We start from the raw sequence: 71,876 nt of genomic DNA, 5'->3' as shown, positions 1-71,876 counted from the left end.
TCAGAAGCTCAAGAAAAGCATCATCTTGCCGTGTTATTAGCTAGAGAAAGACAACCTCCTTATTATTGCGTTATTTTTTTTGGACCCTCTCTGGTTCATTCCTCTGGAGATGGTGATCAAGGATGGTTGCGATGAAAAACTTGCTTGGGCTTCGTTTTCCTTGGCTGGTAATCCCTTTAAGAAGCACGAAGAGTGGACGATCGCTATGGCTATTGATGATGGTATTGATGATGATGACTATAGTGTGTTTATGCATCAAATCCATCACTATTTAATTGATGAGAGGCATATGCATCTGCAGTTCTGTTGCCCGCATCCTCATGGGGTTGACCTCTTTCAAATGAGGGGTGTCTTTCAGCGTGACGCCAACCATTAGACCTTCGTCGTCACCCACACTCGGGAGGGACCTATTAGAGTGTGGATGACTGGTGGCTTTTTCTTGGTCGTTGAGATCAAGAACAGAGAGCGGTAGTGGTTGGAAAATAGAATTAGAGTAAAAAGAGGTAAAAATGAAAAGATAATAAAAATTGTATTAATCGATTGGATGTTGGATGCTCTCAATCGACCATGACCCTTTATATTTATAGGAATGGTTGCTCTTACCCCGCTTTGAGTCGGAACCATAAAAAAAATATTTTCAAATCCAACTCTATCTCTTTCCAAATATCTCGATCTAATTCATATCAGAAGTTTTGATTCCCCCGATCGGAAGTTCCGATCAAGTCACAATATCTGATTTTTCAAAACATGAGGTTCTCAATTTGGATTAAAAATATTTAATCGGAAGTTTTGACCCTCTGGTCGGATGTTCCGATCCTCTCATCGGATACTCGGATTTAGTCGGAAGGTCCAATTTTTTAAAGTATGGACCTCTCGGTTTGGGAAAAATATTTAATTGGATGTTCCAATAATAATGTCAGATATTCTGATGTGGTTGGAAGGTCCGATTTTTCAAAGTACAGGGCTCTCGATTTGGTCGAAAATATTTAACCGGATATTCTGATCCAAATATCGGATATTCTGATCCGTCAAAACTTTCAGCTCCGAGGCTGAACACCGAATGATCCGACGAGAACATAACTATGAACATCGCAACATCTAACTGGATATTTCGATCCAAACATCGGATGTTTCGATCCGTTAAAACTTCTAGCTCCAAGACTGAACACCGAATGATTCAGTAATAACACAACCTAAGCACAGAACATCTAGGGTTAAAAAAAAATTAATCGTGCTATTTTCTGTTATCAACATATTGTGTAGCAATTTCTTTTGATTCTTGCACGGGGAAATGGATGGCCTGCTAGACTGCTTTTTGAATCTGTTCATAGAGCTTATCTTCTTTCCGTGTCTACTTGATGCCCTGTGTGATCCCCGTCGATTATTTCTATGTCCCTGTTGAGTTACATTGTACCGTCCACCTTTTTCTCATTTGGTTACTTTTTGGTCAAAAGGTCGGTGCACACAACTAAACATAGTATAAGAGCAAAGAGATCTCAAATTTGATTCCTGATTAGCGCAATGAGAGATAATTATAGCTTGCTCATATTTCATGTTTGAGGTATGATTCTACATTTGAGATTTGAGAGAGTCTGCAAGTAAGAGACAATATTGATGTATAAATGAGTTGTTAGCATTTTCTCTTACATTTGGTTTTTTAATGAACTCATCGGTACATATAACTAACTCATCGGTTCCTTTCCCTTCTTATACATAGTGGACTTTAACCGATTAGCCATTTGTACGTAGTCGAAGAACGAGAGGAAGCGTGATGCCACACAACCTCTCCGCCCTGGGTTTGCTGGTGGGGTCCCGTGAATGGAAAAAAATGCTCAACACGACATGTCGTTTGAATTGGATCATCCGATCCTCAAGTGGAGATGATGGTTTGTTTTAAACTCCAATTCAAACATGAGTCATGATTAATTAAAGAAGAAAAGGTCATTACTGCATATGTCATGCAGGTGAAAATGAACTCACCTAGTTGTTCTCACCTTGAGCCGTGTGAGTTGGGTAATACCTATTACAGGGATTTTTATATCATCTGGTAGTCTTATCCTGGCTCTTGCGCCATGTTATAAGATCTGTACCTAAAGGAGTGATAATTATGATCTATTCAATATGTCTTACATATATAGCATACAACTTTACTATGTTATAAAAGTATAGCCTTCTTTGCCCTTCCTCTCTCTAGCTAAAAAGATTAAAATTCAAACAAAATATATATTTAAAAAACTAGTCAAAACTTTCGTACCTACTATCTATGATGATATATACTCCTTCCGAATATAAATATTTGATGTTTTGATCAAGATCTGGTTAAATTTTTAAAACTTTGACCATCCATAGCTTCCAAAATATTTAGTTTGAAAATATAAAATCATACGTGTAGATTTATCTTGAAAAATATATTCATAATATTATATTTTTATTAGATATATAACTATATTTTAATATTCCCTTCATTTTAAAATATAAGGCGTATTAGGATTTAGAAAAGTCAAATTTTATAAATTTTGACTAACAATTAGTCAAATTATGCACATGTTTAGTGTACAAAAGTTGCATCAATACATCCATATTTTATTGATCTTTAATATGATATGGATTTCATAGTAATTGATAATATATTATAAGAGAAATTGATAGTCAAAATATACTTTCAATGACTTTTTAAAATTCTAATATACCCTATAAAAATAAATAGAGGAAGTAGAAAATAGTTATTAAATTTGTATATTGAAGACCATAAAAAATAAATAACGTCATGTATTATTTACTAGATGGAATAAAAGGTTGGAGCAGTACAAGTGGGCCATGGACCACTACTTGTACTTTATGTCTCATCTTTTCTCTCCTTTGTATCAAAATAATGGTGAGAAAAACACATTATAAGCCACGTGTAATTTTATCGCATACTTGCTGTCCCGGATCTCATTGCATCCTGTATGCAAAGAAAAAAAAAATCATGAAAGGTCTTAACATGTGGGAACAATTAAAACGAGGTCTAGATAAAAATGGTGTGAAAAGCAATTTAAAAATGACACGTTAAAAACACGAAGTTATCCGAAAAAACACGAGGAAGTCTGTTTTCAAAAAATGGCACGAATACAGATATAAGTGGATATTTAATAGGCAGTTTTAATCACTATAATTAAATGAGAGTGAATTTCACCTTGTTTTTTAGTTTTAGGTCACACTAAAAAATTACAAAACTTGCATCTAGCACGACTTCACATTTTGAGTGGGAGTTAATATCTATTTTTTTTTTGTTTTGGATGGACTTAATAAAAAATACTAGGGGTGGAAAATAGATAGCTGGTATCCGAATTATTCGATATTTGTATCCATCAAAATATAAATATGGATATTTATATCGGTGTCTACTTCTAAAACGGATACTAAAATGGATGCATCTTAATTCGTTTTCGAGAATCCAATTTAAATGTGAATATCCAAATTGCTTTAGATTCGGACGTAGAAATAGATAATATCCTTATTCGTCAACCATGAAACCAAATTTTGCTAATATTTTAAAAATTTTAGAGGCGAACAAAATTTATGTATTCCAGCCCAATCAAATTGGAACAAATTTTAGTCAAATTTCAACAAATTTCAGTCAAATTTCAATCAAATTTGACCAAAAATTTAAATTCTGATATGAATTTCAAATGAAATTTCTAAATTTTTGGTAATTCTATTAATTCCAAATGAAACCAATTTTTTGCGTTTCAAAATAAAAAATTTTATCGTTAAATATGTAGGATGTTTGCTTACAACCCGATCAAGTAGATATTGAAATGCGGATTCGGATTTAGATTCAAACTATCCGATATGTATTCGCATTTAAGTATATTTAAATTTATATTTATATTCATATTAAAATATAGATATCTATATTATTTAAAAAATACGCAGTAATCTCGTACCAGGCAGGACGTACTGCCTCCAATTCTATAAACTATCTCTAAACTTCACAGAAATTACTCATCTCATACCACTTAATCTCTACTACTGTTAACGTTCCGCTCTCAAAAATCCTACTCCCACATTTCACCTTTAGCTTACGCGTCTACCTATCCAACGCGTTGTACGCTATACACATCAATCACCTTCGGTAGCTCTAACTGATATCCGTACATGAGCAGACCTAATAAGCAGTAATGTGGAAAATGAACTATTCGACTGTTTTGTACACAACTTGCATCGAGTTCACGACTCGGTATTTTGCTGGGTAACCCTTTGTCTGGATTCGTATCCTCTAACTTTTCTAAGCAAATTCAGAGATGCTACATTAATTCGCGTGAAAGCTAAAGTAATTGAGCAAAGTCAGGGCTTCGGGTTCTTTTTTTTTTTTCTCGAATACGCAGGAGAGCTGCGTATCATTGTATTAAGAGAGGAAAAAAAAACGGTCCCGTACAATTATACCCCCCTACTCCGGACCGAGCTGTAGGAGGGTCGTGATACATAGTTTTTCTAACTAATAAAACACACACTCTGAGTGAGACCTGACCAACGCTCTAACCGCCAACCTACCCCGTCGCAAGAGCTGGACCTAAGGCATCAAGCTTCCGTGCACCCGCAAGACACCACAAGTGGTGTCCATCGTCAAAGGCGCGCAACAGGTCATTCATGCTGGGACTGGCACCCTCAAAGACACAAGCATTCCTGTGTTTCCAAATCAACCATGCGCACATGACCACAAGTGAATTGAAACCTTTCCTCTTGTCCTTTCGGGTTCTCGACCGCCCCCCGCGCCGGCCGAGCACGCCTCCCTTCGGTTCTAGGTATCCTTCCTTCCCTTCCACCGCGACTGCCCCGCTCTTCCGTCCTTCTCCCACCGGCGTCCCCGCCGATCCCCATCCCCATCTGGAGACGCCACTGGCGTGGAGCAGTCACCCGTATCCGTCCGGAGATGGGGAACCGATCCCTTCTTCTGTTGGTTATAGGATGCCCTAGCTTGCTTGGACTCTGGGACGGGTGGAATGAATCTGTTCCCTTTCTTTGCCGTGAGGCCTGTAATCCTCCAAACATTCCCCTTTCTCTCCAATCCGTCCAGTTTGCTGCGTGGTGGCGTAGGTACGAACTGATATCGGTGATTTGTATTTTTTTTTTCCGAAATTTTCTTGCGGGGTTCAACTGAACCCAAGTTTGGAGAGATTTCGGAACTCTCTGTGTTGTTTAAGTGAGCGAAACTCTTTTGGTGATATATACCGAAAGATACAATCTTTAGTTCAATTTAATTTGTTCCACTAGCGGAGAACACTATCATGTAAAGTCATGTTCTGGTGAAACGCTAACTCGTTTGCCCCAAATAATAATGCTTTTAGTTTAGAACTGGCGTGTATTTGGCCAACTAGTGGCAGGTATTGTCCATCTCATAACTTTTGGGTTTATTTCTAGGAATTTAGGTAGTCTACTTCCTTAGGTGTCTCATATGATCTGTTTTGTTGTGGTTTCACTCTGCTACTCACCCACATGGTATTCTGCGACTTTTGAAGAAAGATTTTAGAAATGGTATGCTATATCATGTGGCTTATTCACAGTGGCGGGCAAGTGTAGATGTGTTTGGGTTGTCTCACCCTGTGCCTGCAGGATTCGCGCCAAGAAACAAATTTCCTGGCTTCAACCAAGGTGCTGTAAAATTCATTAATCACTTTTGCTGGGCACATTCCTTGGCTATAATAGTATCCTAACTCCATGGCTCAGCCAAGGTTCCAGCTAAACTAGCGCCACTGCTTTCCGAGAATTGCTGATTTAGGTCAACTGAGTTTTATTAGAACTGAAACTATGCTTAGGAGATGGGAAGTCATGTTTAATCAATTCAAAAATATATTCTGCTTTAGCTTTCGGAATCCAAGTGAGGGTCATTAGCTCCCTGACTGTGGTCCTGACAAAACATTCCAGTGGTTAAAAATAGTTAACGTTCACCCGGTCACTCAGCACTTAAAATGGTAGGCTAGTGCTTATGCAAACTTGTTATGTTTGTATTTGCAATTTGTCATTTTGTCTACATCCTGGCTCTGCCACCTCTTATATGTTAGCTTCTGTTAAAAAACTGCTCACTATTTGTTGCTATTAGTCATACTCATCCATGTAATGTCTGTTATTTGTTGAAAATAAATGAAAGAGCTTAGAAATAACTCTTTAGTTAACATCTGGAACCATTGGGTGAAAGGAACAACCATTACTACCGTGGTTAATTTTGGAAAAAAAATATATTTAATTGACACCATGGCTTATTACTACCGTGATAGTTGAAGAGGAAGTATAACCGTGCTCCTTAAAACATCTTACTCTAAGATCTTACAGCAAATTTGATTTTGCTCCAGTTCGCTTGTGTAGATGTTGATTTGAGCATTGTTCTATTGATTTTGAATTGATTTATATGCAGTCCGTTGCTCACCTAATTATGTGCAGTTTCCTTTTCTGCATTTTCACACATTGCTCGTCAGTTGCCAAGTGAAATCAGAAGTTGTCCAGTGCAATTCTTTATCTTTGAACACAACTTTTGCTAACAATTACACGTTTTTTTAATGAACCTACATGAAAGAAAGTTTAGAAACATAGTGACAAGTTTAGAGAAAAGAAATACCATGAACAATACAATCATTGTCGCAGGCTTATCCATCTGATTTGCAGAAACTTTTCTGGTCAGAATTGAAGAATTATCTTCAAATAACCTTATCTTGCAGGCTGACCTTCTAGGGTTTATATTGCACGACCGCATGACCCACCTTTTCTTGCCTAATTTTAGTGCCTAAACAAGCATCATAGTTATTCTGGCATTTTTGTTGTCTTATTGAAAAAAATGAAGATTTTGCCTAGTTTTGATGAGTGATGACATCAAGTATGCCATAAAGTTTGACTTGAAGAGTTCATATTGAGAAGCTTTCAGTTTGCAGCCCAGGCTATGCTGAGTTTCTAAGGTCCCCAGGAACCAGGGTGGACCACATGGACTTGGCTTACTTCTTGCTCAAATAATAAAATTACTGTACAAATGTGACTGCTGGCTCTTATTGGGCTGCTTGCTGCTGAAAAAAAAATTGTAGTACTGCTGCTTAGTTCACTAGTTTCCTTGTGTCTTTGCACTAGCTAAATATGATATCATCTTCCCTTGCTTCTTTCTTGTACTTTGTAATTTTATTATAATTTAATTTTTCTGTTACCCAGTACCTGGATGTTACATCTGTATGTGTTGCCTTAACTCCAGCTTCAAAAGTGATCTCTCCTCTATACTTACCGTCCAATTTTCCCCTTCTTTTTGTTCATATTTGCAGGTACTATATGCAACTTCCTCATTAAGGTGCTACTAAGTTTGGTGCATGATCATGACTTCTGAAGATGGAGACATCTTGGCTCTTCTGTCAGAACCAAGTCTAACAGAAGAGAAACTTGAGGCTTCTGAATCTGATAATATTTTGCCTGCTATTCTGGAAGCCATTAAATCAAATGAGAAGGCAGTTGAACTTTCGCCCGAGGAGGCTGCCTGGGCTGATTCATGTTTCCTGCAGACTTCTGAACTGTCAGATGATGACTGGGGATTAATGAGGAATGTCTTGCTTGATGCCCTTGATAAGCCCATGGAAAGTCCCTATGATACTTCTGAAGCTGTGCATGACCATGCAATCTCGGAGGCATCTCTCCATGCTGAAAATGTTTTTCATCATGACGATGTGCACATGGAGCAAAGGGACAATAGCGACGATGACAAGGATAGTACTCAAGCTTGTGAATTTGCTGATGTGATTAGAGGTGCAGATGAACATGGTAAGAAAATGGATAGTTATGCAGCAAAACCTGAGGCCAGTGATGAGTTGGCTTCACCTGAAGTTCTTGAGCAGACAGATTCGAGAGATTCTATCTTTAAGGTTTGGGATCTGGAGCTGTCTTTTTCTGACGATGATGGTGAGCTTGAACTCATAAAGGATCTGAATAAACTCCTCGAGGAGAAGGACAGCCCTCCACAGGTTGTACATCCACCTCCCGAGGATGCAGCCAAGCATTTGAGCCAGATAAACATCGATGAACTTGTGGCGGGCTTGAGTGACTTGTCGATACAGCAAACCAGTGAGTAATAATCGTTTCCTTGGACGGATAGTTATGTAGTGCACTTTGACCATCCAACGGTGATCTATGTTTTGCCTTTTGTTCTGTATGATCCCCATGTTAGTTGCCTCTAACACTTGAAATTAGGCAGAGTGAATATGGTTGGTAAAGCTCATGCTTTGTTAGTGCTCTTGTGTTCTTCATATGATCCCCCTGTCACGACTGGATGGATTGGATTGTTTATTTAGGATAGTCTATATATTCTGATTCTACTAATTGGGTATTCCTGTAACGGGATGGATATAAAGGGCCAGCATTAACCTGACATGTTCTGATGAGTTTTTTCATCGGAGCTCAGTATCAACACTGGGCGTGTCGGTAGAAGTTGCAATACAGGAGAAGCAGAAGCCTCAGCAATGTTGGTTATGAAAGATGCGCCATTGCAGGTTTTCCACCACCTTTTCCACATGAGGCACTACAATTGTGAATTGAGAAGATAGATGCCACAACATTGACTTGATCCGAGACAATCGTTGTGCCACACCTGCACTGCATATGATAAAGCCCTTGGTAGATGGCGACACAGGGGTTTGCTTCGGCAACCCAGGGAAACATTGCAGGAAGATGGTATAGCAGTAGATTTGCCCATAGTTGCTTCGGCAACTGTCGGTGACACAGGAACCGGGGGTCCTCGAGTCCCGAGGTCAGAACAAGCAGAGTGCCACGTGGCGCCCTCTCTCGGAGATTATCTTCTTGAGGTTCGAGAAAATCAAGTTCCGAGAGAGAGTGTTCGGGGCCATGAACCGTGATCCCTGAGTATCCAAGTTTCCCGATGACCTGAGAAGACCAAGTGCCGGGAAGAGAGTGCTCGGGACTGCGAACAGTGACCTCTGAGCACCCAAGTTTCCCGATGATAAAGAAAAGCCAAGTTTCGAGAGAGAGTGCTTGGGGCCGTCGAATAGTGGCCCCCGAGCAATCGGTTCCCCGAGGACCCGAACAGTTAGACTCGGGAGAGAGTGCTCGGGGCAGTGAACAGTGGCCCCCCGAAGCACTCGGTTCCCCGAGGACCCAAACAGTCAGTTCCGGAAGAGAGTACTCGGGGCCTTGAACAGTAGCCCCCGAGCACTCAGTTCCCCGAGGACTAAGAGAGGGTATATCTGGGAGAGAGTGCTCGGGACTGCGAACAGTGGCCCCTGAGCACTCGGTTCCCCGAGGGCTCGAGAAGTCTTTCGCCGGTAGTCCCCCCAAGGGCCCAGCGGTGAGCTGTCAACTGGTGAAAGGTCCAATGCTGCATTTAAGAGGGTGCGTGGCCTGTTACTTCCAACTGCTCCCCCACGCTTGCTACCAGCCCCTGTCACGGCCTGGTAGGGAGGCGTGGGGATATTTAATGCACGGGTTCCGTCGCGCGTCATCCGGCGTGCCTCAGGATAACGTCGCAAAGCTCGAGGCGTCCCGCCTGCCGCCCTGTTGTGTCAGGCTTGCTCTGACCGGGCGGGCACACCGGGCTGCTCGGTGGCTGCCCAGTGGGTCCTCTCTGCGGCGCCCGTTGAAAAACGGCATGATGACGAACAAGACCGGATGGGGGCGCGTTTTCAACCCTCCCCGTCACCTCGCGCAGCAGCCCATGATGGTTGCTTTTCATATATAGCGTCTTGGAACTCGTGCCATCCTTTCTGGGCACGCTACCGCCCTAGCGGGTATATAAGCGGGGCGGGCTCCCCGGAGACAGTAGAGTTGGACCGATCGGAGATCAAGACAACAAAGGACGAACACCGAAGCACAAATCAACCGAAGAACAAGGAGCAAATACTTAGACAAATATTCTTGTAACCCAGAAAATCCTGCGAGAGACATTCTCAAAACATTTATAGCATACACACAGGAGTAGGGTGTTACGCTCAGTGCGGCCCGAACCTGTCTAAAAATTCCTTGAGCATTTACTACTTCCTGCATCCGATCATTCCACCTCCACCTGCACCTCATTTACGCCCATTTATTTCACCTACGAAGCAGATTCAGAATCATCCTCCGGCTGAATCTCAAAGGGGGTCCCTCCAGATCCCCGCTTAAGGAGTTCACCCTCCGACAGCTGGCGCCAGGTAGGGGGGTTGCATCCCTGAATTCGTTTTGTTCTCTGCAGAAAAGATGGCAGGTGGACATCGTCTCCAACGCATCGGCTCCAGCTCAAGTGAAGAAGTGGAGCCCATCGCTCAGGAGGCCCCAGTTTCTGCTACTCCTCAACAGCAGCAGCCACGGTCTGCCCGTACGGCGCTCCCCTCTCATGGGGATAATGGCACTGGGCCCAGCAGGGCTGCCGCCGCCGTTGCAGGCGCGCCGCCTAACCCTCAGCAAGTGGCAGACACTCCTGCCGCAAGATCCACGTCCGGACAGCGTCGGGTGCCGTTACGGCGCAGGCTCGCCTTCGGTAACGTCAGTCTTGGGAGCGCGCTGCTTGCGGCGCAAATGCTCCTCAGGCACCCGCCTGTCCAAGCGTCGGAGGAAACCCCAGAAGGCCGCTGGCTTCAGGAGGTGGCCGCTCTGGTGGGCACGGCTCACCGGCAAGTGTTGGCCGAAAGCTCCCGTGCCACCTCCCACCGCGGCGCAACCAAGGCCGGTCCGTCCTCAGGTGGCGGCCGAACCGGCCGGGGGGCCTCCAGGCAAAGTGCCGCCCCCCTGGACACAACCAAGCTCAGGACCTCCGCTTGCACCTAAACGAGCGGAGGGCCACCGAAGATGCGCGCATCACCCTCGAGCGTCATCGGGAGTCCCGGCAGGAGGCCCAGGCTTCCTCTATGCCGGCCCATGATCGCCGGGGTTCCCCGGCGCGTCGGCGTTCACCTCCCAAGGGCGGTGCCCGTGCTGTAGGATACGGCACAAGCTGCCACACCTTCACCCGCGAGCTCTGCCAGGTCAACTGGCCCACAAAGTTCAGACCAGAACTGCCGGAGAAGTACGACAGGTCCATCGACCCCGTCAAGTTCCTCCAGATCTACACCACCGCTGTTCAAGCGGCGGACGGCAGTGAAAAGGTGATGGCCAATTATTTCCATGTATCCTTGAGGGACTCTGCCCGTTCTTGGCTTATGAACTTACCTCTAGGATCTATTAGTTCCTGGGATGATCTTTGCCACCAGTTCGTGGCTAACTTTCAGGGCACGTTCACGCGTCCGGGCCTGGAGTGCGACCTCCACGCCGTAAAACAGCAGGAGGGGGAGACGCTGCAGCGCTTCATACAGCGCTTCAGCCAGGTCCGCAACACCATTCCGCGGATAACCCCCACGCCATCATTGTCGCATTCCGGCAGGGCGTCCGCGACGAGCGGATGCTCGAGAAGCTAGGGACGCACGAGATCGAAACCATTGCGGAGCTATTCGCGTTGGCCGACAAGTGCGCTAAGGCGGCGGAGGCTCGGGGGTGGTATGTCCCGTGCCCCGAGCAACGCGCTGCCGACCAACCAGGTTCTTCCCGCTTCGATAGGCGGGAAAAGAAAAAGAGAAGAAGGCGCGATGCTGCCTCGGTCATGCCGACAGAGGCCCCTGCCCGTAGGCCGGCACGCCGGGCGGCCACCGACAGAAGGCCCGCGCCCGCGAGGGTTCCAGCTCCCGCAAGGGCTCCCGCTCCCCCAAGGGCGCCTGCTCCCACAAGGTCCGAACCAGAAAAGTGGTGCGAGATCCACCAGACTGAGTGGCACGACCTCACAGAGTGTCGAACGGTCAAAGGCCTGGTCGAGCGGCGCCAGAGGGAGCCCGATGATCTCCGCATGGGCCGCGACGATAGAGCCGCCCCCGAGAACCAAGAGCTCGGGTTCCAGGAGCCCGAGCACACCGTCGCCTTCATCGACGAAGGCGCGTACACGCTCTCCTCCCGCCACTGCGTCAAGACCATGGGGCGCGAGGTCTGCTCGATGACCCCGAGCACTGAGGCCGCGAGGCCCCTGAAGTGGTCGGACACTCCGATCACGTTCACCCTGGCGGACCACCCCGCAAGTACTACAGGCGTGGGGCGACTACCCCTGGTAGTGTCCCCCACCATCTGCAATGTAAAGGTCAGCAGAGTGCTGATCGACGGGGATGCAGGCCTAAACCTCCTCTCCTGGGAGGCCTTCGAGAAGCTGTAGGTGCCTTCCAAGCGCCTAAAGCCGTCGCTCCCCTTCTAGGGGGTGACACTCGGGCGTCCGATGCTCGCTCGGTTTATGGTGGTCACGCATTATACCTATCTCACGGTTAAGATGCCGGGCCCTGCAGGCCCCATCTCCGTGCCCGCCGAGACCAGCAGCGCCGTTTCCTGAGCCGAGCAGCTCTATTCGGCCTTGTCTCTGCTCGGGCCGAGGTCGAAGGACACCCAGGGGGCCCGGGACCCTCCTCATCCAAACTCCGGCTCACTACCCACGCCTCCGTTCCTACGAAGGAGGTCATGGTGGGCGAAGATGGTTTCCAGGTCGTTTGAATCGGCGGTGACCTGGGCGACAAATAGGAAAGTGCGCTCGTCGCCTTCCTCTGGGCTAACATCGACGTGTTTGCATGGCAGCCATCCGATATGCCCGGGATCCCTAGGGAGGTGATCGAGCACCACCTTGTTGTGCGTCCCGACGCACGGCCGGTGAGGCAGAAGGTTCGGCGGCAGGCGCCAAAGCGCCAGGAATTTATCCGGGAGCAAGTAAGCAAGCTCCTTGACGTCGGCTTCAACCAAGAGTTCCTCCACCCAGATTGGTTGGCAAACCCAGTCATCGTCTTGAAGGCCAACGGCAAGCTCCGCATGTGTGTCGACTACACCAACTTAAACAAGGTTTGTCCGAAAGATCCATTCCCTGTACCCCGCATAGATTAAATTGTAGATGCAACTGCGGAGTGCGATCTTTTATGTTTTTTAATGCAAATTCTGGTTATCACCAAATCTGCATGGCCAGACAGGACGAGGAAAAAACTTCTTTTCCCACTCCGGTGGGGACTTATTGTTATGTGTCAATGCCATTTGGTTTGTGCAACGCTGGGTCATCTTTCCAGCGCGCTGTGCGTATTACCCTTGATTCGCAGGTTAGCCGCAACGTCGAGGTGTACATCGACGATCTCGTGGTCAAGTCCCGAGACCGCGCCACCTTGCTGGAAGATTTGGCCGAGACTTTTAACAGTCTCTGCACTACCTGCTTGAAGCTCAACCCCGAGAAGTGCGTTTTCGGGGTGCCCGCGGGCAAGCTCCTCGGTTTCCTGGTCTCTAGCCGAGGAATCGAGGCCAACCCAGAGAAGATCCGGGCCATCGAGCAGATGCGTCCCCCGGCTCGACTCAAGGAAGTCCAGCGTCTCGCTGGCTGCATGGCGGCCATGGGCCGCTTTATCTCCAAGCTTAGGGAGCGAGGGCTCTCTCTCTTCAAACTTCCAAAGAAGACCGGTCACTTTGACTAGACGCCCGAGGCCGAGCAGGCCTTCCAGGATTTAAAGAAGTACCTTACCTCACCACCCATACTGGTGGCCCCCTCCGACGGCGAGCCTTTATTGCTCTACGTCTCGGCCACTCCTCAGGTCGTGAGCATGGTGCTGGTGGTGGAGTGTGACGAGTGCTCGGGGCAAGGTGCTGGGTCCCAGCTCCCAGCCGCCCCTGAGCAGCCTTCAATTCTCGAGACTCCTCCCGACCAGGGAGTCGAGCCCGAGCACTCGGCCAACCCCGACCATTGCGCCGAGCTCGGGGGCTGTGACAAGCCCTTGGGTGAAGCCACAGTCTGGGCCCGCCGTGTACAGCGACCGGTGTACTTCGTCAGTGAAGTCCTCCGAGACGCCAAGACAAGGTATCCCCAGGCCCAGAAGCTGCTCTATGCCGTGCTCGTCGCCTCCCGGAAGCTGCACCATTACTTCCAGGCGCATAAGGTCTCGGTGGTTACTACGTATCCACTGGGGTCGATCCTCCGGAACCGAGAAGGCACTGGGCACATCGTCAAGTGGGCAGTGGAGCTGGCGGAGTTCGATCTGCACTTTGTCATCCGCCAAGCGATCAAAAGCCAGGCCCTATCTGACTTTGTGGCGGAGTGGACGCCGGTCCCTGAGGTCGAACATTAAGAAATTTCCACATACCCCAGGCACGATGCGCCCGGGTACTGGGTTATGCACTTCGACGGCTCCCTCACGCTGAAAGACGTGGGGCTGGAGTGGTTCTCACCTCCCCAACAGGTGAAGTATTCTGGTACGTCATACAGTTGCATTTCCAAGCAACCAACAATATGATGGAGTATGAGGGCCTCATCGCTAGCCTTCGAGCTGCGGTGGGCCTTGGGATTCATCGCCTGCTGGTCAAGGGAGACTCCTAGCTGGTGGTCAACCAAGTATCCAAGGAATATCAGTGCACGGAGCCTTAGATGGCGGCGTACGTGGCGGAAGTCAGGAGGCTGGAGAGGCACTTCGACGGTCTAGAGCTGTGGTACATTTCTCGTCGCGATAACGCTCTAGCTGATGACCTCTCCCGCCTGGCCTCTTCCCGGGCGTTCGTCCCTGCCAGAGCCTTTGAAGAAAGGCTCACACGGCCTTCCGTCCTGCCTGCCGACTAGGACGAAGGGGAACCCTCGAGCCTAGTTGAGGGAACCCAGGCGGCGCCCTCAGTGGGAAATCCCGTTAGGGTGCCGCCGCCTGGTGATTGCGCTGCGCTTACCAGCGGTTCTCAAGATGCCTCGTGGATCGACGAGATCCGATGGTACTTGAAAGAAAATATCCTTCCTGAGGATGATGCCTCTGCCGAGAGGATTGCACGGTAGTCCAAACGCTATGCCATAGTAGACAGGGGGGTCTCTACCGGCGCGGCACGGACGGTGTCCTCCTGAAATGCATCACCCGGGCAGAAGGCGGTGAGCTTCTCACTGAGATCCACGAGGGCAAGTGCGGTGGCCATGCATCGTTCCGCACGCTGGTCGAGAAGGTCTTCCGGCAAGGTTTCTACTGGCCTACAGCTCTTCAGGACGCTTCCAAGTTGGTTTGGCGCTGCAGGGCGTGCCAGTTCCACGCAAAGCAGATTCACCAGCCAGCTCAGGCTCTTCATACCATCCCCTGTCATGGCCCTTCGCGGTCTAGGGGCTGGACATCCTGGGTCCATTCCCCCGAGCAATCGGGGGCTATGAGTACCTCTACGTCGCCATCGACAAGTTCACCAAGTGGCCGGAGGCGGTCCCAGTTGTCAAGGTTACCAAGAACACGGCGCTTCAATTCATCCGCGGTATCACAAGTCGCTTCAGCGTCCCGAACAGAATCATCACCGATAATGTCACCCAGATCACAAGTGTCTTGTTCGGGGACTACTGCGAGGACCTTGGCATCAAGCTCTGCTTCGCCTCTGTTGCTCATCCTCGGAGCAATGGGCAGGTCGAGCGTGCAAATGCTGAGATACTGAAGGGGTTCAAAACCCGGACCTACAACGTGCTTGCAAAGCACGAGAAAGGGTGGATCGATGAGCTGCCTGCTGTGTTATGGGCCAACCGGACCACACCAAGCCGCACCACCGGGGAGACTCCATTCTTCCTCGTCTACGGCGCCGAGGCGGTCCTCCCCTCCGAGCTCACTCTTGGCTCCCCTCAGTTGAATGCCTACTCAGAAGGCGAACAGGAACACCGAAGGCGCGACGACGTCGACTACTTGGAGGAGTGTTGGCGACGTGCCGCCATTCGAGCAGCCAGATACCAGCAGAGCCTGCGGCGTTATCATCAGCGTCACATCCGGGCCCGGTTACTCGAGGTTGGGGATCTAGTTTTCCGACGCGCTCAATCGCGCGAAGGAAAGAATAAACTGTCCCCTATGTGAGAAGGCCCATTTATCGTGATAGGTGTCCCACAATAAGGCTCATTTCGGCTGGCTGCGGAGGATGGGCAGCCGCTCCTACATGCGTGGAACATCGAGTATATGCGCAAGTTCTATCCCTAGGCAGACGTGTTTGTGCTCAGGCCAACCAGGCCGAGGGTCCCCCCTGCCCAAGTTGGCCGGGGCTGCCACCAACCATATAAGTTACCACTTCTGTACAAAATTGTCAATATACTCTCTTATTTTGAGATCTTTTCTCTGAAATTCATATGTTTAATCTGTTTGGTGAGATGCTCGATTGTGCGAGAAAAACACGCTCTCTCATTTTTCCTATTGATAAAAACGAATCCCAGTCGGTACCCGCGCAGGCAGTTGCCACTGACTTAAGTCTGTTATGGTAGGCTGTGGTGTCCGGCTGCGTGGCAGTGCCCCGAGCATCACCGAGCCTCTCAGGTTTTCGGGTAATCCTACCACTTGAGCAAAGAGTGGTCGGGACCGCCTAGCCCCCAGAGGCGGGCTGTCGGTGCTCGGTTTGGCTAGTCCTATCCCGGGTGCCACCGAACCATTGGACCTCTTGGTTATGCCTCTGTCTGTACACTTTGCCGGCCTGGGTATTCGAGAGGTATCGGGTCAAAAACGAGAGTAGTCTATAATGAGTACCGCACTAGCAGAGCGCACCAAACAAAGAGTCTTTTCTTATTTTTCTTAAGCTTACAGATCAATGATCAAGAATAAAGGAGCCCGACCGCAAGGGCCTCAGTGCCCAGGGCGCTGCTCGAGCCTACAGGGTCCTGGGTGATCCTACCACTCGAGCATGACTGGTCGGGACCGCCCAGCCCCTGGCTCTCTCACCTACTTTCCAGTGCTCGGGCACTCCGTACGAGGGAACCAAGTTCCCGGGTACCCCAAGCTCGGGGCGCGTACCCCTCCTGGATTGGTCGGCCGAAAGGCTGACAGTTGTCCGGTGAGTGACTAAAGTCATATGAATTTTCATTCTTACATACGCAATAAACTATTGTTCCCGAGCTATCCTCGGGACCCTCGCATTCTAATCTGTTCGGCGAGATGGTCTCCTCGCCCACAAAACCCTGCCCACGTACTCGCTTTTTTCGGAACGACAAAAACAGACAGTAGTCAGGTGTACCATACAGACGGCGATGGTTGGCCAAGGTCCTTTGTGGTGGCCGTGGTGTTCAGCCGGTTTGGCAGTACCCCGGGCACTACCGAGCCTCTAGGGTTCTCGGGTAATCTTACCGCTTGAGCAAAGAGTGGTCGAGACCGCCTAGCCCGGACACCACCAAACCGTGGGGACTCTTGGTCGCATTTCCGCCCGCACGTGCCTCCGGTCTACTTGTTTGAGAGGTCGCAGAATGGAAAAATGTTCACTGGTCGTGGCGTGCTTCGTGCTGGATAGACTTATCTCCCGAGCAAGGAAGTTCGTGCATTTGTCTCTTGACTTAGCAGCTGCGGACTCGCGAGAGCTCGGGAGCTGCACGTTCGGGTGGTTCCACTGCTCGGAAGATGAATGCTCGGGACGACTTCACTCTCGGGGAAGGAAAGTCAGGCTCGGTCCGGCTAAGTACTTCTTGGGACATCAAGACAAGCAGTAGAGTTTCGATTCCAAAAGAAAAGCTTCCATTATATTTCAAAAAGAACCATTCTGGAGGGGATCACTCCCATATTTACAACAATCAAAAAATAAAAAATCTAATCCAAGTCGGCAGGCTCTCAAGCGCAAGGAAGAAGAAAGCAGTGGCGATGATCGCAAGAATGGTGTAAAGGGGCAATGGTTCGCTCCCCTCTCCTTTTTATATCCTGGGGATTTCAAACGGCACTTTCCGTGGCGCATTCGGCGAGGCGCATTTCCTCGTTCGGCGCGGGCTCCTGGCGAATCTCCCTCGATCCGTGCAGTTGCCAGGTGCACTATCCTCAATCTGCACGGTTGCCACGCGCGCCGCCCGCCTCGATATCACGCGCCTCGGGAGTCGGTTGGACGCGCGCCCGTTCGGTTCCCAGCTGGGCCGTACCAAAAGTCTGGGCCAGAGAGGCCAGCGCCTGAGAACAGACAACGTGGCATCGATGCTGGGATCGGCCTCGATGAAGACGAGGGCCCCATTTGCAGTCTCTGGGCCATCACCTACCAATGGGCCCGGGGGCTGCTGTCGGTGACACAGGAACCGGGGGTCCCCGAGTCCCGAGTCCAGAATAGCAGAGTGCCACGTGGCGCCCTCCCTAGGGGATTATCTTCCCGAGGTTCGAGAAGACCAAGTTCCGGGAGAGGGTGCTCGGGGCCACGAACCGTGGTCCCCGAGTACCCGAGTTCCCCGATGAACAGTAGCCCCCGAGCACTCGGTTCCCCGAGGACCAAGAGAGGGCATATCCGGAAGAGAGTGCTCGGGGCTGCGAACAGTGGCCCCCGAGCACTCGGTTCCCCGAGGGCCCGAGAAGTCTTTCGTCGGTAGTCCCCTAAGGGCCCAGCGGTGAGATGTCAACTGGTGATAGACCTGATGCTGCATTTAAGAGGGCGCGTGGCCTGTCACTTACAACTGCTCCCCCCCCACGCTTGCTGTAAGCCCCTACCACGGCCTGGCAGGGAGGTGTGAGGATATTTAATGCACGGGTCCCATCGCGCGTCATCCGGCGCGCCTCAGGATAATGTCGCAGAGCTCGAGGTGCCCCGCCTGCTGCCGTGCTGTGTTAGGCTTGCTCTGACCGGGCGGGCACGCCGGGCTGCTCGGTGGCTGCCCGGTGGGTCCTTCCTACGGCGCCCGTTGAAAAACGGCATGATGACGAACAAGACCGGACGGGGGCGCGTTTTCAACCCTCCCCGTCACCTCGCGCAGCAGCCTATGATGGTTGCTTTCCATTTATGGTGCCTTGGAACACGCTACCGCCCCGGCGGGTATATAAGCGGGGACAGTAGAGTTGGACCGATCGAAGATCAAGACAACAGAGGACGAACACCGAAGCACAGATCAACCGAAGAACAAGGAGCACGAAGCTCTATACTTAGAAAAATATTCTTGTAACCCAACAGATCCTCCAAGAGACATTCTCAGAGCATTTATAGCATACACACAGGAGTAGGGTGTTACGCTCAGTGCGGCCCGAAACTGTCTAAAAATCCCCTGAGCATTTACTACTTCCTGCATCCAATCATTCCACCTCCACCTGCACCTCATTTACTCCCATTTATTTCACCTACAAAGCGGATTCAGAATCATCCCCCCGGCCGAATCTCAAAGGGGTCCCTCTGGATCCCCGCTTGAGGAGTTCACCCCCCGACAGCAACCCAGGGAAACATGGCAGGAAGACGGTATAGCAGTAGATTTAACCTTAGTTTCTCCGAGGTTGTACCCTAGTGGAGATTGTGGGTGATGCCTAAGAAGCTCCCCATGTAGCGTAGTGCCACGGCCATTCTCATCTTCAACATCTTTTGAGAGGCTCCCAAGTGAGTCCGACCAGCCTTTTGCTCTGGTATTTATCTATGGTACAATGTATAGTGATTGCAACAGGCCCATTATCCGACGTGGGATGTTGAACTCTCCCATCCCCTCCAGAGGAAAACATCCCCAATCCCATGTGGGGGAATGGGTACCCATTAGGTTCCTGTTTCTGCTATGTTACAGACCGTCATCCAAAGAATAAACATATGTGATCAATTAGCATGCTAACTACTATTAACAGTTACTAATGAAGGGACACATGTTGGGGAACAACCGACCTCCCCAACAGGTGATTTGCCATCCATTCCTTGTGTATATATTTGTAAATAGTATTCATGAATGAATACAAGTTATTATTTCTACTCTATTCTCTTTATCTCTATAATTTTACTTTCAATACGTTATCACGCACTATAGTTTCTACCATGGATCGGCCACAAGAAGCAAGCACAGAGGCACGAAGGCCTCGTTCTCCTAAGGTAAGCACGATGACTTGTCCTCATTGTCCCATTCATGGCATACCTACAACTTCGCACTTTGTCGTCATCATTCTATCACACTGTCCACATCCTCACCACTCATGTTGTTGTTAGAGCCTTGGTACTGCTCGTCGCCGGTTTGGCTACCACAGCGACCTTAAAAGTGCTACTCCCTTCATCGTTTGCGTCGTGGTACTACTCGTCACCGGTTTGGCCGCCATAGTGGCCCTACAAGTGTCGCTCTCGTCGTCTGGCCACCGCCACTAGCATCACTGCCCTTGCCACCATTCTCTTTTGGAGTTGGGATGCCTATAGCACTGGCCACCAGTGTGGGGTCCTTCAAGGCAGGGGCTACCACCACAATGGCGGTTGGATCCGGCCCACCGCCCATAATGGCAACGCATAGAGGCATTTCTACCCGTTGGATGTATCAAATTGGTTTCACAAATCTCGCCTTGTGCTCGCTTATCCTGAATAAGCAAAGGTTCCCATGACTGGAAATCCTTGTCCCCTTCTTCAACAATACACCACTGACGGAGACGATAGATAACTCATCAGAGGAGGACCCATAGGAGTACGTCCCACAGACGCCCTCCCCCACCTCACCTCCTCCACCAACTATCCCAAACTTGAACACGGCGGCCACGACCTCTTCCTCCGCAACAACTCCGTACCACCACCTTGGTCGCACCGCGATAGCGATAGCCAACCGCCACCTGGGCCTCTGCCCAAGGTCGTGGGCACCTGCAGCCCTCGGCTACCCCTTTGGGCCCCTTCATGCGCCCGTGTGTGAGGGAGGGGGCAGTGCACCCCTAACGCCGGCAACCCCACCGGCAGCATGAAGAAGGCAGCAATAGTCGGCTCCCAACATCCGCATTTTGCCTCCCGGCTTCTCAACACCAGGGAAGGGGGCTCTGCTTCTTAACGTCGCCGGCGCAGGTACCTCCCACATCAAACGACGCGATGACACTCGAGCACTCCAAGGTGGCGTGGTGACACACCCACATCAGAGCTTCAACACACGGCGACCTAGCAGTAGGCTGACGGCGTGAACCTCCTTAGTGGCGGCGATGCACAGTGAGGGGAGGGTCGAGCGGTTAGGGTTGGAACCCTAACCCGCCACCTCCTTCCCCTTATATCGAGCGCGGGATGGGGGAAGCCCCGAATGGCCTTGGTCCGAAAAGGCCATCTGAGTCGTAGCCCAGGTTCGCTAACCCCACTCAGCCAAGCCAAAATACTGCAGGCCTTCATCCATTTTGTAGAATAGCCCTCGACTTTCTACATATTTACATGTTTGTGTAAAAAAAGAAACAAAATTCCAGTGGCTAGTTATTTCCATTTAGACCCCCAGGGTCCCAATAAATAGCCCATATAAATAGGATTACGTGTATTATTTATGCTATAGTTCATGTAATTGTTTATAATTGTACTAGTTTATGTACTTTTATAAATAAGCATTTCTAGACCCGATGAGTATTAGATTTGCAACATGTTCAATGTGTTTGCGTCCCTGCATTCCCAATAACATGTCTTTACCTTTCCATACTTTTAAATTCTTGCAATTTTCTTTTATATTATCATTTAATACATTCTGCATTCATATCTTATTTAGGTCCAAAATTGTTTCATATAAGCACAAAGCACTTAATTCAAATCATAATTTAATGTAAAATTTTAAGTGATTACCTCAATTTAATATTTGTGAAACGCAAGGTGATGAAATCAAGCATCTACTGCCCCTTTGTAGATTATGCTCCATCACTGAGAGGTCTACATAATGTCGTTTTGACATTATGACTACCTTCAAAGTGTCCCTCCAAATATTCAATTTTGCATAACACAAGATAGAAGGAATATAGGTGTGACAGCCCAAATGGCTTAAGCATGTCATTAAGCATTATTAACATCATGTTTAATTATTTTGAATAATTATTAACTTGCAATTTCAATTAATCATAATTTGTGAAAATCAATGTTGATTGGTGCATTGTTAAGCAACTCACAATTTTAGAAATTAGTCCATGCAATATGAAGAAAATAAATGAATTTTCTCAAAATTTTAGGGATGGTTTTGAAGGCACAAAAATTATCACAAGTTAGAAAAGGTTGCATATTTGGGGAATTTTAATTTGAAATTTGCTTAGGCATTATGGGTCAAACAGTTTAAATGGGTTGCGCATGAATTGTAGTTTCGCACGAAAATTGTCTCATAATTTTTGGACCACGGGAAGGTGTTCTTTTGAATAGAAGAAGTGCAGTGGATGTTTTCTTCGATTGTCACTGTTCACCATGCCCCACATGTCATCCCTCTCTCTGCCTCTCACCTCCTCTCTCAGCCGAGCTGCTTCCAGAGGGCGGTGCCGATGTTGCTGACTTTGGTGGCCATGCCATGTCGTCGGAGAAGCCGACCATGGCTCTGAGCCTTCGAGAGGGAGCATCTGTAGTCCTTATCCCCCCCCCCTTCGCTGCTCTCTTCTCTCTCCCCCACTCTCTCATTCGGTCGAGTCCAGAGCAGAGCACAAGCACGACAGCATGCCACCGTCCAAATTCATCGAAGCCCTACCATTGTTGAGTCCTCCCAGCCGCCAATAAGCTCAAGGAGCCTCACTGAAACCTCCCCCGTCACTTCCCTTGCTTGTCCCGCGCGAATTGAGCTTGGGCGCGCCGTCTTCCTCGTCTCCGACGCACCCACTTCGCACCTCATTGTCGGGCCGCTTGTCTGAAGCTCCTCTGCCCTGGCCAGCTACATGGTGAGCTTCGCCTTGCTCCCCACTACCTTTTGCGCGTGCTCTTTTGCATGTGGCCCATCACCGGCACGTCCATCCTCGTGCCACTATGCGCCGCCACCCACTTGCGCTCGCTGCCAGCCGGGCCATCGTCGGGCCCGTCGAAAACTAGCCGTGCCATTGAATCCATATGCCTGCGTAGATGCTGTGGAAGTGCTCGGTCGGGTCGATTACGCCGCCATTTGGTAGCTGACGTGTGGAACTGAGCTGTCATCCTGCTGTCACCTCTGTGCGCCGCCAGCTACCCGTGCCCCAGCCCGGTCCACGTGTGCCTGCTGATGCCATTGGTGCCCTCGGCTGGATGTTTCCACCGATGCTCGCCACTAGCGATGCCGGGCCGTGCCGCCGGCACTGTGCCGTCCGGCTCTCGTCGATTTTGACCCAAGTCAAATAAAGTCGTGCCCGCTGTCAACCACCGTGGCTAGCTTCCGACCGATGCAAAAAGGTTTTAGAGCATTTTAGTCCAGATATTCTGAAAAATGCGAAATGGATTTAGTGTATAACTAGTAATTCGGTTGAGATTTGTAAAATGCATAGAATATAGAATATTGCTCCAAAAATAGTGAAACCAATTTTGTTAGGTTTGTATGAGCATAATCTGCATGTTAAAATTTCTAGGAGCTATGAAATATATATTTAAATTTCATGGGTTAATAAAATGGGTTTGATCTTCATTAATCCATAATTAATTATTGGTATGTAAATCTTGTTAATTTATGCCCTGTTCAGTAAAAATACACACACTCATGCTAAGCATAGTTAATTTTCTAATTAGGAATAAGCTTTGTTTTAAGCTTAATTAATCCAGAAAATAGTAAATATTTAACAATAAGTAAAGTTAAGGAAATTGTTAATGCCTTAAAACTCTTGTCATGAAGCATTGTACCTCCTTCATGCTCATCATTGCACGCGTTCTTCTTTAAGCAAGCGAATGTCTAGAGCATGACGCGAGTGTGATCAAGGGTGACACCGAGGCACACCACTTCTGCGAGTTCTGTTCAGGAAGTATCGGGCAAACCCCAGAGCAGAAAGGCAAGCATCTAAGCATACTGCACCCTTGATTCAAATTAAATAGAGTCTAAAATTTATAAATTATGCTTTATGTATGCTTGCATGTGTTAAGTCTAGTGTCAGGTTAGTATGGATACAACCTATGTTGATGCATTATAGTTGGTGTCTAGCTTCAAGGATTAGTCGCAATGCTTAGGTCCTTGGTAGAAAACGAGTGATGGTACTGCCGTTGTTCGCGAGCCATTGTCTGGGACACGCTCGCGGTAACCCGATGCCATAGGGGCATTGCAAGTGGGTGGTTTCGGGTATGAGAAAGGTTGACTCGAGTACCCCTTGTGTGTACTTTCATGAGTAGCACAAGCCAAATGGTCCTTGAGTCGTGTGGGTAAAGTTGTACCCCCTGCAGGGTGTAAACCCATTTTGAAATGCCGCGCTCTCGGTCATGAGCATGCTATTGTTTCATTTGTATCGGTCATAGAGTTTACAAATGTGGGATGAGGTTATGGTATAATGGTTTTGGTTGGTGGTTTGTTGATGAGATACTATGGTTACTATAAGTACAGGTTCAAGTTGTAGATACTACAGGGTAGAAAGGTAGTTGTTTTTGAGTTAAGTATGGATGCTCACACATATGTGTCTAGGTTGATTACCGCATATGTTTTATTTAACCTTGTAGCATACTCTTGCTAACAGCTTAATGCATAATCCTTGGAGTCGAGCTACGTATATGTGCTCTATATGGATTAAGTCTTGCGAGTACCTTCATACTCATGCCTGCGCTTTTCAGGTTCTGCTGGTGAGGGTGATACGGTATTTGGCTACTTCATGCCCACCGATACAGGTGGTGGCAAGAGTAGTGCATCCTACTCTGGTGAGGCGTAACTTTTGGATGGAGCCTAAGGACATATGGCTCCACTCTTCTTTCGTTGTCGTTAAGGTTTTAATCTTCCGCTGTGTAGTTTCCCTTTGTATAAAACTGTTGCAAATGGTTGCATGCTTAAGAACTTGTAATATAACTTTAACTATTCGCTCTTTCTTAAGCTATGTTGTGATGTACATATTGGAAAGGCATGTGTTCCAATCTTGGGCACAAAAGACATGCCGGGACTACTGGGATGGTATTCTGGTTAATCATTGATGTGGTATTTATGAATAATGATCCTCCTGGTGATTAATTACAATATTGTTTGGATGATTCCTCATAATAGGCATTTACTGAATATTATTAGATTATGTCTCTTACTACTGTGAGATCTACACCATATTTGGATTATCTTCAATGTGTTAACATAATTTGAGGTCTACACTATGTAATTTAAGTCTTAACTTGACTTTAAAATTTTGCATTTTTACAATATTACCATGATTCTTCAATTTACCCAAAGTGTAAATTCATTCAATCATTAGTCATTTTTTAAGGACCAAATGTCCAACGTCGAGTTCGATAGACTCGAGTTAGATGGTCATAACTATTTAACTTGGACAATTGATATGAAGATAAGTCTATCATCCCACGGACTCATAACAGCGATTAATCCTCCTTAAGAAGGAGATCTACCACTTCAAGATCAAATCAAGTATGGGGTTTTATACTTCATAAGGCACCATCTTCATTCAGATTTAAAATTTGAAGCTTGATGGATGAGAATCCATCTGATCTATGGAACTCGCTCAAAGAGCATTATGAACGGCAAAAGCAGTCATTCTACATGAAGCATAACATGAGTGAACCAACATTCGTCTCTAGGACTTTAAATCTATTAGAGAATACAACCATATTGTTTACAAGATCTGCTCTAAATTGTTATTATGTGACAAAACTCCCACAGATACAGAGAAAATTGAAAAAACTTTATCTACAATGCTTACTGTCTATAGGGTGTTGCAACAATAATACCGTGCTAGGAATTACCAGCACTATTCTTAATTAATTCACACTTTACTTTAGGCCGAGAAGCACGATAAACTTATGTTGAAGAATCATCACCGGCGCCTAACAAGCACTGCTCTTTTACCTAAAGTTAATTCTAACATTCAGAATACTAAGAAGTTCGATGGCAACAAACGCCACCTAAAGAACTCAAAAGGCAATAAGAACCGCAACAAGAAGCAGAAATTCCATGGACCCAACAAGAAGAAGTGCATTTTTAAAAATAACAAAGACAAATCTAATATTTATCGTAAATGTGACTGTTATAGCCATACAACTAAGAAATATCGCACCCTAAGACACTTGATTGATCTCTATCTCAAATCTGTTGAACGAAGCAAACCATCTTAAGGCAAAATATATGAAGCGCATTTCAATCTTCATGCCTGTAATCAGTGACTAGGGATCTGACACCACCAGGCAGGCCAGTTGTTCCCAAAGTGTTCCTCCATAACCAGATAACGATATGACTCTACAGCAGCATGAGGACCTTGAGAGCACTGACAACATGAACGTGAAATTTGCTTCTAACGACATGTTTGGAGACCTCAATTAGTCTCCTGATTAATTAGATATTATTGTATTTATATGCTATATAGTATTGTAATAGGTTGTTGTCATCTTATACTATATTGTATATTTTAAAAATGTATCATCATATTGATACTCAATAAAGTTATATGTATTCTATATATTTATGAAGAATTTCACTTTAAATTCTCCATTATTATATACAGATGTCTATGAGGGATAATTCGATGGAAGAGAAAATGTGCTTAGTAGATAGATGTATCACTAACTCTATACGTAGGAAAACTAAATATTTTCAACCTCTTAAAAAGAGTAAAGGAAATATTATAACAATCGTTGGATGTGATGCTATGATTGTTGGCTCTAGTCGCGTCATAATTACTCTCCCTATAGATATTCAAATCACAATCGATGATGCACTATTATATCTTAATTCAACTCGTACTCTACTAAGTTATAGAGATATCCGTTAAAATGATTTTCATATGAAAACCCACGATGATAACAAAGAGAAATATCTCTGCATTATAAAAAATAACGAATATGCCAAACAAATACTAGAGAAAATTCCCTCTTTATCTTTAGTATTGTACTACACATGCATCAAATACGTACCACATGTTGCGTATAAGGTAATTTTTTAGAATATTGATACATTCCAAATATGGCATGATCGTCTTGGTCATCCCGGTGTCAGGATGATACGAAAAATTATCAGCAATTCAATTGGTCATGGCACGAATAATAACAAATTCCCACAATCCTAAGATTTTGTGTGCACCATATGTACCATAAGGAATTGATTTTATGGTATTCTTATGTTAAAATCCGAGTTGAACCACTCAAAATTTTAAACGTATTCAAGACAATATATGTGGTCCAATCCAACCATTATCTGAATTATTCAGGTACTTCATGGTTCTCATTGATACATCTATACGATGGTCACATATGTTTATTTTGTCCACATGAAACATATTTCTACCAAAATAATTTCTCAAATTATTAAATTACAAGCATATTATCCTGAACATAAGATACAATCCATTCGAATGGACAATGCGGCTGAATTCTCCTAACGTGCTTTCAATGATTATTTTATGGCGCTAGCAATTCAAGTTCAGTATTCAGTATCAGACGTCCATACTCAAAATGGTTTGGTTGAATCTCTCATTAAGAGAGTCAAGATCATCGCACGAACATTATTACATAATTGCAATTTACCAACTTCATGTTGGAGTCATGCAATCTTACATATTGTTGACTTAATTCAATTAAGATCAACTGCATATCATACAACTTCCCTACTACATTTAGTACATGGAAATCCTCCTAGGATTTCTCACTTGCGAAGTTCGGTTGCGTAGTATACGTACCGATCTCACCACCGCAGTTTATGTACCGATCTCACCACATAGGAAATTAGGGATCTAGGTAGGGTATAACTCTTTGTCAATCATAAAATACCTCGAGTCCCTCACAGAGGACCTATTTACAGCCTGGTACATTGACTACATATTTGATGAAAAGCATTTCCTGGCATTAGGGAAGATTTCAAGTACCAGAAAGAATGCCAGAAAATTAATTGAAATATCACAGATATTTCCTACTTAGATCCACGTACTCAAGAATCTGAACTCCAAGTTCATATGATCATAAATTTGCATCATATTACAAATAACCTGTCAAATGCATTTACTGATAATAAATGTGTCACCAAATCCTACATTCCGACTAGGAATATGCCGGAAAGAGTGGAAGTACCAAACAAAACCACTCAACTCCCAAATCAAAATAAGATGGGGAGAAGTATAGTTATAAATGATAAAGCTTCTTGCAAGCTACCATGGAAACAGAGGAATCCCTCCTCCAAAATAGTAAATGCAAATCAACATTAAGTTGAATGACACTCATAGCCTTTGGATACTATATATCCAGTGGATGATCAACAACCACATCTTAGCTTAATTGTGCACACAAATATTGATGCTGGGATATTGAAATACCCCGATACTATTGTAATGGGAAATTATGATGTGTCATAAAGGATAGATGAAATTTTCATTAATTATATTGATTCTAGAGAATCATTTAACTAAAAGAATACATTTATTGACACTTACTTCTCCTCAAAGATTACACATGACATTCATAGTGATCCAGATCCCAAGACCATAGCAAAGTGTCGCAAATGCTTGAACTAGACACAATAGAAGGATGCAATCCATGCAGAATTACGTCCGCTTTCCAAAAGAGATGTATTCACATCAGTAATACCTACTCCTTGTAACATTATCCCTATGGAATACAAGTGGGTTTTTGTTCGCAAACGGAACGAAAACAACGAGATGGTGAGATATAAAGCGAGGCTTGTAGCACAAGGGTTCATGCAAAGACCGGCATTGATTTCAATGAGACATATTCTCTAGTAATAAATGGAATCACGTTTCGATATCTAATTTCATTGGCAGTTTAAAAACATCTATCTATATAGTTGACGGATGTATTGACCACATATCTATATGGGTCATTTGATTTGGACATATACATGAAGGTTCCCGATGGAGTCAAAATTATGAATCCAAACATAAACCGCAAATTGTGTAAAGCTTAAAAAGTTACTATATGGCTTAAAGTAGTCGGAAAGAATGTGGTACAACCAACTAAAAGAGTTCCTTCTACAAAAAGTGTACTCCAACAATAATGATTTCCCATGTGTTCTCATAAAGAAATCCTCAATATGATTTTACATCATCTCTATATATGTTGATGATCTAAATATCATTGGAAATACAGAAGATATAAATGAAACATGTAATTATTTAAATGTGAAATTTGAAATGAAGAATTTGTGTAAAACCAAAATTTTGTTTGGGTACACAACTCAAGGCACTTCCTTCAGGAATTCTAGTACACCAAGTATATACTTAGAAAATATTGGAGAAATTCAATATGGACAAATCATATCCATCTAAGATTCCCATGGTTGTTCGATCTCTTGATATGGAGAAAGATTCATTTAGACTACGGGAGAAAGGATAAGAGATATTGGGACCCAAGGTTCCTTATCTCAGTGTCATTGGAGCGATTATGTATCTTGCAAATTACACCATACCTGATATTATATTTGCAGTGAACTTACTAGATTTAGTCTCATAATGTTGTGTGATAAATTTGGAGTTCCAAACACCTCAAAAGGAAAAACATCAAGATCAGAGAGGAGCTTTACAAAGATAAAAAGACATATTGTATTGACATGATTGAATTCAACAGTTTAGTTCTTTTTTAAAAAAATATCTCTCTAGGAGTAAGCAATGAAGCATGGCCATGTGAAGCACACATCACTCTTGAGAGTTGCCTATGATTGCCTACACGCTCAACATTATACCATAATAGTACTCTCTCTGAGGGGATGGTTTGAGACAAAGATTTGATATAGATAATGCTTTCTCCCTACCTGCTTGCAATGGTTCACTGATCAATACTTCACAAAGTTATCAATATATGATACGATTAAACTATAAAGAAAATTTTTGTGATTGTGTAGGGATCGGTTGATTCCTAAGAGGAGGTGAATTAAGATACCTAAATCTAATCGGCTCTAAAAATATCACAAGATAAACCTATATCAATTTCTATATAAATATACTCTAAATTTATCTAGTGTGTTTACTCTATCGTTCAAAAATATTTGCAACTTATAACCAATCCTAGCAAACTACTCTAGAAAGGTAAATATGCAAAGATAGATTGCAAGTATGTAAATACAGAAATATAATGATAGTAGAGAGAGCAAACTCAACACAAGTGATTTTTATCTCATGGTATCGATGGCATAAACGCTACTTCTAGTCCACGTTAGATCAACCACCTGGGCTATAGCTCTCGGACGACACCCGATCATGACCTTTGAGTTACCTAGGTCTCAAGTAGGTTGAGCCACCAAGGCAGTGCCTCACCACAAGTCTCTATTCCGGTCACTTGTCACTGTCTTCACTTCGAAGCTTGAGCCACCAAGGCAATGATCTCTGTATCCTCGTACGTGCATCTTGCCACCACTCCACACCAAGTTGGAGGGTCAACAAGTATGAGTCACCAAGGCTCACGGTGCCGGCAAGTCACCAAGACTCTAAGGTGCCGGTGTGCCACTTTATACAATGTAAGATCACTACTTGATCCCCTCTATAGGCAATAACATCTAGCAACAACTATCTCTAGGCCTATTAATACTAATCACTCTTTAATCTTATGCTTAATTACCTTGGATGGTCACTTTTAGCAATTTAGTGGATTGGATGTCTTTTCAAATGTCTATAAGCTTCCCTGGACTTCAGCACACTCAAATGGATGAGTGTGGGGTATTTATAGCCTCAAACCCATGAACAAGTTGTTGCTCTAACAATAAAAAAGACTATGATCACTAGATGATCTGGTGTCAACAACAGTACAAACACTGGACTATCCAGCGTGTACAGTAGCAAAAACTAGCTATTGCATCTGTACTTAAACTCATTGTGAACACCAGATGTTTCAGTGTAACCTTAAACTCCATCACCGAACTATCCGATGTGTATACTTGAGCCAACCGAGCCACTTCTCACTATTCATTTGTCTGGCGTGTAGATCATCTAATCACCGAACCATCCGGTATGAACCACACCAGACAAGTCACAACTTCTCTTGGAAAATGCTCCGGTGTAGCCAATTCCTCATTGCCAGACCATCCAACGTGTATTGTATTTTCACCTTCATCTGAGAATGCTCCGACATGTACAATCCTCTGATCGTTGTACCATTTGGTGAGTTCAAAATCTTACCTTTGAATATTTGCACAAGTTCTGAAAAATACTCTGGTGTGCATATCACTCCAACATCGGACCATCCGGAGTAGTCTTCAGTTTTGTCTTCTGAGCCAAGAACACTATGGTGTGAATTCTTTTCTGAGCATCGAACCATCTGGTGAGTACAACTTGCTGAGCATCGGACCATTCGGTGAGTACAATCTTTTCTAAACTCGTCCCATTCAAACTTTCTTGAGTTTCGCTTCGATAACTTCTTTATGTATTGCATCCATGAGACCTACTAAAATATATATTTGACAAACATATTAGTCCCATTAACTATATTGTAATTAATCACCAAAATCACATACATGCCCTAAAAGAACCATATTTGCTACAGGCTGATCTCTCCATCTACTTATTTCTATTAGACCCATAGGACCAACGCTCACAACGAATCCAATAAGATATAATGAAACTTGGGAACACAAATTCAAAAAGAAAGCGATAGCAATGTTTATAGAAAAAAAAAAGCAAAACAACAGTCAAGAGAAACTCCAACTACAACGTACCATGCTGCACAAGAGAGCATTCATTCCTAGGTGCATGATTGTTGTGTTCGGGGAGCTCCTTCTTGTTAAGAGTGCTGGTGGATTTTCCTCCTATTCCTTGACTCTTTATTAAGAGACAGACCAGTAGTCTCACTTCTGATAAAAAGAGTGACTATTTTTTTTAAAAAAAAGGTAAATGGGTATTCTTCCTTCATAGATTCCTGTTGCTGAGCTACTCTTTGTAGGCTTTCCAAGACCAAGTTTACAGAATGATTCATTGAACACTGAGCAAGATATTGTATTCTTTTGGTGGTTGTTGGATCAATGAAGCCGAAAGTAAAACATCAGTAGTGAGGCTTTCCTTCATGAGGAATTAATCATTTGGTTGTCAATGGGATCTTTAAGACAATGAGCCAATGTGTCCAAACTTTCGGTTGAATTGCTACTTTCTAGTGGTTGACCATCCTTTCCAAACCTTCTTTAGAGCTCTTCAATCCTTCCTCTATGATCCAAGCTAATATTTTCAAGCAATGGAATGACTGGTAGGAGATCTCAGGCTCGCTTGTCATTGGATAGTTTCCGATAGTTCTATCATCATTCCAGGCTTTTCGCATATAGAGAACTCAAAGGTGGTCAACGTAATAGAGCAGACATAAGGCTATGATGTACTTTATTTGTTTAAGTTATTATTGTGGGGGTCTTTTAATGATAGCTATACATAATGAGCATTGTTTTCTACATACAAGATGATTATGATTTAATAATTAATAATTAAAGAATTTATTAGAAATATAGTATATCTTAGAGATAGATATTTATCGTACACATGTCCTTAATATGATATAATGTATTTTATAATCGCCATAAGGTAAATAAGACATGTAACGATATTCAAAAAGTTTATTGTGTTCTATACGAAAATTATTAGGGATGAGTCTTCTAGATATTCAGAAGTAATACAATTTAAAAAGATTATACTTAGAGACTTTGAGTATGATATATCTCCCCAACCTGATTATATAAGAGGGGAAGGGTATGTCCAGGGGATCTCGAAGGCCGAGGATTGAGCCATTGAACCAAAGGAAGCAAGAAGCCAAACAAGCATACAAAACAAGTCTAGTTGGATAGAAGCAAAAAATAACCCATTGAAATCTATAACAGAGTCATGCAACGATTCGATTCATCTGATAAAAGCTTCAGGATTTAAAACATAAGAGAACTCATTGAGATCCTTAGGATTAGATCTAGACATATCACCATTGTAATTGTCTTTTCTTTAAAATAATCAATGGGAGACCTGAACCTGTATAAAATCTCGTGCTCTTCTCTTCAATATACACAATTTATGACTAGACATCCCTACTTTAAATAAGTATTTGTATAATCAAATTTACCAATTGTCGACACAAGAAATGCTATTCAATAGCAAATAAGGCTAAAAAGAGAAAAAAATAGGGCTTGACTTATTCTATTCATTTGTATCGTTTGACATATTCTTTCACAACGTTCTTCAGCTAGTAGAAATATTTTTAGATCTAGTTCTTTTCACTTTCTAGGTTGAGACCATCCAATTTCATTATTGCCTAGGAAGAGAGGATCAGAACTCACACTTGATCCTACTCTTTCTTTGTACTTCACTTTTGTTTTAGGTCGAGGGTAAACTGGATTCACGTTCACTTGCCGGGAAAAAGAGAGTGTATTAGGATACAACTGAGGTTGAGGATAGGTCACAAGACGGATAAAAGCACGAGGAGGAGCCAAAAAGGAGGGATGTGACTTATCAAAGGAAGTTGCCGACTTAGTTATGTATGCAAGAAAGTATACTTCTTTATCGGCCAGGGTACTCTAAAATCTATCTCAATAGGGAAAAAGAGGAGTTATGGTATAAATAATTCAGACTTAAATGGATGCATTGACTAGGGACAAAGACTTGGTATTTCAAATCAAGCTTTGGCGAAGAGTCCTTCTTTGAGGGATAGATGTTATCAGAGGAAGCTGAGGAGGTTAGCGGTGCCTGCCTAGAGACGAGCGTCGAGTGGGCGCCAACCTCGCAGCACCCGAACCGCATCACGCGGGCCCCATGCATGTGGCCTCGAGGGAGCCGCACCAGCACGTGACCTCGTCAGTGTCGCAAAGCGGGTCTGGGCAGAAGCACCACACCAGAAAACAACAAGTAAGGCAGATGGGCGGTGGGAGGGATTGAGTCAGCAAGAGGCGGAGGGGCAGCGGTTGGAGTGAGAGCACGAGTATGTCAAATAAGCAACGGGCGAATGCAGAGGCAAGGAGGAATGAGAGGAGCTGGAGGAGATAATTAGGCCCAGTGGCAAACACAGGTAATTTCCACTAAACTATAGGGGTAGGCAACACAACACCTGTTTCTCCAACGAGACTCCCTTTGGACCGATTCAAGCATGCTGGCAAATACCCTGAAATAATGTAGCCCTTTCTCGGAAGGCTTGAGGCACGTAGGGGCATTTGGGTCAGTTTCGACTAATTTGGGCAAGAAACTGAAACGATCTTGGTTGTCAAACAACCCTTAATCTTCAAGACATCCATTTCTTGCTAACGTCATCGTTGTATGCTTCTCGTCCTTTATTTTTTTTCTTTCATGAGCCAGTCTTCCAAATTCATCTGTCTGAACATGGACATCTCTGTCGCTTCCCGTCTTCACTCCTCACAGACTTGGTTGTGTTCACCATTGCAACAAAATATTCACAATTTTTGGATGATAATTGGACTCCGTAGATAGAGGAAGGATCTCTTGCATTACATCCGTATTTGATGGTTGTTGTGCTAGCTTGTATCTATGCTTCGGCCTGGCACGGACAAAAAACAACCTAGCTCGTCAGGCACATCCATCAAACACGATCTTGTTGGTGGGTCATGCTAGCCCACAACTTATACGACAGCCTAGGTACACCACGCCGACCCGAGTCATTTCTATCGGTGCCGTGCCATGTTCGAACTGAGTTGGTGGCACCTTTACTTCCATTCCTAGTACTTACCATATTTGATTAACATATTTGCAAAATTAAACTGTCAAAGATGTAAAGAAATAGTACTAGTAACCTAGTCCTTTTTCAGGTCTTCATAGTGAGCGTCCGCTTTCGATCGGACAGCGCACAATACCGGGAGAAGCCGAGGCAGGCCGTGATGAGACGAGTCACGCGGAACTAGCGGAGCGACGAAGACCGGACCTGGAAGAAGGGCAACCCTAAAACCCCACGGCGGTGTACGGTCTCCTCGACCTCCTGTCTCCCTCCTGCTGCCGTAAGCCGCCGCCCCGACGCGCCGCACCGCGGCCGGCGAGATGAACTTCTTTCGGAGATCCTCCCAACTCCTCGCGCTCCCGCTCCTCTTCCTGCTGCTAGCGCAGGTATCCTGATCTCCCCTCAAACCCCGATCCCCGGCGAGATCTGATCATTTCGAGGGTTCCTAATGGTGTTGATTTGCCCTTCCTGCCCCCCTCCTCTCACTCTGTCGCGGCAGGTGCCGTCACTGGAGGCGGCCGAGTCCACGCCGGGGACCCGGACGCGCAAGATCGGCGGCACGGGGGCCTCCTCGGTGTTCTCGCTCTTCAACCTCAAGCCCAAGAGCAAGTTCTGGACCGAGTCCGTCATCCGCACAGGTCCGGTTCATCTGATTCCTTCTACTTCTCGTAGTTGGGGACTCCCACTTGCATGTTGCGTCCTGTGGTTGGTAACACATTGACGGGTTGTGTTGATTTTTTTAGAATTCGATGACTTGGAAGGATCGGCGTCGCGGGATTCCAGCAAGAAGGGTTTGCTCAACTTCACAAGAGCTGGTGGGTTCTTGTGTCTATCTGCAACAATTTTCTCTTGGGATTATACAATGTAGAACACATTTCAAACAGGCTGAACCGAAATTTTGACTAGACTCATGGTGCTCGGTTCTTTCTGCTCTGCCAAAGCCTCCGCAGTGATATCTCTTTTCGCTTTTGGGTGTTGTCACAATTGTGTGATACTGGTAATTTAAAACTGTTGCATGAAGCTGATATACTTTTGCCCATGGAACTCTTGCCATTATTTATGCAAGAGTGCTGATAAAAGGATGTTGCCTACTATGTCAGTCCATAATAGCACTTCCTAGCTTCATCCTGCATGTCACCTGTACTTTATGATATTTGATCATTCATCAGCTCCTTCTTTTTACTTATGGGGATGTGGATATGAAATCCCAAGACTAAATTAAGGTTATGAATGAAGATAATTAGGTTTAGTTATCGCTACCATAATGCTGCAACAGGTGACTAACGTAGAGATATAATATGTGATTCCAGATTAGCAACCTTTCTGTCCAGATATGCAAATGCTTGTTGATTAAATGTTGTGGCTACCTGGAGATAACAATTCGAAACTGTATGGTCTTAGAAAATCAACCCTCTCCAAGTCTTAACGTAATTGGACTCATACATTATATTTGACACATATTCCACATATGAGAAGTTTTGGTTGCTATGTAGCTAACAATTAGTTCGCAGGATATGTGGCAACTGATAAGGGCAACTGCAATAGTGCAATATCAACAAACCGATCATGTCTATATTTTTCATAACATGCTATTGCAGTGAGGCAGTGGGTTTTTCATCATTGTTTGTGCAACCACAACTTCATACTTTCATAGTATTGATTCCTCATAAGGACTTTTTTGGATAATTAGTTTGTTGTGTACTCGGAAAGGTGATTCTAAATTATGTTTGTGCATCTCAAACAATCAGGAACCACACATGAAATATAGATGGTGTAGGAGTTACAGCTGAGTGCTTATCTAAGAAAGCAGAGATCTCCTCACCACTATTTTTTTTCTTTTCTTATGTCAAGGTAATATTGCAAATTATATGAGCCTGTCGGAGGTTGATTCCATATATCTTTCGATCCCTGTGAACTTCATCTTTATTGGATTTGATGGAAAAGGAGGACACGGTAAATCATCTATATGCAGTCACATAAGTTTATGGTTGGTTTGGTCGTACTAAGTATTAACAGTTTTTCTTTTTGTTTAGATTTTAAGTTGGGAACTGAAGAAATAGAGCGCTGGTTTACAAAAATAGATCACATATTTGAGCACACAAGAATCCCTCCAGTTGGCGAAGTTCTTACGCCGTTCTATAAGACAAGTGTTAAGAAACTTCGGCAGTATGATCTTCCTTTAGTCAGCCATGTGAACCACAAGTAATGAATATCTACATTTCTGATCCAACTTACTCCTTGGCTATTTAATAGATTTTCTGTAATTAAGCCATTGTATACTTCCATGAGAATGAATTCCCATTGTTCTACCTCAATCTCTTTGTGATGCAGTTTTTCTGTGCATGCAATACACATGGGAGAAGATGTTTTATCTGTTTTTGAACACGCTATAAAAGTTCTTTCGCGTAGAGAAGATCTCGCGGATTCCAGGTCTGATATTCTTGAAATGCACATCTTTTCCATATCGCTCATCCACCAATTTGGTGAAATTTCACAAGTACTGTATCACATAAAAATGTAAGTGCAAGCATTCGACAAAAGTAGCTTTAGTCCAATTATGACAACGTATAGCATGCCTGTGCGTTCAAATGAACCTTAGTCTTGCTGTTTCTTGGCGATTAAAAACTTTGAAAGAATATCCTTTTTTAAGTATTCACATTTTTTCTGCACATTTATTTTCTTTGCAAATGCTACCTTGGGGGTACACACACAAACTAATATGTAACTTATACCTATAGTGTTGTGTTTGTAGTTTCTTTCTTTCTAAAATATATACTCTTCGTTAGTAAATGTATGATGTTTTAGAAAGCATGCAGTGAAACCTTTATATCTTTGAACACTAATTTCAAAAGAACTATTTGGGTTAGTCATATGGAAATAGTAAAAATATTTTCATGAAGAGTAATTTTACATTTTCTGCTATCATCTTGATATAAAAAGTACTGATCAAAGTTTCATATTGGAGACCGTGTTAGTTTCTAGAATGTCATATTTTTATGAACCGAGGGGTACATTATAGACATTTTATGTTAACTGCATGCCATGCAGATCATGGAGAACCCATTTGCAGTGGCCTTTGTAATTACTTCAATGATGCTACCTCACATTTGCCAGCACTTCCACTATCCATTGACAAAAAATATCCATTTTTTCCTTGTATGTTGTACAGAGAAAATGAGGAGGGATTTTTGCAAGTGGATAGTGCTCAAATGGAACATATATTTTCTACTCTTGCTGATCACCTTCAGATACAAGAAGCTTACAATATCTTCATTCTTAATCCCAAGCCTATTGGCAAGAGTATTAATTATGGTTACCGGTGAGTCTGTGAACACTTCCATTACCATGAATCATGTGTAACTGATGTAATAGGATGCTGCAAATATGCACTTGTTTATATTTAGAGTGACACCTTTCTCATAAAAATGAAGGCTTTCATTTTCTGGTAACTTTTGATCGTATGAACAAATTGGGTCTTCTTTGTAGTGCTGCAACCCATTCAAAATATTTCAAATTCAATCTACACTATATGTAGTTTAACTTCAATGCAAGAGAAAATTATTCCACTCAAAATATTTCTAAAGAATTGGTGTGAAATTTGAATTGTGAGCTAGGATCTGCTAGACCATAGTCACCGGAAACAGGGTCGATGCCGTGTTCCATGACCCCGGGTCGAGCGACCCGGATCCGGATCCGAGATGCCACGGGGTCGCAGGAGGGACGCCGCATGGGAAGCAGGAGGACGAGGAGAGGATGTGGAGAGGGACGAGATGGATCTGACCATATCCGTCTCCGTTGCAGGTCCTCGCCGCCGCCGTCGCAGGTCCTCACAGGTTGCTGCCGCCGCTGCCGGTCCTTTTTCTCCCACTCTCGTACATCACCATTGAATGTCTTCCCTGCCGCCGGGGTTGAGCTGCTTGTTCTTGAGGGAGATAAGGCACGAGAGATGCGGAGATTGGGGAGGATGAAGCAACTGCTGCTTTGGAATCGTGGATTACAGGTGACGGCAGCGGCTGCGTGCGCCGGAGCATCAGGAAGGGGATGGAATCGTAGAAGGGCCTAGGAGGAGTCGGGCTGAGGGAGTTATGAGGGTGCTGTAGTGTGCTATATTGGCTGGATAGTGGGTTGAAAGGCTAACTGTGGGCTGAAGTCTTTAGTTGGACAGTAGGTTATCGGCCTGTTGCTATGTTATCGACCCCAGTGAACAGGGGTCATCGACCATGTTACAAACTATCGTTCTGAACGACAGTACCCCTTCGACCCATATTTTTGGGCATCCGCGACCCCTGTCCCTCGATCCTGTTCCTCGATGCCATCGACCTGGAATTCTGGTGACTATGTGCTAGACTAAGTTGCTTCTTTGCAAAAGAGTAGATATCTGGAATATAGATGGACATGGCACATTATAATAAAAGTATTAATTAAAGAGCCCCGATATTTGTTAATAAACGTTTCCTGTTGTGTACTTGTGTTGAATACCTCTATCAGCATTCAGTTTATCTCTTCAGTTACTATCCTTTGTATATATGACTATGAAAAATTCATATTTTGAAATTATGCATATAATCTTGTGAGCTAATACCTCTATTTTGGTAATTTGAAATATTTTGTGGTTGAATGGTAACAATGCATATGGTAGTCCTTAAATGTTCTTTTATTAGTCTTACATAAATAAGTCAGTTTGACTAAGAAATATGTTTTTTTGTCTGTAGATTGTTGTATCTGATGTAGACGTAATATGCCCTCCAATGAGACAAGTCATGCAATCAAATAACTTATATTGATTTTCGTTGCTGTAACGTGGATACTTGAAACTTCCTAGAAGCTTACTAACTATGAGAATAAAAACTGGTCACCTTTTTATTTTGGTATGCTACCATGTCATGCCCTCACCACTTCTTTCTATTTGATCTAGTATCTGAGATTTTGGAACTCAGAACAACTTGCCATAAGTGTAATAGCCGGAATTGAGTTCAATATTTTTTAACTCCTGTAACTGTTAAAAGTCGGAATGTGGCCTCAATAGTCAATATTTTCTGTTTTTGTAGTTATTACAAGTAAATCGGAATGCTGCCTCTGTACTCTTATCAACAATTGTACAGTTTACTTCCTCCATTCTGAAATAAGTGATGTTATGAAATCATGTGGTCAAACTTCCATAGCATTGACTGGTAGTACAGTTAAAATAATCAATGGTGGCTGGCTGACTGACCGAAAATTGATTATAGTCTACCGTCAAAGTTACCGTCCTAGTATCATTATTTCTTACTAACACATTGTTATAAATTTAGTTATCAAAGTTGTACCTTGTAGACTAAGAAAATTTTGCTTATCCGAGAACAGAGGGAATAATAGTTAGCCATTGTATCTGTAGCTTCGAATTGAAAAGCTTGCATCAGTATAAACTAATCTTGTAGTATGCTAGCCTGACCCAGAATCATGCTAGAAAGACACAAATCTGAAATTTGCTAGAAATAGTGTTCTGCTGTTTGATTTACTTTAAAGTTTAAATGACTTACTGTTGTACAACTTATTTTCACATAGTAAGGTAATCCTTTTGTTATCCATCAATTAATTAATTAAATTATTGTTCTTCCATAATCTTAGTTTAGTTTATTTCTAAAATATATTCAAATCCTGTTGCTCGGATGGAAGAAAAGTGAAAGCCTTTAAAATATTTATCGATTTGCACACAGCGTTCTGCATAGTGTTTTGTTCATTTTCCCTGTGTTTTTCCATCATTCAAGTGTAATAGTAGTATAGTACATCTTTGGCAATGAATAGAGCATCCGTTAACTGTTTCTATATTCATTTGCTTATTTTATGTGCCATCTGTTTTCACAGGAAAGGTTTCTCCGAGTCTGAGATCAACTTGCTCAGGGAGGTATGTTGGCATCCTTTATCAGACTTCCTGTTAGGGTTTGACGAACATCATTGTGACTATATCTTCTCGGTTTCATAAATCTCTTGGGTGTTCACATTGTTATTATGATACTTCTTGCGAATTAAATATTTTTGGTGAGAGCTGTTGGTGACAAGAGGATATCATGATTTTTCTTGATAGTTATATCTTGCTAAAAGTTCTTCTATTCAAGCTATAACTTTGGGATGCTGAATTTAATAATACATGCTGGACTTGTAGATTTGAGTTTGCAAAAAACTGAACTACCTTTAAGCTACCTCTTAGTTTTCACTTGCCTTAGAAGCAATCAAAATGTTAGCATATAATATTATTGATAATCAGTTCATCTACTTGGATTAAGGGTTATATCACCAGAGAATTTAAGATTACCCACACCAAAGCAGCAAAGCTCCCTCCAGGATGTTCACAGGATTCCTTTTCCTTTGTTTGAGGTGCTAAATCTGTATCTTTTAGTAAATAGTTTCAGATCAGATAGGGGAGGGAAATGAAAATGATGTTTACTCAATATCTAGGCTACTTTCTTAGAAGAAAAGGATACCTATATTATCCATCAATTGCACATGTTTCTGCAATAAGGTTTTCTGTCACCTTGTACTAGAGACACAGCGTTGATGTCCTATACCTTTTATTATACAAAATTTCTCTGGGACCCCAGGTGTTGTTACATATGCTTGTCTGCTGCTGCTTATGCGATACTATACCTTTTTCGTTGTTCATGTCGAAGGAACACCATTTCATTCTTCTATACAGAGCTACTGCACAAACTCATGTTTATTTTGCTGTGACTTTCCCAATTAATCTTGGATGTATTTTACTCTTTACTCTTCAGTGAGTAAAGGTGTACTGTTGTGGACCATGATGTGTTAGTGATTGTTTTTCAGAATAAGACTCTGCAAACTCGGATACTCCAATCTAAAAGTGACAACAAACTCTTTCTTGGTAAATATTATCTTTCTTGTTTATATTCTTATTTCTGAATTTCTGTGTCATCAATGGTGAAAATGTATATGGATATATAACTACTATGTTCACTCATATATGGATCATAAGAAAAAATTTATATCTGCGATGGATTAAGATATTTCATCTTAAGTTGGTGGGTGCAGCTGCAAATTAAAGGAATAGATTTGATGATTGCAAATTGTCTACTTATCCCTTTGATAGTGAATGTTATCAAGATTTTTGGACACCATGCATTTGTCCCACACCAAGTAAACAGATCTAGTAATGCTGAGTTGTATATGTTGGTGATGCTACAATTAACATATTTTCCTTGTAACTTTTGAAGGTTTTTGTTTGCTTGAAAAATCATGTACTTTATTGTGAGACCTTCACATAATATCCATACAACAATTTGTTTTGCACTCATTTGATAACGAATTCATCTTTCTGTAGAGTGAAATAATTTACATAATTACATTTTTGTCTACTTGTCTGCAGTCAACACTAGCATAGAATGTGCCCCAACATTCATATCAATAGAAGGGGAAAAATACGGCACCTACATGCTTTGTGTCCTATCTTTTTCGATATGTAGGTTCTATGCTTAGTTTCAACATTAATCAAAGTAGTCTTCCAAAGCCCTACGATTAACCATTCATGGGCCTCAATTGCACGTTAATTGATGTGCAAGGTGATTTGTGTGAATTGGATCAAGTCAAATATTGCATATCGTGCCTCCATTTGAGAAACATAATGTTGCATTTAGTCAAATGTTGTATATTGTGCAGTAACAATCCATTTGCAGATAATACCCACCACGAAAACAACAATCTGACATGCAGTAGTTAATTTAATCTTTTCCCTCTTGTTGTACTTATTTGCTTCTCTGTATTAAGCAGATATTGAAAAGGGAGTCAATAGAAGGCCCTTGTACGAAAGCCATCCTCTATCATCATTTTCATGGACCACAACTGACAATATGGATATGGTATGTTTTAATTGTTATTGTTATTTTTGAGTTTTTTGTACCTGCAAAATCAACTGTTTATTGGTTCGGTCCATTCGACTCAACCATTGAACTTAGTTGATACACTTTTCATGAGTTGTTGACTGCTTGACCTTTTGACCTTGTGACTTGTGGACTTGATTGTTAGATCGCATTTGGTTTATATCACTTGACACTTCCCTTGTATTTTGAAGAAGCTGCATGAAGATGAACACAAGCCTTGAGGCCCTTGGCAATTACATATAACAAAAAACCTAACAGAATGCTTTACACATCTCTTTTACAGGGGGATTGGTCAAAGAAATGCAAGGAAGCATTAACCAATTTTGAGCTGCTGAAGGAAGGGAAAAGTAAAGATGACATTGTTTATGACAAAGCCGTTCAGGTGGCACACTTATCTTGGTACACTAAATTAAAATTCTTTCCATATATGGACCTAACAATGTATTCTTACTAGATATTACATGGCACAAAGGATGAGCTGCATGGCATTTTAGAAAGTGCACTACAGTCTAGTGATTTGAAGGGTCTCCATGGTCAATGCCTTACGGATATATGGATTGGCAGAGACAGGTCTGATATGATTTTTGCTAATGCCTTTCCAAAATTGAGGTTAGAGTGGTCCCTTTCTTCTAATCGAAGCTTTATTTTCAGGTTTGCTTTTATTGATCTGAGTGCAGGGCCATTTGCCTGGGGCCCTTCTGTTGGCGGTGATGGTGTTCGTACAGAACTTAGTCTACCAAATGTTGCAAAGACTGTTGGGGCTGTTGCAGGTCACTTTTTCCCGTCAAACCTTCTGTGCTTATTTTATTTCAGTTATTATCTATTGTTATACTCTGCATACTGATGCATTGTTATGTATAGCGTACTTTGTCTTTATTCTGTATATTAAGTATTTCAAATAATAGTTCTCTCATTAGTTTTCCTTAGCGGTTAGCATGTTCTCTAATGCACCTCTAGTAGTCGCCTGCAGTTTTCGCCTAGCCTTATATAGTTAATTTGTTGTCTCTGTTCAGGTATGTCTTCTCTTTCTTTATAAGATTGGATATTATTGTAGGCATCTTTTAGTTGCTGTATCTGTTTTGAGGTTGTTGTGTCCTGTTAAATCTTGGGTAATTGTCAGCTTGATGTGAGTTGTGAGGGTTCAAACAGCTCTTCGGCGAAACATAGAAATACACCGAAACCCAGTAAATTGACTAATGGAAATGATGAACATTACATGTCTGGTCTCATTTCAATGGTCTGATTGAATCCTTTGAAAGAAGCTAGTAAAAGCCTACTGGGGCTTGTTTGTCCATCATGAAGTGATTGTTGTTGATCATATGCAGAAGTTACAGAAGAAGAAGCGGAAGAAAAATTGCAAGATACAATCAGAGAGAGATTTTCATCCTTTGGGGAGGTATACTACATTTTTCTAGAAGCACCTGTATTTCATTCTTTCTTTGAGCGAGAGCTTTGGGAGCAGGAGAGAGTGGGGGCAGAAAACTTTGGGAGTGTAGGATTTTTTTTTTGTCTTCTGTGTGGTACTCAATACTTCCGCTAGCTGCCTCCATGATTCACTTACTGCTGGTCCAATAAGTCATTTGTATATATTGTAGTCACACCTTGAAGTAGTAATAGATTTGTGTGTGGAATCTCAATTTTTTATTTATTTTTTTGTTCAGGATTACCATGCTGTGGATATCCTATTGGCAGAGATTGATGTCTATGAACTTTTTGCTTTCAAGCATTGTGTGGGAAGAAGGGTACAGCTTGCCCTTTGCAAAGGTACTTTTCGGTGACCATAGGTTTGGTTATTTTTTTGAAGTATTCTACATAGTGGTAGGCTTGTAGTTGATATATGTCTTCTGAGTTGCAATTATTCTTTCCTTTTGTTTATTGGTCAGAGTGAAAGAAAGAAAATGCCTTAAATGAAATATGTAACAGTATATACCAAGCTTCTAAATTGTATCACTAAACAGTACTGATACAGCATATCATTTCATTATTGGACTGGCACACATATGCTAACATGTGATATAAATGAACAACTCGGATTGTATTCCAGGACCTCCAAGGGCTAATGTACAGCTGTGTACATATACAAAGAACCCCCTATACTAAGGGCTAATAACATCCAACTACATATATATCTAACACCCCCCTCAAACTCATGGTGAGTCATAAACACTGAGTTTGGAAAGATAAAACATATGACGCGCCCTGGTCTGCGACTTGGTGAAGAAATCAGCAAGCTGCAATCTTAAGGCACATATTGAAGGGTGACAACACGTTCTTGCACTTGAGAACGTGTATAAGAAGCATCAACTCCAATGTGTTTTGTAAGTTCATGCTTTACTGGATCACGGGCAATGCTAATCGCTCCAATGCTGTCCGACAATAGGGGAGTAGGACTCGGAGTAGAAACACCAAGATCAGCTAGAAGCTATCTCAACCAAGTGATCTCAGTTTTCACCGACGCCATAGCTCTCAACTCAGCCTCGGCGCTCGAACGGGATACTGCAGTCTGCTTCTTAGTCTTCCAGGCAATGAGAGAGGAGCCAAGGAAAACACAACAGGCAGTAAGAGATCGACGATTAGAGGGATCACTAGCCCAGGTCGCATCAGAATACGCCTGAAGCTGCAGTGAGCTAGAGTGTGGAAAGAATAGGCGAACATGAGATGGTTCCTCGCAGATAGCGAAGAACTCGGAGAAGATGACTATAGTGAAGTTAAGTGGGGGAACACATGAACTGACCGAGAATATGAACAACATGGGAAATGTCAGGACGAGTGATACCGAGATAAACCAGGCTCCCAACAAGATGACGATAGCGAGTAGGATCCTCAATAGGCTCACCGTCAGTAGCATGAAGCTGAAGATTGAGCTCCATAGGAGTCTTAGCAATGCGATAATCTGTGAGCCCAAAACGATCCAGGATATCCTGAATGTACTTCTGCTGGGAGAGGTAGTAGCCATTAGGCGTGAAGGTGACCTCAGTCCTCAAGAAGTATCGTAGTGGTCCTAGATCAGACATCATGAATTGCTCACTAAGACGCTTCTTCACAAAGGAGACGTGCTGAGGATCATCCCCAGTGATGAGCATGTCATCAACATAAAGGAGAAGGAGCGTCCTTCTACGAGAGGAAGTGTGAACGAAGAGTGCTGGATCATGAGCACTAACAGAGAATCCAGCAGCAGTGATGATAGAGGTGAAGCGCTCAACCAAGCACAAGGTGCTTATTTGAGTCAATAGAGGGCACGTCTTAGACGGCAAACATGCCTAGCTGGAGTAGAATGACCTGGGGGTGGATACATGTATACCTCATGTAAATCTCCATTGAGAAATGAATTCTTGACATCAAGCTGGGAGATGGACCATTGACAAACTGAAGCAACAACAATGAGTGTGCGAACAGTGGTCATGTGAGCGGCAGGAGCAAATGTCTCATCATAATCACAACCATGCTCCTGTTGGAAACCACGAGCAACCAAATGAGCCTTGTAATGTTCAATGGTGCCATCTGAGCGGGTCTTAATCTTGTAGACCCACTTGCAAGTGATGGGCCGAGCATGAGAAGGTAGGGGAACAAGGTCCCAAGTACTAGTGCGCTGAAGGGCAGTGAGCTCCTCTGCCATAGCAAGCTACCAATCAGGATGAGAAGTAGCCTCACGATGCGAGCTAGGGTCAAGGAGGCTGGTTGTGCAAGCCTTGCGCTGGTTAGCTAGGACGCCCCCTTACTCAATACTTTGACATGTCCATAGTGGAGTCACCTTACCGGAGGCTCGCAAGTTGCCCCAGCAAGGAGTAGTAGAGAGCCTCACCACCCTGGTGATAGTGCTCTTCAAGGTACATCCAGATCGCCCGCGAGCTAGGGAGCTTGATGATCTCCATGGAAATGTCATGGCTGACACTATGAGCGAGCATGGCCTTCACTTGAGCCTCATCGGCACGCCACTTCTCTAGAGCATCGAGAGCAGCTTGATAAGCCTCCTGAGCATCCGTAGTGTCAATAGCAAAGGCATCATTAGCCGCCTTTGTGGCAGCCTCGTCTCCATCCACTACGGCAGGATACGATGCCGCTGATGACGTCGGTGGGACGGACGTCGGAGGATAGGGCCTTGTACCCGTGACGTGTCCTAGCAGGCGATAGCTATCGAGGATGATCTACATGTGTGCCGCCCACTCCTGACGATGGGGGTGGTCTGCAAGGGAAGCGGAGTGGCCATGCTCGATGGTGTGCATTCCTCCTCAAGTGTCTCTTTACAACACAACACAACACACATAGCACACTAGAGGCAGCAACCACAACACACAGCAGCAGGAGGAGAGGAGGGGAGCACGGATCGGGTGGCTGTGTCCTGTGGAGAGGTGGGGCATAGCAGGAGCAACCTTGAGCAAATCGAGCACACAACACGGGTCGAAGAAGGGGCGGCGGCTCTCATTGTTGACACACGTGTTGCGAAGGCGGAGCCGGGCTATCCCTCTCCTTGTAGGCGGCGGTGCATCGGGAGCGGACGATGCGAGCGGGCACGAGAGTGGAAGGCGGTGGCGAGCTAGAGCAAGCACGCCTCAGCGGCGACGGTGGCGCCCGCGCGGAAGGGTATTGGATCGGGTGGGTAATGTAAGGAACGAGGAAAGGGAAGAGGGAAGAAGGTGGAGCTGCTTGACCGCGGCCGGCGGAGGCTCACCGGCGACTCGTCGGCGGCACGCCGGCCGCGGGGATGGAAGGTCCGGTGTGGATGAGAACATTGCTAAAGCTCTGTTACCATGATAGAAATGATCAACTCGGATTGTATTCCAGTACCTCCAAGGGCTAATGTACAGCTGTGTACATATACAAAGAACCCCTATACTAAGGGCTAATAACATCCAACTACATATATATCTAACAACATGGACTGGCATATTACTTGATATGGGTGATATTTCATCAGATATTTGTCCAGTATGTTCGTCACAGGAAAATCCTTTTACCAATTAACATCGTAGAAGATTTATTAGAGAGAATAATTGATGAGACAGAATGGAAATATCAAATATGCTGAGGATGCCAACTCATTGTAGAATTAGATGGCTCATTGTTTCACATCAGTGGCAAAAAAAAAAAAAAGGTGAATCAAGAGGAAACAGACTGACCTATACATGCATTAGGTAATATATAAGAACTAGATCATTGCAAAATAGTGCATAATCTCAGTACTGATGGATACATATACATAATGTATTTCCTTCTACTCGACTATATAGAGGTTTCAGTAGGACCTGTACAGTGAAACTTATAATTTCTGACCACTAATATATAGAAGATGTACATGGATTGGAAAATACTTTCCTAATAAGGGGTGGTTTGGAGTTGTAAGCTGTCTTCTTTTCTTCTATTAATGAAATGACACGAATCTCTCCTATGCGTTTGAGACAAAAAAGTTCTCATCATTTTTTAATTGTATATTACAATAAAACACCATGGTCAAAAGTCTTGTTTTGGAGACTGTGAAAAGTAAAAATTACTTGTATTTATTGACAGAGGGAGTAATGTAATTAGAAGATTTTAATGCAAAAATTTAGAATATGATTTACTAATGCATTTTAGTTACCTTGGTTGCTTTTAGGGTTTGATTGCATTATATATAATTTGACTTCAAAGCTACATTTTTAACCAAAACAACTCAAAAGATCTTGAATTTAAATATAACTTCTGGATTCTGTATGGGAACATATCACCTGTTGGTTCAACGGAGCTCAGACGACATGGGCCCGCACAAGTTCAAAACTATACTTCTAACCTTACAAATACTCAAATATCTTGAACTTGAATATAACTTCCAAATCTGGCATGGGAACATATGACCTGATCTATCATTCGATGTATGACATTTGATTCATTGGAGCTGAGATGATATGGACCTAGTATCCACTGTTAGAAGTTTACCAATCGCCATACACAAATAATATTCCTTTTGTTCTAAAGAGCTATATCCCTTGTTTCTCGTTTTTATAATTTAACCATGTTTTCTCATTAAATTTACAAAATCTATAATTATCATTGTTGTTTTGTTTGTTGAGGCTTTGAGTTTATGGTAGCATCTGGGTTTGTGTTATGTACAGTTCTTATTTTTTTTCTTGTTCCATAAAAATTTCACCCCTTGCCAACAAGAAACTGTATTTTTGGTTACTCGCAGAACTTGATGAGAGGATGCATGACCTGAAAAATGAATTGGAGGGTTACAATACTGGAGATTCTGATGAAATTAACAAGAAGAAAGCTCTTGATGCGTTGAAGAGAATGGAAAACTGGAACTTATTTAGAGATACTTCAGAGGTTAGCTTTGTCCAAACACTACTATGTATCAGTCAATGTAAATTTCGCGGTCAATACAATTTCTCTTGTAAGCTGGTCAACAAAAAATTCACAAGTTAATGTGTAGGTATTAATCAAACTTATAATGATGGAGTTCAATCTTTTGATGCCAGGAACATCATAGTTACACAGTAGCTCGTGATTCATTTCTTGCACAACTTGGATCAATGTTATTGGGTTCTATGAGGCATGTAATTGCTCCTTCTGTTTCTCATAAAGCACACCATTACTACGAGAAGTTATCATTTCAGTTGTACTTTGTGACACAAGAGGTAAATTCTTGTTGCTTATATTTTGTACATCCACTAAAATTCAATAAACCTACGTCCTCACATTGTATCTTTCTATTTTTTGACCTTTTTCTTTTACAGAAACTCAGGAATATAAAGCAGTTGCCTGTTAATGTAAAATCCATCACAGAGAGCCTGAGTTCTGTGTTATTACGATACCAGAAGTCAATGTTTACCCAGCGCATGTATGTGTTCTTCATTTCCTCAATCTTAATCTGTAGTCATATTACTTGTACTAGAGGATTTAAAACTAATCGAAATGGAAATTATACATCAAAGTTTATGCATCTGGCTAGATTATTTTTCTATGATTTTCTAAATTCTAACTGCTCATTTGGAACAATTTAAAATCAGTGAATAACCAAAACCTAGTTAGATTAACAATTTTAAAAGTATTAGTAAACAGCCTCTGGACCTCTCCCACATCTTTTCGCTATCCCCTTGATTTAGATTCTTGAGGTGTTTATTACATATTGTCTCAATATCCAGACAAGCCTATGCGGTTGTATTTGTTTCATTGTATGAGAGTTCTTGTTTTCCCCCCATTTTCCAAGTATGCCAAATCTGCCCCATTCCATCAGCTACTAAGTGCGTTTTCTACAATTCTAATCATTTAGGACTGTAAGTTTTGTTTCTAAGATTATAATTCTTGTAGAATTGCAGAAGTGATCTGTAGTAAGAATTTATATTATTTATTCTGCTAAACTACTGTTAGTGCTTTCCTTTTGCTTGCCTATGTGATTCTACAGATAATTTTCTGTTGCTACTGTTTTTCCCTTGGTCTTTCCCTTATTATACGGTGAACCCTTTATTTTAATAACAGTGTGTTTCTCATTCACTATTGTTAAATTTGATGAGTTGTGCTTCTAAAAAAATCAAATGGGAGAATGATTCCCTTTTTTCCAGGAAAACCGACCATAAATGTGTGCTTCTGATGTCTATCTTGATATCCTATGAAACTATCTTGAATAAAGTTTGTAAAGACTAAAAACTTGCTGTAAGTATAAAATATGTTAACCTCTTTTCCAGTATTAAGGTATCCAAATTATGCATGTCCATATTTAGGCTGTCATTGTCAGAGGAACCAGCATTGATGATGGCGTTTTCAATGGCACGTCGCGCAGCTGCAGTGCCACTTCTGTTAGTCAATGGCACCTATAAGTCAACAGTTCATACATACCTTGATTCTGCTATTCTCCAACATCAGCTACAGAGACTAAGTGAGCATAGTTCACTTAAAGGTATTTATATATTCTTCTTTATGTGCTTTTTATGATCTAGAGATGGAAGGCTGCCGGCTCTGAATAATTTCATTCAGCAGGTAGTTATGATCTTAAAAGAGTGTGTTTGTATACCTTGTTTTTAGTAGTGCACGCGGGTGTGATAGTTGTTCACTTCTTTTCTAGGAAGCTTGCAAAGCGATGTCTGCGGTTTTCAGCTTAGTCACTAAACTTGGGCTGGGTGGGCAGTTTAGCCATAGTCAGCGCCACTGATCCATTCAGGTTCAAATGTCTAAGCATGTGAATCGGAAAAAACCAGGAAGACCAGTTAGTTTTAGTGAAGCACTCAAATCAAATGGCTATAACTGAACCGGTTGGCTCTTGAAAGCACACAATTGTGTCTGCTTCCATGTAAATCAGCAAATTTCTTCTACCCGGAGAAGAATATAGGGCTCGAACCTTCAGCTTTCCTGTTCGGAGTGGAATGGCACCAACTAACCAATTGGGGATGCCAGTTTGGATGTATCTCAAAGGATGCTGGCATGATGTAGATATAAAGGGTCATGCGGATCCTCGAAATTTGTAGAAAAAATTACTGTAAAATATGTTCAACAGGTAAACCAACAGTCAAGCCTGTGAACTGACTAACAGGCTGTTTATTCCTGGTCTGGTTCCTATAACTATGGTTGCCAGGTGCAAGTCGTACATAAGATGCTGAACAATATGTAGTGGCCATGGGCAGCCAGGCCATGGAGGAGGTGCACAAAGGAGAACAGCAGCACGCACAGCAAGAGATAACAGATAAGATTAGTTAGTTGAGTTGTTAGGGTCTTAGAGATAAGATTAGCTAGTTGATTAGATTGGTTTGTTAGATGAGTTGTTACTTGTTAGGAGTGATCCAGCTCTATATGATGGGGCATACAGCATGTATATCAAGTAAGCAATAATCAAGTAGTCTTTACGTCTCTCTCTATCTTCCCAGTGGTGTTTACCCCTAACGGTCCAAGTATCATGACACCATATGACAAGGTAATCTGTGGACTTTATTACAATATGCAAGGGTTTGTGTGATGGTCACACTGTTTTGATTGTTTAACGCTGAAATGGAAGTGTACAAGTTCATGAACTGCTTGGTTAATCTGTCTTTGAAATTATCATTCCCGCTGTTTTTTTGGAAGAGAAATGGAACAAATCTTTACTATGTTGTAGTGCATTTGTATCAATCACTGTTACTTCCCAGGCCTGTCTTGTTTTATAAGATGACAAATTATTGTAAGCTACATTTCGTTTCTATATGCAGGGGGACATTCAAATCACAGGTCAACATTGGAGATCCCGATATTCTGGTTCATACATAGTGAACCCCTACTACTGGACAAACATTATCAAGCCAAGGCTCTCTCAAACATGGTTGTAGTAGTTCAGTCAGATGATGATGCTTGGGAAAGCCACTTACAGTGCAATGGGAGGCCCATCTTATGGGATTTGAGGTAAGATTGCTAATATCATATTGTAATTTCATGAAAACACAGGTGCTAACACACTCCCTTAGCAATCTATGTTCTACAATATTCTAGTCTTAGCCTCTTCCATGTACTGCCGCATCATATCATTATTTCTTTGTAAAAATGATAGATGAAAGATTTAGGAATTGATTTCATTCATTTTAAGATGCGCAAGAATCCTACCATTAACTTTCATAATTCTCATTACCAACCCAAACTATGGCCGCAATTAATGTGCACTTGGTTCGGGTTAAGTTACCCCAATACGCGATGTGGGTATGGCAATGCGAAATTTCTTAAAAACAAGGATACACCGATATGGTATTCATATTTTAAAAAGGAGGAAGTCTAGATAACCCTTTGAACTTTGGCCCGATTCCGCCTAACCCCCTGAACTATAATACCATGAATCCAACCTTCTAAACATCGTTATCATGTCCAAATCACCCTCTAAGTTGGTTTAGGTGGGCGGTTTTGCATTTGTGGCGCTCTATTATCCCTGCTTTGCCATGTCTGCTGCCAGTGTGGCTAGGCTAGGAGGAGTTAAAAGGTTTGGGGCGGTGGTCTCTTCGCGTCGCATCCATCAGACGTCAGTTTTGCTCCTCCCTCCTCGACGATTCGTGGTGGCACAACAAGTCCACGACTACCGCGACCAACGAGGCTGCTTTCTCCTCGACCCGCCCCCCTCGACAATTCTGCAATATCCTCGATGATCCCTTCCCCTCCCGGCTTCTCTATCCAACGGTGGCAATGAAGAAATGATTGCATGAAGCTCCGCATGATCACGGCTTGATCGAGATGAGTCAAGACTCCATGAACCCTAGATTTTGGGCTAAAATTGTTTGAATCCGTATCTTATGAGCCCCAGATTGATCACAGGTTTGAGAGTATTGTGATTTTGGGGTTTTACCTATCCAAAAAAATTGTGAAGAAATTGCATTCTTTTTTGTCATTTAGATGCTGTATTGTAGTGTAGTCCCATCCTGATTAGCATCAGCGTGTGGCATGGTGACAAATGCTGAATTTGCAATGCGTAACTTAAGAGAACTTAAGATGTGCCTAAATCTAAAATTCTGTTGTTCAAACATTGCACTGAATTAACATCATGCTGATTGCTTGTAGGATGGCTGCTTTGAATCTTCTATCTTGGACTGGGTATCTTAGAACAATTCTTATGTTTTTTTTTTCTCGAACACGCAGGAGAGCTGCGTGTTATTGCATTAAGAAGAGAAGTGATCCAGTTTATAAGGGAAACCGGGCTTGAAAACCATAACAAGCAAAACGATACAACCCGCGGAACCCAGTTCACGCGTAACACAAGAAAAGAAGAGAAACCCAAACCCCCCTGACAACCAGATGACTCGTCACGGAGAGCGACAAACAACCCGGCGAACACAAAAAACAGCATACAACTATCCATACCTGATGACGCTAACCCGCCAACACTGCGCCCAGCTAGCACCTCGACCAGAACTTCCCGACAACTTCGCAGGCGGAGCCTTGCTCCCACGCCTGACAACTCAACACGGTCGGCAGCCCCCATGCCGAACCACAAGCGCAAAGAAAGGGTCCTGGGACCGTCGGAGCGTAGCCATTGTCGCGAAGCGCCAAAAGGTGATGGAAGGCCTCGTCTAGAAGGGGACAACGAAGGAGGATGGTGTGCCTTGCAAGAAGTGGTGTTGATTGTAACAAAGAACATAGAGATTCTCCGAAACGACACCTTCAAGAAGGAAGTGGTAGAGGAACCGCCGTCGCTCGTCCGAAAAGTCGGACAAGGTTTTCACCCGGAGAGATCTCGTGGGGGAAGTATCGACACGACGCCTCCATGGAGGTTATGACGCCTGTCGGTGTCACCGTCGTCGGTAATGGCAAGACGCCTGCTAGGGCTTTCACCCAAGATTCCCCCAGCCACGGCACAACCTGAGGAACGCTAAGGCTCGATGGGTCGACGAGAACATCCACCTGCAACAGAGTAACCAGAAGCACACAACACAGGCACAACGCATCGATCAGGACGACCGGGGGCGGAGCCTCATCCAGCAGCAACGAAGACCGACGGGCAGCACCAAAGCAGGGAAGTGCAAACGGTAGATCTTCTATCAGACACACCGCACCGACGCCCAGAGGATGACAGCACCGAGTCAACTGGCCAAATCAGCCCACCAGGGACGGCCAGCCGGGGGCCAGAAGCAAAGCCGACATCCAAAGGCCGCATAGAGGCCGCATGTCCACCACCCGCCACCGGAGCTGTACGAACAGCACACCGGCGGCAAGGTGAGCAGACGCACAGGCCCCCGTGCGGATCCTGCCTGAAGGGGTAGATCTGGAGAAGGACAGCACAAATCTGGTCGGAGCGGTGATAGATCCGCTCGGAGCAAGCACAATTGGGGCGGGGGAGGGAGGGGAGGGGAGGGGAAGGAAGGAAGGGGAGGAGAAGGAAGGGAGGGAGGGGGAAGAAACCGCGGCGCCCCGGCTTTGAGGTGTCGCTAGGCGGCGACGGCCGGATCGAGCTCGCGGCGAAGGAGAGTTGGGCTAGAGGTGGTGGTCGCCCCCCCCCCCCCCCCCGTGTCGCCTGAGCGCCCGACGCAGCCGATGTGGCCACCAGTGAACAATTCTTAAGTTATAGTACTGAGGAAAATAAATTATGATTGACAAAACAGAAGGCTGCAAATAATCATATAGTTGTTCACGCTGGCAGCCTAAGTGGCAATTCCATGGTGACAAAGCACCACAGATACAAAATCACCCACCTAAACAGTTCGGGGGGGGGGGGGATTTGAACATGATAATGAAGTTTAGAGGGTTAGATTCATGTTTTTGTAGTTCAGGGGGGGTCAGACGGACTCCGGACCAAAGTTTAGATGGTTATTTGGACTTCTTCCTTTAAAAAAATGGGAACCATAGTCAAGCATTACCGCATTACATGACGATAGTTGATACATAATCTTAACCACTATGAGTCAAGCATAACTAACACTACCGATTGGTCTTCTGCTCCAGACGTGGCTGCTCCAACTCCTCACGTGTCATATCTAGGAGGGGGACAATAGTCACAAAACTACCCAGTTTGCCATTCTGCAACGAGAAAATCCATCAGTTAAGCACCAGTTTTCAAACATGATTCATACAACTACTACCAACACTGGCATTCGTACCACTACCTTGCATAGCCTATTATCTTGAGATTGAGAGCTTCGACTATCCTTACTCTGAACCCGATGCTAAACCAACTCACATCTAACAAATACATTTCATCGACTCACTGGAGAACAACCAGGGCAGAGCAGAGGAGGCTCGGGAGGGCCCACCTGCAGAGGATATGCTGGCACTACGTCTGCTGTTCTTGGCGGTGCCATCAGGATGCAGGTGGTAGAGGGAGGCCAGGATGTAGCCAGTGTAGGGGTGGCAGCTCGAGTAGGAGGTAGCTTAGAGCCTAAGTTTGGGGCCTGCAGAGGATGCGTTGTATTTGGCTACTGTTTGTTTTGGCCCTAAGTTGTGCTGCAAAACTTAAGCAATACACTTTGATTCACATGCCACAAAAATGTTAGGCCGCTGTCTGATTTGTGATCATAAGTCAGGTTTTCAAGTTTGCAACATTCAACTCTGTGACTTCATTGTAGTCACAAGGTCAAAAACAGCAAACTTGTCCACATTATAGTTATGCCACAAGTGTGACCAACTGGCCATGCATAATGGCAGTGTGGCATCAAGGCAGAATCAGCATCAATCTCCTGTTTCTTCTTTATTTACCGCTTGGATATTGCTCAGACACCTATTATGTTGTGATGTGAAAATTCTTCAGCATATCTATGCACTGAAATCAAAGATATATCCATTTTACTTGTCAATTTTAGATTTAGGCTGTAAATATGAATGTTGTTGGCTTGTTGTGACATCAATCAGTTTTGTTATTTCATGGTGCGTCTTGTTCTTCCTTATGCTATTTTAACTAGTTCCATATGAGTAGATGCTGATTAACAATTGGAATTTTATGAACTTCTTACAAATTGGCTGGAATTGGTCAATTGTAGTTCTAGTTTTGAAGCTCAGAGTTGCTCTATTGATTAGATTTCTCAAATGTTACCTTCGTCGTATCTTCCTTCCAAGTTCATCAAATTTCTGTTTACCGAAATGCTTTCGGAATAACAAAATTATTATAGTTCCAACCGACTAAATTTGGATTAGGAAGTCTTAAATCTTGTCCTATCAAGAAATTCTATTGATTTTCTGATTTTTCATTTGATGCAACTGTATTAATGCAACATAATTTATTGGCAAGCAGGAAACCAGTTAAAGCCGCCATTGCTGCAACTGCTGAGTATATATCTGGTCTACTTCCTTCACATCTGGTTTATAGCCATGCTCATGAAACTGCAGTTGAGGTTTGTTGCCCTTTTATATATTATATTGGTTTCACTAGTTGGTAACTAATGGGTAACCAATATTGTCAGCTGCAAAATCTGTGAATTCCCAATATTTGCATCAATTGCTTGCTCCTTCTGCCTTTTGAGCACCATGGGTTGAACCTTGCACCCATTGGACTTTGAATGACTACATGCATTGTCTGTAACAGTAGCCAACAATAGTTCAATTATGTAGCATTGTGTAGCCACACACAGTTCCTACAATCTAATGACGCTCTTGCTGTGATCCATGAAAACTTACTATTTTGTATACTGTGTTAACTTATGTCTCTGATAAATTTCCATACCATGTAGCTTTTTATTCCATCATGTCTATTCACATAGCTAGAGTCTTTGGGATTTACTTCAATTTTGAACTAAATCCCAAAATTCTCAAGAATCATGCTCATCCAAACACTCCGTCTGTTCAAAAAAAAAAAAAAAAAACTCCCTCTAATTGCTTTTGTAAGTCACTCTCATGAATAAATAAGTTAGCTTGTCCAATGCTTGAATAACTGAAGGGAAACAAGGTCATTTGATCCATGTTTGATTTCTTTGCCCAACATTGCTAGGAAAACCTTGCTTGTGGAGGGAGCCAATTTGACTCTCCCTCAAAAGCAAGGTACTTCTTACTCACTGTGCCCAAAAGAAAGGCTAGGCAAGGGGACCAAATATGCATCCTTCCCCCTAGCCTTGCTCTAAGCATGGTTAGGCGAAGGATCCATACATGCCCTTCGTTACTTCCGTAATTCATGTGCACAAGTACAAAGTAACTTATATATGCAGTTGGAGGATGCATGTAAAGAAAATGCTGCAATCTATGTCAGATACTTCTGAGGTTTTTCATATTGATCAAGTTACTTATCCTTGCATATGTGAGTCCGAAGGAACTGAGCCTAGTTCAGTTGGTGGGAGGTGTGGGTGTACACCTCCACCACCTAGGTTCGAGTCCTCTTCAACTCGAATTTGTGTACCTATTTCTTATATTCAATGTCACCTAGTTCCTCCTCGGTGATCAAGTTATTTTTGAGTCAGGAGTATGTAAAGTCATGTCAAGGAAGAATTTGTAGCATTAAATATATTTGACTTCAGTTGTTACTTTATTGTGTCCAGTTGCCCATCATACTTGTTTATGAGTTAGTTTTATTTCTCTGTTACTTAGTGAATTTTCCTCGTGATGTGTTAGCAGTGCTGTTGTCATTTCTCCATTCTTTTATCCGCCTTTTTACTTGCTTACCAGTGTAATTCACAAGCACATTCCTATTCCTTCTATGATCTGGTTCTTGAAATACAATAGTCCAATCTAACTCATTACCCTTCTTTCTTCGTAATTCTAGGACTGGACCTGGTCTGTGGGTTGTAATCCCTTGTCCATTACTTCTCAAGGCTGGCAACTTTCAGAGTTGCAGCAAGATGTGATTGCTCGTAACTATATTATTACTTCAGTGGAGGAGTCCATACAAGTGGTCAATTCAGCAATTCAGCGATTGGTAACAGAGCGGACTAGTATCCTTATAATTGTCTATACTTTCTCACTATTCAGTTTTGGGCAGTGTTTTTTCTTTTGTGAATAGGGACGATCGCCTTATGCTGTTATGCATTTTCCCATATGAACTAGTAGGGCCTTGTGATTCTACTTGCTCGTTAGCTGTTTTTTCTTGGAGCTCTATTCCTGAGCCGTGCTTTGTACTAATGATTTGAGCAGAACCACTATGGATTGGTATAATGGTTTCATCCAGGTCAAATGATTACTCCTTTTTCATATTACATGTCCCTTTACTCAGGAGTCACTGTTTCAAAATATTTGTCCATTGATTGTAGCATGTCATTTAACAAAGGTATGTGTAGTCATTTCACATTAACTTTTTCTGAGACTTAACACCTCCTTGGTTTGTGCATGTGGTAGTTAAGGACATATTGTGAAATGGATTGAATATTAATTTTCAAAAAGCAGGAATGGAATCATGAGTTGATCTTGTAGCATCTAAAATAAATACTGTGTAGCGAAATTAGCTAAGCTTCTTTGCAGGAATATATTAGAATGCTTACTCTGTCAACCAATTGGTGGTCCAACTTATAAGGCACTTGGTTTATATAGTGGAGGGTTGTTGGTTCAAACCCACCAGGGTTGCTCTTTTTGAAGAATACAAACCCCATCGGGAGTGCTCAGCTTCTTTGGAAACTGGGGGTTTACCTTCAATTAAAGAAAAAATCCTCCTAACCGTGTTAATATATTTGCATTGCTTGCTCTCAATAATTCTTTCTTTGAAGAACCTTAATAATTGTTAGCTGAAAAAGGCTTCAAGCTTCTGAAGGCTCAGGAAAGTGTGATGGTTGAAAAGTACAATTCTGTTGTTAGCTTGTGGAGAAGGGTAAGATGCTTTCAGATGTGCCTTCTCTTCTTTGTTTTGTGTTACGGGGGCTTATGTTTTGGTATCTATTTAGGTATCAGCTATGTCCAAAGGATTGCGATATGGGGATGCTGTGAAACTTATGTCGATGCTTGAGGATGCTTCACATGGGTCAGTAATCCATGTGCTTTCTTCACTAATATAGTACTTGTAATCAAATTTCATTTTACTTGCTTTGTTTCGTTTAGTTTGTGAAGTAGCTCTATCGTCTGTTGAGGTATCATTTGTTGTTAAAAAAACTTGCTTGACTGAAACATTTCAGTTATCCTCTTACATATGTTAATTGGTAAGCTGAAATTCAGGTACATTAGTGATATTAAGATGTAGGGTTTTTTTTTTTTTTTTTTTTTTTTTGCATATCGAATTTAGGTGGGTTTGGTGCACAGTTTGCTAGGATAAAATAACGATTGTCAGTGTAAGTGTTTCTTTATGTCGAGTTTTGTTTCAAAATCCTGGCAAGTCGGTTTTGTGTCATGTTTGGGAAAATTTCGAACCCATAAATGAAGCAAAGCAAAGTGTAAATACCGTAACAAAATTGCTACTCTGTGTACTTGTAGAGGAAGGTTGCCAATTGTGTGGAATAAAAACAATTTTCCTGTACTCCCCCTGATCCAAAATGCAAATCATTTTAGCATTCCCCACTCTTCACCAAATACAAGTCGTTCTATTCTTTTGATACATGTTGTCATCTTTTTTTCCTTTTGTTTTTGCCCTAATTTAGTTGAACAAGTAAATGGGAACTTTTGCCAACATCTTCAATAAGGCAATGACTCCCACCTACTCTAATTTATTGCTGAAGGGTCAATGATTGAAGGGTAGGCATGGTTATTTCACACACTCCTTTAATTAGTATGCCCTAAGTCTAAAACGACTTATATTTTTGATCGGAGGGAGTACCGAACACTGGGGGCTATATAGTTCAGACACCTGCAAAAAGAATTCAAGCCAGGGATGTATTAAATGAGACAAGAAAAGAGTGAAGTGGACAATCCATTTTAGACTCTAGGGGTGCTTGGGATCAACCTTGTTTTTTAGTTTTCAAATTTTGTAGAGTTTCAAATTTGAAGTTTGGGTATAAACTAGAGGCAATTATCCTATTGGTATAGAAGTTAAATTTAGAGGGTTTAGGGGGTGGACCTGATAAGCTGAAATGGGGTACCAAAAATCAGAGCTCGCCGGATTGAAAACTGGCTGGTTTCTGTTGGTTTTTTAACACTTATTGGGATTTGATTGTTGCAATAGTGTACTTTGCATTTATCCTTGCATGTAAATATCTTCAAATACATTATATGTGGTTGTCATCAATAGATGTTTTACCCTCGCAAAAATATCAATAGATGTTTAGCCACATTTCTTTTTCTGCCGCATTTTTGTACTGTGTATTCTTTTCTCTTTTTCTCCCTGCTTAGCTCTAGCTTGAAAACTGGAATATTGGCCCCTGATTAGTTAAATTTTTCGCTATTCTTAATTGTAGTGTTGCTTCTTTCAGATTTTCTAGTGCTGTGAACTCTACCATTTCATATCTACACCCTGTCCAATGCACTCGTGAAAGAAAACTGGATGTGCAGCTAGACTTGACAACTCTTCCCGCTTTTCTAGCGGTCTTTTTGTTGCTTTGGTTTCTTCTACGACCAAGGAGGCCAAAGCCTAAGATCAACTGAACACCGGAGTCTGTAACTTGTCTATGCAACTAATGAGCAGGGTAGGGTTCTTGTGAATATGTGCAACATGGATTATAGCTGATGCGGGAGTTCCAAGGTTCAAAACACAGAGAACGACAGGGAGATATGTACCAAATGGTCTCCTAATTGAAGATTCTTCAGACTGAAATTTTATCCCTCACCCGATTTCAAGCAAAACACTGAAATGTCATGATCATATCTCATATGTGGCAGACTTGCTGAGATTTCATGCTGTAACGCTATTCATTCAGGCGAACTGAGAGGCGATTGTATCATAGCAACATGAACGGCTAATGATTATCATCTGCCAGTCCTTTTGGATGTTACTAGTACCATGTCACACAAGCTGTCTGCCTCCAGCTGGCCACTGCTGCCAATGAAAATTGAGATTAGTGCAAAGCCCATTTTCATTGTAACATGAATTCGCAAGTTCGATAGAAAGGAGCATGTACCATTCACAATAAAATAAAATGTAAACTTTGATACGAGTTAGATGTTTGCCTCCAGTAAGATGTTTGCTTGGTGGAATAATTGCTTTTGGTGAGGGGACTTACCTAAACAGGAAGGGTCGATATGGCAATTGTGGACAGTACCGATTCAAATAGCGGAGTACTATTTGCTTAGAAAAGGTTCGAATGGAAATTATAGATAATCCTTTCAACTTGGGTTAAATTCAAAGGCTGTCTGTCTCCTACTATCCACTATAGGATTGAGGTGTGCTTGCGCCTTGCAGATGTACCTCCAAAATACTCAAATCTTCTAGCGCAAGACCTGCGTGAGTGGCCTGGTACGTGGACTTCACCGCTGGACAGGGTGGGTCGTCTCACCTGTCCATAGTTCTGTCTGATTTGTATTTGATGGAGCTTGGCGGTGCTGTGCGGTTTTGGGCCCCCCTGCTGGGTGCGTCGAGCTTCCGTAGTAGCTGCTTCAGGGGCGCCACCTTCTATCGAGCTTAGGCCACATGTCGATCATGAAGAATTTTTTAGTGATGAAGGACGGCATATGGTCAAGGCCAGATACTGGTGGAGGAAGGAGCGTCAACCTAGGACCACTGTTGATTCTCAGCAGTCCGCTAGTTCCTAGCAGAAAATGGTGAACTACAAAAGGAAGGTGCAGGGTATGTGTTTCAATTGACTTGCAAAAGATCACATGGTTGCAGCTTACAAAGATCCCACATGCTGTTGGAGGTGTTGGGGTTCAGGACATAGAGCGTTCCAATGTGCTGCTTCTGTGAGATTCACCTAGGCTCCAACATCCTAGAAGCTGCAATACCATTCTCTATCAATTGGCAAAAGTTCTATTACTACAAATCGGCCATATCTTCGCACGCTTTTGAGCAACCTGCACTAGCCCAACTGTCATAGAGAAGATCCGAGTGAGGTCCCATATGAGGATTTGAGGATCCAGGGAGGCTATTCAGTTGAGAGCTCGAAGTCATTGATGTTGGTTGGCGAAGGCCAAACACCATGGACGTCTGTCCATCGTCTCGGCGGTCAGTCGGAGGCAAGCCAGGTCTGGGACAGATTCGCTGAAGACAGGGTTGATGATAGGAGGTGGGCATGGTGGCGCAGGACCTCTTCACCTTGGTCATGTGTTACTCGCCATTTCCCAGGGCATACTGCACCGCAAAGAGAGGAGCGAGGGAGATTGCTGCTTTGGGACCTCGGAAAACGTCATCCTCTTCCTCTTCATGGCCCGTCCTCATCCAATTGCCTGCCATCGCGCAGGTGGGCACCCATGCGCCACAATCCAATAGAGGCGGGCATCTGGCGGAGGTGCTGGAGACACGCAAGTGTGTCTCCTTCGCCTCACTGGTGGCGACTGTGTTGACAAAAGCAGGAAGTAGGCTAGCCCTGAGACTATGAACGAGGCTCCTTCAACGAGTTGAACAACAAGAGCAACTACGAGTGTGACCCGGTGCCAGAGCGGCAGGGCCTATGCTCACACACGGAGAAGCAGAAAGAGGCTGTCAAAATTATACAGACAGAGCTACACAAGGGTTTAGGGTGGGAACAATTTCTTGACCAGAGTGCCGATATCTTTAACAAGGAATGTCGTACGTCTGATGTTTTCAGATGTCGTAGGTCCTTCGTGACCCGATGTTGTTCAAGGTAAACAGCAATCCAACCATCGCAGGCTCTCAAGCCAACCAGCAGAGCCTCGGCGTCACCCCATAGGAGGCCACAGTGCTTGCAGCCGAGACTGATCAACAACACAGGTGAGCTTAGGAGGGGCGCCCAGGGTGAGGTGGCGGTGAACGACGCCAGCGAAGCGCAGGGTATGTAAGGCCTTGCTAACATTGGGGAGTAGACCTTACAAGACTTTGTCGCTAGAGTCACAGTGTCACCAAAATCTGCTTCCTCAACTTCTGTAAACAGACTTAAATACACACATCGCACTCCAAAAACACCAAGCCGCAGTGCATTTTTGCCTTCCTAGCTTCATTAGATAGAACAACCGAGTAGCGGGCGCAAGTTTTATTTCCCACGATTCCTAAGGGGGTACGTTTTGCTATTCAACCAGCGGCAGCTGCACCCTCATGCTCAACAACAATCAATGTTCCCAATAATAGCAGCACTAATGCCTCGTACATGCCTCCACCCAATTCTGTTAGGCCACCTCTTGCCTATGGTCTGGGTCACTTTGGGGGCTCCCCCCAGTGTGAGGTCTTTCCTCCATCAGAAGCCAGCTCGGTTGTTCAGCTTGAACACAGCTCCGGAGTGGGCTTGTTGTCCCCTGCATGTGCACCATCTCTTCTTACAACGCTTTGGAAGGAAGGCTCATCATCCTCTATATCAGCACCTCCTGAAACAGCGCCCTTGGCTCAGGACAATCAGTACCAAGTAATGACTTTAGCGGTGATTATGGCAGAGGATGCAGCCACGAGCATGTCGTGTGGACGTGGGGCTCTTTTTAGGAGCCATGAGAATGTCAACCCCTCTCCCTTGCGCATGTATTCCAAACTTCGATGTCACGCTGTGACCTTCAGCGCCCCTGCTCCTAGCAGGGTCGTGGAGTTTGTGCCTTCTTCTGTGTGCACTCCTCCAACTACTAGCGCCCAGGAATTCATCGCCATGGTCTCAAAACTGGTGGATGGCTTGCTTCCCCGGCAGGCGGTAGTTCCAAAGCGGCCAGCAAGGCAAATACCACGGGACTATGTGCCTCGTTGAAGTGGAAGGTTGGCAAAAAAGAGATGCTGCACGACGTCAGTGCGACAAACACAAGGGATCCTGATGCAACGCCTGGGTGTGGTTCAGGAGAGGGAGGTGATTGATGATCAAGCCATGGAGAAGTATGCTAGCCTCGTCGACAAACCCCTGTAGGATCGAGGATGCCGACCAGAGAGGGGGTGAATAGGCGGTTCTAAAAACTATCTATCAATTTAACCGATAAAGATGTAGAATTAAAATGATCGGTTACAACACATATAAACCCCCAAACTCTATGTCTCAATAAAGTGACAAATTCTATGTCTATGTCAAGGTTTGCAACCTAGGGTAACATGTATGCAATTATGATTCTAAAAATATAGATTGCACAAGGTAAATTGCATGAAAGTAAATATCACAACATAGAAGTAAATAGCATGAGAGACGACACCCGAAGTTTATGCCGTAGTATCGGTGATTTGCCGATCACCCCTAATCCACGTTGAGATGGGTTCAAGCCTTTAACCGCTCCTCTATCAAGTATGTAATTCTCACCACGAGAAGAGACTCTCCACGAGCAACTTGATCTTGAGCCGGTTAATCCAACAAACCACTCACTACCTCGATTCCACTTGAGTTGCACTTTACCTCTCCGGCAAGGCATGCACAAAGCCTCTCATAATCACCACCGTGACTCTTTCACAAGCTTCTTTGAAGGGCTCAATGGCGCAACCACCTCCAAGACGTTTAAGAGGCGGCAACCTCCAAGAGTAACACACCAAGACGAACTCGACTCTCACCAAGTACCTAAAGCTCAATCATTAATGCAAATGTACTTGATTCTTGCCTCACAACCCTCTCTATGTGCAATACATGCACAAATATGTGGGGATAACTTTTCTTAGCTCAAGTATGCTCAATGGGGGCAGAACTTCTTCTCCAAGTTGCTGGAAAAGGGGTATATATAGGCCACACAATCCAAACTAACCGTTATACCAAAAACTGACATCTCTGCGCATCTGACGGTCAGACCGTAGTACAACTGGTGGTCAGACCACCACTAGACAAACGGATCTAAAACTAGCCGTTACAACATTTTCACCATTCCAGCGAGCAGATCGACCCTCTTGGCGGTTAGACTGGAATTCTTGGCAGCCGGACCGTCACTCCTAGAACAACACTGCCGACACTTAGAGAAACGACGAGAACTTTTGAACCCGATGTTCGATTTAGGTGATCTTGGACTCTACGAAAAGCTTATTCAGAAGACTACACATCCCAAATGATTGTTTGACCTCAAACCAATTGGAGAAAACCTAAATCATAGTCCAAAGATCCACCACAATGAAAACTATATGAAACTTAAACTTTTGCAAACAAATTTGCATCCTAAAGGTTCCATGCGACCAGGGATTAAAGCATTCATTATGACCACTTGCAAAACACATTTGCAAACTCAGTGATGTGCCACAGGAAGTAGGAATATAAACTTGAGCTATTTGCAAAACCTATTTGCAAACTATATCATCCTACTAAAGAGAGTATGCACGTGCAAGATTGAGCTTAACGACACATGGTAAAACTCAAGCAATCGTCAAGACCCCTCTTAATAGTACAATATTTATCTTATCAATCTGGTCATTCATCTTCTCTAATCATCATTGTCCGGTAAAAGAAAATACCTTACATTTTCAACCTTTGCCTTGAGCTAGCCATCCCGTTGGACTTGACAAACACATCATTCGAGTTTCGATGTTTTTTCTAGGCTTGTCATCAACTCTTTACTTGAGCTAGATGACAATGCTCATCCTCACTTCCCATCTCGATCATCTCTTGATCTTCCAGAAGCTTAATGGACTTCACTTAATTGGTTCCTATGCACCAAGTATGGAAGACTTTTCTGTTTACATCATCTTCATTCGGTTCACCACCGAGGTATGAACCGCAAACATCAAGCATACAAGTTGTCCATTAAGCTTGTCTCGATCTTGCTCTTCAAACTCGGTACATTGAATATCTTAATTCAATATTTGCCTTCATATGGAACCTTTAATTACTTGATCTCCATAAGCAACTTTGGTCTTCACGCTTATTGTCAATATTATTAAAACCATCCTCAAATTCCAAGGTCTCTTCCTGTCTAGCTTCTTCTTCTTCACATGAGCGTCACTTAGAGCTCAATGACCTCGACATATGTTTTGATCTCATGATATTTCTCAACGAATCCATACTTTATCACTTATGCATCTCCTATGAAATATCTTACAAACAATTCTCAACATAATTATTAATCCATAGATATTATCACAACTTACGTGAGCATTACCTAAAACTCATTCATCTTGATGCATTTCTCTTGATCACATGATATTTCTTAATGAATTCATGATCAATCCTCCATGCATCACCTATGGAACAACCTACTAACAATTCTTAACGCAATTGTTAGTTTATAGGTATTGTCATTAATTATCAAAATCACACATAGGGGCTAGATGCACCTTCAATCTCCCATATTTTGGTAATTGGTGAAAATCTCACTTGATGGTTATATTTGAAAGAAGAAGTTCTTAATATACATATAATCCGAAAATACAATTTATATTAAGATCAAGTTTTGGTAGCATCAAACACCACTAAGTTGTTTGAGATTACCAAAACCCGCTTTACTAGTATGAAACATCACTAAGATTTTTATGTTAGCAAAACTAAACTTATGTATCGAGAAAACCCCCATAATCTATGCATGTATGAGTGAATATTGAATATCATTGCATATTGTCTATCTCAAATTTTGAACGGAATTTTCTTTACACATAAGAACCATTAAGGCATGCTTATACATATTATAAGTAAATATGCATGCAATTTAACCACCCAACACATGCATGCAAAAACTTTTTATCTTTAAAGATATAACTTTCAAAACTCCTCCATTAGCAAAGCCCTTTAGAAAATATAACATCCATAAATTCTCTCTCAATTGACATCAATGCTAAAATATTAGAACTTTGAAGAACTTGCCAAATAAATCACATCGAACATGAACAAGACTAAATCACATCGGACAACAACACTATTTATCAATTACTCCTAATCCTCTCATCCAACATGAACAAGACCAATGCTGTCGGAATGATATCGACAAAACCTATGTGACCTTCATTTTGGCTTATGATAGAATTTGACACTGGTCAAACCTCAATTTTCAATTTAGGTTGCTACACATAATGGATCGACCAAAACACTAATCCAACGATGAAAATGACCGATCTCAGTTATCCTACGAAGAAGTCACCTTTAGAGTGGGAACACAAAACGACGATAAAATCCAGCGAACTCGTGAAAATCTCCCTTCTTCTTCCTCCTCCTTTCTTCTTTCTTCTTTTCCTTTCTTCTTCTCTCAGCCAGCCCCTTGCCTTCAGCCGGTCCCCCTTCTTCTCTGCTCCTCTTGCCCCCCTGCTCCACGGTGATCCCTACCGGCTCCCCTACCCTTGGCTAGCTGGCAGCGCTCGGCGGGTGGCCGAGCAACGGCACGCCGTGGCGGCTGATCGCGACTATGAGGCAATGGTGGCGTTGCGCATGGGGCGGTGTAGCTGGGGCAGTGGGCATCACCGGTGGGATGACCGGCATGCAACGGCTGGCGGGCGGTGACGGCAGCTAGGGTTAGGCTACAGGTGATGACATCGGGCGGACGAGAGCTGGGTGGGATCGGGTGTAGACTGATCCCTCGACTTATCCTTCTTTTTTCCCCTCCCATACAATGGATTAAACTAATGGGCTTGCTACGACTTCATCGGGTGTCCAAACGGCACATTAGATAGCAAAACAGAATTGTCTCGACGAGATCTACGCATCCGCGGTCTCTAATCAACCATGCAAGCAACGGATCAAAAGTCAAATTTTGCACCTCAGTATGTCTCACGGTCAACTTCTCTTTTATTTTCCAGGTATTATAATGAGACCCAAGATTAAAACAATATGGATCAGATTCTTTTTCATTGCTTGTTAAGGGTGTAAGAGCACAATATGTAACTCTAGGTTTCAAATGTAATTCAACATCTGAGTCAATTCTTTTAACTTTTAAGTGAAAAGTGTAAGTGGGATTGTTGTGTGCACATGATTTATGGGGATGGTCTGTTGCCTATTTGGACCTGGGGGCTACAGAAATATAGCACGTAGTATGTCTCCATTATTAAAGTTTATTGAAAGGATTTATATTTTTCTTAGCCATATCATTACCTTGTTATCCATCTTTCTGCTTTATTAACCAGTGTATTTCTTTATTGATTTATGTGATCATAGTAGAGAATTGAACATGCGTTGGCTCTGATGCAGTGATGCTTGTACATAATTTGCAGATTGATTATGAAAAAGATCAAGTATGGAAAAGGAGGGTGCGGACAACATGGGCTGATTGGCATATAAGCTTGGAGACGATTATACAATGGTCTCCTTTTTGCACTGAAGCAGAACTTCTTCAGGAGGTATAGCTTACATTATTTGATGAGTATTTTGGTTATGGCTGTAGATATAACTGTATTTGCAGCTTCTTGAGGCTTCACATTGTCATGATTTCTGTTTTGCAGAATAATTGTCGTGATTTTTACTTTGTAGAACAAGATCACACAACTTTGAAACTAATCTATAGAACACTAACATTTCAGAAATAAATAAATTCATGCTTCATGACGCAAGATCAAAATACTATCAGATTACAATAATAAGGATCAGTCAAATTTACCATGCATTCTGATGCTTAAAAAGCTGTAGGAGGAACTGAGCCTAACTCAATTGTTAGGAGGTGTGGGTGTACATTCTCATCACTCAGGTTTGAGTTCTCTTCAACCTGAATTTATATGTCTATTTTTTCTTAATAAAAAGGCACATAGTTCCTCTTAGGTTGGTCTAGTTTTAAAAAGTTGCAATCTAAATGCACAATGTTGGTACTGTTGCTGTGGGTTTCTTCTCTTTCGTAAACTTTAGCAATGAAAATTTCTCCACACATCATATTCCAGTGGAAGCATTTTATACATGTTAGTGATGGCTATATGTTACCTTTTTTGTAGTTTGGCTCAATAGGGGAACAAGGAACTCGAATTGTTATATACAATCTGTGGGAAGATGAGGAAGGAGAGTTGGAACTTGATTTTGAAGCTGACGTAAACGTAATTGCCAGTTAGTAACTAACAAGTTCATGTTGACACAAATGTGGCTGATTATGATTTTTGGTGATGTTCAAAATGCAGGATATTCGAATTATAGGTGCTAATCGTGACCAGAAAAAAAAAATCCAGAAGGTAAAGCAGTTTCCAAACTCCAACCATTTCTTTACTTACAGATATTCTCAAAGGGTAAGTTTCAGATGTACTTGTGTATTTGTGCCAAAGTCAGTTTCTTTTATGTTCAGTGGGAACAGTTATTGTAGTTGTGTCTCATAATTGAATAGGGAACTTTGCAAAATGTGAAAAATTAGGAACAACTATTCGGCATGTGGTGACTGAATATTTAGTCCACAGTACTGCATTTTCTGCTCCACGATGCAACCAGTAGAAAAGGCAATAGTAAAACTTTATAAGAAGGAACAAGGATTGTTATGGTTCTGTAAACACTTAAATTTGCTTATCTTTGCAGAGTTATGTGTCGATTTTATACCTTCGACTACCGTATGGCTTCGGAATGATTTTACGTGGAAAAGAGATTGAACACCACAATATTATCAATGATCTGATGCTAAAGAAGCAACTTAAATATAAACCAGCAATGGCTGATGAGGTTTAGTAACGTATATGGTAAATTAAAGTATGGACCTGTAGCTCCAATGAGATAAGAAGATGTACCCATTTATTTGATAATGCTTTAATGCCTCTCGATTTAAAGTTTGTTGAGGTTTATGGTGGTACCGGCATATATTGATAACTGATGGATCATTGTTTGCAATTTGCAAACTGCGTTGGTATAATGTTTATTTTATTTATTTTTTACCTATGAAGGCAATATTTATCCATTTATCTGCTCTCTGCTCCAGGAAGCAAATATAACAAGTAACGGAGATGAACAATCTATTGCTGACCATGAGGCTTTTTATCAAGCAGTTGAAGGATGAAAATTCATCATTGAAGAATGGCTTTTTTCAAGCAGTAAGCCATTCTTGTATATTCCCTGTTGCAGGAGGCCTCCACCGTACATGACCTGATGGAGCAGCTCAATGCTGCCAGGAAATGAAGGAGCAGAGGAAACACGATTTCCTTCGCTGTCATAGTAAGTGCGTCGGCACGCTATCGCCCGTGCACAGGTGAAAGTGGCTGTCAGGATGCAAGTTTTGTATTTTCTAGTTATTGGATTGAATTAAAATAAAAAAATGAACTAAAGATTGGCTCGTACCCAATTAAATTAAGAAAAAATAGATTAAGTGCTAATCTAGAAATACCCATTGGGTTGCATTGCATCACTACGTCCCGTGAGCTGGCCCTGTGCTCTACCGACAGTATGAATTAGGTTAATTTTCTTAGGGAAAACGTAAAGTGCTTCAATTGTTTCCGGGAAAACGTAAACTGGCTTTGTGAAAGTGGCATTGCTCTTCAGAAGTTGGCGTTCCTTATCCATGCCCAACCGCGTCCACTCTTTGTTACACAGTGTCACGGTCACCACGCGCGCGGCCGATGAAAATGAAACGCCCGACTGTCGCCGCCGCCGTCCCCACCTCCTCGCCGCCGCCTCCCGCCGCACACCCCTTACCTCCGACGAACCCCAAGCCCCGCCGCCTCCGTCTCCGTCCCCGTCCCCGCTTCTCCGCCGCGGCGGCCACCTCCAGGTGGGTCAACCCGCGTGCACCCCCGCCCCGGCGCGGCGGGGCCAACCAGCGGCTCTACCACCTCCTCCTCCTCGGCGACCTCGACGCCGCGCTCCTCCTCCTCGAGTCCATGAGGGAGGAGCGCCCCGCCGTGGTCCCCTGCACCCTCCTTATCAAGAAGCTCTGCGCCGCGGGCCGCCTCGCCGACGCTGAGCACGTGCTCGGGGCCTCGGAGGCCGCGGGCACGGCCGACGCCGTCGCCCGCAACACCCTCGTCGCGGGGTTCTGCCGGTCCGGCCGCCTCGCCGACGCCGAGCGGATGCTCGCGTCCCTCGCGGCGTCCGGCGCCGCCGACGTCGTCACCTACAACACCCTCGTCGCCGGGTACTGCCGCGAGGGACGCCTCGACGACGCACGCCGCCTCGTCGCAGTCATGCCGCTTGCCCCCAATAACTACACCAACAGCACCCTGCTCAAGGGCCTGTGCAGCGCTAAGCAGTGGGACGACGCCGAGGAGCTCGTCGCGGAGATGACCCGGAGCGGTTGCCCCCCAAATGATCTCACGTTCGGTATGGTGATCCATTCCTTCTGCCAAAGTGGTTTGGTTGACCGTGCAATGGGAGTGCTTGATCAGATGTGGGAATGCGGGTGTAGGCCGGGCGTCATTATTTACAATGAACTCATCAGTTGCTTTGCAGAGCTAGGGCGTGTGAAGGAGGCCCTTCAATTATTTAACAGCATGCCGTGCAAGCCTGACAGCTTTAGTTACAATACCGCGTTGAAGGGTTTGTGTAGAGATGAGCGTTGGGAGGATGCGGGGGAACTTATAGCTGAAATGGTTACAAAGGATTGCCCACCGGATGAAGTGACATTCAACACGGTGATAAGTTACTTGTGCCACAGGGGGTTGGTTGAATGTGCAATAGAAGTTGTCGATCAAATGCCAAAGTACGGATGTAAGCCTGATAACTTCACTTACAGCGCTCTTGTTAATGCCTTCTCTGAACATGGGCGTGTGGATGATGCCCTTGAGTTACTGCGAAGCATGCCGTGTAAGCCTAACACTGTTTGCTATCGATCTGTATTGAAGGGACTGTGCAGAGCTGATCGATGGGAGGATGTTGGGGAGCTTGTAGCTGAGATGGTTAGGAACAACTTGACCCTTGATGAAGTCACATTTGGATTGATCATCGACTGTTTGTGCCAAAAAGGGTTACTTGATTATGGGGTTGAAGTTTTTGGGGAAATGTCAAAGTATGGATGCTCGCCTGATGTTATCATGTACAATTCTCTTATCAATGGGTTTGCTGAATATGGGCGCATGGATGATGCCCTCGAGCTATTCAAAAGCATGTCGTGCAAACCTAATATTGTTACTTATAATTATATGTTGAAGGGTTTGTGTAGAGCTGAGCAATGGGAGGATGCTGGGAAGTTTATAGCTGAGATGGTTAGAGATGAGTGCCCCCTGAATGAAGTGACATTTAGTATCCTAATCAGCTCCTTGTGCCAAAAAGGGTTGGTTGAGTTTGCAATTGAAGTTTTTGAGAAAATGCCAAAGTACAATTGTATGCCTAATATTATCATTTATAGCACCCTTATCAATGGCCTTACTGAACAAGACTGTGTAGACGATGCTTTGAAGTTACTAAACAACATGCCTTGCAAGGCTGACACCATTTGTTATAGTGCTGCATTGAAGGGCTTGTGTAGGGCTGAGCGATGGGGGGATGCTGGTGAACTTATGCTGGAGATGATTAGAAAGAACTGCCCCCCAGATGAAGTCACATTCAGTATACTAATCAATAACTTGTGCCACAAAGGGTTTGTTGAGTATGCAGTTGAAGTTTCTGAGCTAATGCTTAAGTATGAATGTAAGCCTAATAT

The 71,876-nt window shown here is 43.5% G+C and overlaps 3 protein-coding genes and 1 long non-coding RNA gene across 8 annotated transcripts in view; all 4 read left to right on the top strand.

Moving 5' to 3' along the window:
* The first annotated feature begins 4,281 nt into the window (after positions 1-4,281).
* On the top strand, positions 4,282-8,234 carry LOC133918920 (uncharacterized). Of its 3 annotated transcripts, XM_062363052.1 has the most exons (3): positions 4,282-4,346; positions 4,743-4,787; positions 7,281-8,234. In XM_062363052.1, the coding sequence occupies exon 3, from the start codon at positions 7,326-7,328 to the stop codon at positions 8,076-8,078; it is 753 nt and encodes a 250-aa protein (XP_062219036.1). In that variant the 5' UTR covers positions 4,282-4,346; positions 4,743-4,787; positions 7,281-7,325; the 3' UTR covers positions 8,079-8,234. The 3 variants fall into 3 exon arrangements, with proteins under 3 accessions (XP_062219036.1, XP_062219035.1, XP_062219037.1); XM_062363051.1 differs by lacking the exon at positions 4,282-4,346 and having other exon boundaries at positions 4,723-5,079; XM_062363053.1 differs by lacking the exons at positions 4,282-4,346; positions 4,743-4,787 and adding an exon at positions 5,093-5,634.
* A 26,203-nt stretch (positions 8,235-34,437) lies between these two features.
* LOC133918919 (uncharacterized) lies at positions 34,438-60,535 on the top strand. Of its 3 annotated transcripts, none has more exons than XM_062363048.1 (25): positions 34,439-34,709; positions 34,823-34,961; positions 35,067-35,138; positions 36,175-36,276; positions 36,357-36,525; positions 36,655-36,753; positions 37,493-37,642; positions 40,168-40,207; positions 41,128-41,185; positions 42,088-42,176; positions 42,481-42,579; positions 42,652-42,767; positions 42,849-42,967; positions 43,523-43,593; positions 43,859-43,961; positions 48,358-48,497; positions 48,650-48,808; positions 48,908-49,011; positions 49,892-50,046; positions 51,347-51,536; positions 55,834-55,933; positions 57,292-57,460; positions 58,244-58,326; positions 58,400-58,476; positions 59,855-60,535. In XM_062363048.1, exons 1-25 carry the CDS (start codon positions 34,644-34,646, stop codon positions 60,024-60,026), a joined length of 2,841 nt encoding a protein of 946 aa, XP_062219032.1. In that variant the 5' UTR covers positions 34,439-34,643; the 3' UTR covers positions 60,027-60,535. The 3 variants fall into 3 exon arrangements, with proteins under 3 accessions (XP_062219034.1, XP_062219032.1, XP_062219031.1); XM_062363047.1 differs by having other exon boundaries at positions 34,440-34,709; positions 49,892-50,067; XM_062363050.1 differs by lacking the exons at positions 55,834-55,933; positions 57,292-57,460; positions 58,244-58,326; positions 58,400-58,476; positions 59,855-60,535 and adding an exon at positions 52,752-53,889 and having other exon boundaries at positions 34,438-34,709; positions 49,892-50,067.
* Positions 60,536-67,597: 7,062 nt separating this feature from the next.
* LOC133918918 (uncharacterized) lies at positions 67,598-69,561 on the top strand. The gene is made up of 3 exons (XR_009909863.1): positions 67,598-67,683; positions 68,266-68,496; positions 69,225-69,561. It is a non-coding gene; the product is annotated as an uncharacterized LOC133918918 (long non-coding RNA).
* Positions 69,562-69,773: 212 nt separating this feature from the next.
* LOC133918917 (pentatricopeptide repeat-containing protein At1g09900-like) overlaps positions 69,774-71,876 on the top strand; it is a 6,332-nt gene continuing 4,229 nt past the window's right edge. The window contains exon 1 of the mRNA XM_062363046.1: positions 69,774-71,876. This exon is cut by the window's right edge and continues 893 nt beyond it. Coding sequence (XP_062219030.1) covers positions 69,859-71,876 — 2,018 coding nt within the window. The 5' untranslated portion in view covers positions 69,774-69,858.

Source organism: Phragmites australis, chromosome 5, assembly GCF_958298935.1.
Source record: "Phragmites australis chromosome 5, lpPhrAust1.1, whole genome shotgun sequence".
NCBI lineage: Eukaryota > Viridiplantae > Streptophyta > Magnoliopsida > Poales > Poaceae > Phragmites > Phragmites australis.
The sequence above is the reverse complement of the archived record's forward strand: the minus strand, read 5'-3'. Positions and strand labels throughout refer to the sequence as shown.

Coding starts and splice junctions, on each gene's coding strand:
- LOC133918920 (XM_062363052.1), top strand. CDS start 7,326: ATGATCATGACTTCTGAAGATGGAGACATCTTGGCTCTTCTGTCAGAA.
- LOC133918919 (XM_062363047.1), top strand. CDS start 34,644: ATGAACTTCTTTCGGAGATCCTCCCAACTCCTCGCGCTCCCGCTCCTC. Junction 36,754..37,492: donor GAAGATCTCGCGGATTCCAG/GTCTGATATTCT, acceptor TATGTTGTACAG/AGAAAATGAGGAGGGATTTT. Junction 51,537..55,833: donor CCCATCTTATGGGATTTGAG/GTAAGATTGCTA, acceptor ATTGGCAAGCAG/GAAACCAGTTAAAGCCGCCA.